Raw genomic sequence first — 72089 nt, forward strand, 5'->3', positions numbered from 1 at the left:
AACAGTATGGTCACGTCTAAGATCCAAACCAACAATGGGCTTAGACAGAGTGACTTCTGGCACAAGTGGAGAGCCTTCCGCCAAAACTATCAACACTCAAAATAGGTCATCCTATATATATACTGTATATATATATATATCTGCTGAGTCAGTCGCCCCTCAGCCTATAGAGGTCACAAAATGCTCTGGTTGGTTACATTGAGCAGCACGGGCTGGAGTAGATCCTAAGAAAAACAAAGGTAACTGGCTTGGTAGAACCTAAGCAAAAGTATCCGAATTGGTTTGAGAAGGGTGTTAGAGCAGGTGTTTTACATTTTTTAATAATGAATATTAATGTATTCTGATATTCTGAGTAATGGATTTGCATAGAAAATGTAATAATGTAGAACAAAATAATGCACACATTTGAAAAATGTGTCCACGTGAGTGGCCGCCGATATTCACGAAGTGTACTTATTAATGGCTTATTAATATGACATGTTGAGCTCTTGTTTGATTAAAATAGTAATATGTCTTATTAAGGGTTATAGTATTATGTGATAGCTTTATTAATTGATGGCCTTATCTTAGCGGAGGTCTTGGCCTAGTTGCTCGCCTCATGTCAAGCTATATTTCTTAGGCATTTATTAAAAAGTCTGCTTAGAGAATTCAATTGTGATTTTCCACTGTGCTGTCCAAATGTGCTCGTAGCTAAAAGTCTTTCTCATGAGTACTCCATGCTAGAAGATGCTGTTGTTACTAATGCAACATTGTAAATGTAATGGGTGTAAGACTGACTTTCTCAGGAGAGAACAATGACCACGCTGACTGGAGTCAAAGCTGCAACAATATTGTTACCTGATGAGCCGGATAATGAGAACGGGACAAGAGGAGCCTATCATCGACATGTGAACCGTGTAGTAGTAGAAACTGTAGATTTGAAGTTTTTGTTTTATTGGACAAAGTGTGAACATGCGATCCCTTGACCAATAGGGACTTGAAAAGTAGTTTTAGGAAATCTAACTTAGCCAGACTGCACAGAGAGGAGATACAGCCATTATTTCTTGAGTGTCTTGACAAGAGACGTGCTCAACTTTACTGCTTAAAGACTTTGCCTTTTCTGATCTTTGATGCTAAATACTGATGCTTTGCTGACTGAACAGGAGCCTAATGATGAAGGCTGTCCCAGCTTTCTGATCCATTTGTGGAGAGGTATATTATCACTAATGTTGTTTGTTATGTCTATTTCATTTTCTTTCTAGGTACCAACTGCGCTATTTTGATAGAGCCATAGTTAGATGTTTTTCCAAATTTCTATTGACTAAATTGTTTTGCATGAAGCCCAACATACTGATGCTAATCTGGTGTTAGTTGGGATCCTAACTAATGACAGTTCGTTTTATGGAGTAACAATCAATGTCTTTTCTTTGCTGAATCTAAATGTATGAGAAACTGTTTTCGCAATTGTTCTTGTTATTCATTTGCACTGTAACTTTAGAATGTTTAGTGGCCCAAGCTTTGATTAGATTATGCTTATTTCGCCGCTTTGGATAGCCAGTGTTGTTCTTATATGTTTAGCATTTGAGATTGAGATTATTTTACGTGACATTAGCATTGTTAATATAGGGGAAAAGTTGTAACTTTTATCTAAAGGTGTGGTTATTCATGACTGAAAGGTCATGGTGTGTGATAATTACTGACTCCTATTAATTACTAATGCTATTGATTATCATTGATTGTTAAGGTTATTGATTGGTTATTGATTATTGATATGCATGTACTGGGTATATGGTGGGAATATCTTAAATGCAAGTCAAAAGGCTCATCGACCTATTCGCGTCCCCTTGTAGGTTAACTTATTAAGGTCTGACGCACCAACAGAGATGGTAACAGACTGATGGTTTGTCTCCTTATGAGCCCATCATAGATGTTCGCTACAGGTTTGCCTCCTTAAGAGTCCATTGTAAAAGTCTGGTACAGAGATGCTGACAGCTTGAGGGTTCATCTCCTGAAGAGCTCATCATAGATGCCCAGAGGGAGGTAGCAGAATATTTGGTCTCAGAGACTCTGAACAAGAAATAACAAGTGTTAATAGAGATGGTATCAGCTTGATGATCTGGTCTTCTGAAAGCTCATTCTTACTGAGATCTTGGAGCCTGCCAATTTTTGTTTGAGGATGTTCTCAGCATTCTAGTGATAGTGTGAATGAAGTAGGTTTTACGCTTGCACAGTTTATGAAAATCGCAGGTGATATGTGATGTTTGTCAGGGTTTAGGGAGTTTGCGTACTTCACATGCAGTTGTAGAAGGGGTATGCATACTCTGCAGTATGAGAGTAGGGAAGTCGTCAAACTTCACATGTGTGGCACTTTGTGCTAAAAAATTGTCCGCATGGATGTTGATATACGGACCCTGTGTGGTCTAAGACTCCAGAGTATATTGAAAAGTGTATGTGACACTTGTTTTTTGCTGTAGTATGTCTGGTTTAATAGGTCGATCGGGCGTGGTCGACAATTCAAGTGATTGGAAGAAGATTTCGACTGAGATCTGGTGAGTCCTATGTGCATCAGGACAGGCCCACTGATCAGTTGACAGTAAAATTTGCAGGTCAAATTTTGCTTGTGAATCAGGTAGATCGAGAAAGAAGGAGTAGCTGCGAGAGCCGTCAGTGTAAAATCCATAACATTTCTGAAGCAATTGAGTTACCTTTTCCTGTAGTAAACCCGCAAATTTGGTTTTGATTTTGGTTAGTGCTCTCAATATTTTGCAATACTTTGTCAGCCTCAGTAAGTGTGAATGTGATGTCATTGGAGCCGGGCTGGGATAGGTTGGTTAGGATTAAAAGTCTCTTCCTGATTTGATTTTGAAAAACATAAAGGTCGAAAAGATGACATATTTCAAAGCTTTAAACAGTACCTTAAGGGGAGATACGTACATTACAACAAGCATAGGAGAAATTACACATCCAGAAGGTACACCAGCTTATAATGTAATAGAAGAGAAGGGTGTCGCGTCATGCCTTTGGCTATAGCTATGGAGCAAACTGACAGAGAAAGACTGGAGCTTAGCGTTCCCTACAAATGGAACATTCAATTTGAGGAGTTTAGAGCATTTGAGGAGGGTGCTGTATGATATGAAGCCCCCTCCGAGACCAGCACAGTTCGGGACATTAGTGATCTGGGAATTAGTAGCCAGACAACAACAGCGACAGAAATTTGAGAGGAGAATGAGAAAGGCAGAGAAGACACTAGCGGAGGGTAGATGGGATCATGCTCAGAAATTTTGGAGAACCAAGACTTTACAGGGGATTAAGTTGTTTCCGGCAATTACACAAGAAAGTAAGAAAGAAGGAAGGAAAGCTACTAGAAAGACTAACAGAAGCCCTTCAGAGAGAAGGGAAGCTAGAAAATTCTTGACAGTGGAGTCAGATGATGATGAGTTTCTTACACAGGTATTGAGAAATCGGCCTGCGCCAAAATAGCACATGAGAGTGGTCCGAATACCAGTGCTGATCCTTCAGCTCTGACACAGGTTAATGGGACAGTGATTCTGGTGCAGTTTAATACTAGCCTGACACAGAGTCTGATGCAGAGTAGTCTTAATGCACCTACTACTCCAGAAGTACAAAATCAGGTGCCACAGCAGGATGTCCAGAGAATTTACCCTGATTTGCCGATTGTGGAAACAGCCACAAACTTAATCGTGCCTACAGAACAGGTTTTTCCGAGACCAGTGTTGGTTCAGACTGAGCCATCTCCACTCCTACTGCCGCAAGTGCAGCCACAGGTAATGCCAAGATTCACTCCAATAACATGGACACAGTCAGATGTGTCTGCACTGATGAATCAGAAAATGGGAGTTACTTTCCCACAGAACTTAGGTGTCAGCCAGATGTTGTATATGTTCCAGTAACCATTGGTCCGATTGTATCCTTGTTTACACAAGAGAAACCCAGTGAAGGGGAACAGGGAGTCCTGAATCAGAATGTAATGAGGGGAGGACTTAATAAGAACATTCGAGTAGTTGCTCCTGTGGGACAGATCTTTGACGGGTCCAGATCCTTGTTAGATCTTAGTCCGTTTGGAGTTTCTCCGGATACTGTGATAGGATCGAATGTTAGTCAGAGCCTGAAATTATTGACACCGCAGACTCCAAAGACAGTTGTGCAACAGGTACCAGCTGTCCACGCCAGCAGTATTTCATTGCAGGGGTTGACAGCCCAGCAATTGACCGAATAGTTAGACAAGCTGCATGCCCTGCAGAGTGCACCTAGGGGAGAGGAGTACTTGAAATATGCTAGACTAAGCATGGAAGAGGGTGAGCTCATTGAGGGAACTATGGCAGAGAAATGCGGCATTGAAATAGAGAAAACAAAACATTTGAAAAGGAGTTACAGGTTAGATTTTTGAAGCTAACGATTTTGAACACATGAGATCTGCCGGAATGAAGGCACACATTAGGGAGTTACTTCAAAGTGCTCATACTTGGGGAGTATTAGACAGATGGGAAGGGAGATGGATGAAGAAAAGAGATTCAAGAAAACGGGATTCTGCAGAGTTAACAGCCAATGAGCAGCAGGACAAAGATCCAGTGAAGCTTTTACGAATGAGAGAGATTCTGGGAGGGAATTTTGTTCATGTACCTTAGAGCAGAGGTAATATTCTGTCATTTATAAATTATTATCCAAAATTGAGAGAGAAGCCAGTAGAATGGTACCAGCAGACAGACAAGTTTGTGAAACCTGCAAAGTGCTTGTGGGAGGACTTGAACACTTTGTTAGAGATAGTGGTTCCAGCTAATCTGTGGATGGAGTATAAGTGGAGTATAGATTATCTGACAAAAGAACTGTAGAGAGATCATGTTACAGGTGCGCTGCCTCCTGAGGTAATGAAGTATTATTACAAGGGGATTGAATTTTTCAAAATGAGAATTTCGCCCAAGAACATTGACTGGCAGAAAATTGACAGGAAGGTTCAGGAAGCAAAGGAGTCAATACATGCACATTATGAGAGATTGTTGCAGGCGTTCAAGCATTACAGTGGGACAGATACAATTGAGCCAAAAGACATGATTCATTTTGTGTGCAGATTTGTGGAAGGATTGGGACCTGAAATTGAGATGAGATTTAATTGAAGCAGAGAGAGCTGAAAGAAAAGGCGATGGTGATGCAGATTAAAGCTGTACAAACAGGAATGCAGGGAAATTTTGCCCAATAGCTTCCACAGCAACAGCAGGGAAACATGTTATTTCAAAATCAGGTGAAAGGTAGAGATCGTGGAGGTAATGCGAACTGTGGTCCAGACTTGGGTACTATGGTGGTTCAGACTGATGTGCAGGGAATGAGGAAATTGTTGCTATGTCACGCTTGTGGAGACGTCGGACATTGAAAATGTCCAGTGATTGTGCAGGAAGGTGTTGTTCAGCAAACTAATTACATCAATTCATTTAAAAACATGAGAGGACTGAGAATGAGAGGTCCAAATCCAAATTTTAAAAATAATGTGAATCAATTGCAGAATTTTCAATCCATGCAGCAGGTGCAAATGCCACATGTGCACATGACACAGTTGCAGCCAAAGCAGCAGCAGGTTCCCCTGGTACCTAGAGAGCAAATCCAAATACCTCAAGCATCAATGGTACAGCAGCAGGTGATGCATCCTCAAAAGGTCCCAGGTCAGAGGCTTAATCAAACTAATAACACAGTTCACCAATTCCCCTTACACCATGAGAATGGAATAAACGATGATTGGGTGAGTGAAAATTCAGATGAGGAAGAGTTTGTGCTTGCAGCTATGTTAGAAGTACATCAGAAGGGTTCCTATGTGAAAGGAATAGTCATGGGTCATAGAGTTTCATTCTTGGTTGACACAGGAGCTACTCACTCTACAGTAAGAAGTGCAAACATTCTGAATTTGCCCCTTTCAGGAACAACAGTCCAGAATGTAGGAGTGGCAAATTAGTATTTGACCAACCCAATTACAGACCAGTACATGTTCAAATTGGCAACTTTTAGGGATTGCACAAATTCATAGTCTATGATTCAAGTCCAGTATCCCTATTGGAGAGAGACTTGCTGTGCAAAACACAATGCTTGATTACTTGTTTAAATTACGGAATCAAGATAGAGACAAATAGTGATGATGAAGATGACCCAGCTCCCGAGATAGAGTGTGAAACCACAAATGAAGAATATCTGCTGATTGATTTTTTTCCCTGTATTCACAGTAAAAGGGCTTCATCCTGATTTACAGGGAACGGTTAGGGAGAAAGTGTGGGATCTGACAGGGAAAGAGATAGGTCTGATAAAGGGAGTTGAGCCAGTTAGAGTTTCTGTAAAGCTGAAAGAAATTTGTCCTCAAGTTACCCAGTACTATATGTCACAAGATGTCCTTGTGAAGGTCACCCAAATAATTGCAGAACTTGTGAAACAAGGGGTTCTGAAGGAAGCCAATGTAATTCACTGATAATGGGTCTGAAAAAGCCCTGTGGTAAAGTTCAAATTGTCCAGGATTTGAGAAAAATAAATGACAATGTGATCAAATGTTGCCCCGTGTTACCCAATCCAGCTGTGATAATGTTTCAGATTCCATGTGATGCCAAGTGGTTCACTGTCATTGACTTGTCGCAAGCCTTTTCATGAGGACGGACAATTTCTCTTCCTTTTTCCATTTTTAGAACGAGATTACTGTTTGTGTTGAATTCCTCAACTGTTTTCAGAGTAACCTTCTGTATTCAATCAGATGTTTAAAAATAGTTTAGAGTCGCTGGAATTGCCTTTCCAATCGACCTTGGCACAGTACATTGATGACTTGCTGATTGCGTCCAAAACAAGGGACGAGTGCAAGTATGATACGATTGCTCTTCTGAACCATTTGGGAAAGAATGGTCATAAAGTGTCTCCACTGAAATTACAATACTGTCATAAAGAAGTGAAATACTTGGGTCACCAGATTGAGAAAGGGTCGAGAAAGATATCAAGAGAAAGGGTTACAACCATATTGCAGATTAATCCCCTGACCACACAGAGATGTCAGGATGTTTTTAGGGATGGTAGGCTACTGGCGCCAAATGATTCCCAATTTTTCAATCATTTTGAGACCATTGCAGAAGCTGATTCATAAAGGAGATACCGATCCCATAGTGTTAGGCCAGGCTGGAATCAAAGCGTTCACTGACTTGAGAGAGAGTCTGTGCAAAGCTCCGACTTTGGGTATGCCTGACTACACTAAACATTTCATGTTCTATAGTCATGAGCGTGATGCATGTTCATTGTCTGTCTTGACGCAGCTCCATGGAGGTGTAAACCGTTCAGTAGCATATTTTTCAGCTGCTTTGGACCCAGTTGCAGCAGCCTTACCAGGTTGTTTGTGTGCAGTTGCAGCGGTTGGACAGAGCCTCACACAGTGTGAAGGTATTGTTATGGGGTAACCCTTAACTATTATGGTCCCTCACTCCATTGAGATCCTACTCACAAAGATGAAAACCCAATATTTAACAGGTGCTGGATTGACCAGAAATGAGACAAATATTCTAGGATCATCAAATGTGTCATTAAAACGATGTATAGTGCTGAACCCGGAAACCTTACTTCCAAATCAAAATGTTGAAATTGAGAAATTGGAAGACATTTAGCATGATTGTCTTGAAGTAACTGACTTGTGCACAAAATTGAGACCTAATATTAGAGACTCCCATTGGAAGAAAATGACCAAATTATCTTTGTCGATGGTTCCTGTCTAAGAGACAGTACAGGTACACTGAGAGCAGGATATGCTGTGTGCACAATTACTGGTATTCTGGAAGCTTCTTGGCGTAGAGGAGTGTATTCTGCACAAGTAGCGGAACTGGTAGCCCTTACTAGAGTGTGCCATGTTTCTGCACAGCTGTAAGTTACCATCTATAAGGATAGCCAGCATGGATTTGGAATAGTCCATGATTTTGGCCAGTTGTGTTCACAGAGAGGTTTTATGACCTCTTCTGGTTCACCAGTGAAAAATGGTGGGACAATTAAAGAACTGTTGCATACATTCCAAATGACTGAAAAGATTGCCGTGGTGAAATGCAATGCACATGTAAAGTCACAAGACAGTGTGTCAATGGGAAAGGGATATGTGGACCAAATCACAAGGTTTTGCTCATTGAACTGTATATCGTTCAAAGATAAATGGGACTTGTTACCTGAAGAAGATGAAACATGCCTGAGTTTTGCATTGAAAGTAATTGATACAGTGGAGGAATTGAAAATGTTGCAGAATAATGTTGACAGGGAGGAAAAACGTTTGTGGAGCAAAATTAAATGTGTACAGCGACAAGATGAACTATTGGTTTCAGAAGAGGGTCAATTAGTTTTGCTTAATAGTCTGCTATCTTAAATGGACAGGTATTATCACAGTCAAGCACATGTTGGGAGGGACGCCATGGTTTGTTTGTTAAAGCACGATTGGTTCAAGCCAAAGTTTAGACAGGTTGCTGAAGTAGTTTGCCATCATTGCGTCATTTGCCAGCAAATAAACTCACGAAAAGGGACAGTGGTTAATTTGAGCCACATTGAAGAGCAGGAGGTACAATCAGCAGAATTCAGATTAATTTTATTGAGATGCCTGTGCGTGGAGGTTTGAGATATGTGTTGGTAATTGTTTGCATCTTTAGTCACTGGATTAAAGCGTACCCTACACGGAAAACAGACAATCTCACAGTAGCGAAACTACTGCTTAGGGAACTGATGCCATATTTTGGATTTTCAACCTCTTTAGAATCAGATAGGGGAAGTCACCTCAACAATGAAGTAATTAAATTGCTGTGTGCAGCATTGAACATTGAGCAGAAGTTGCATTGTAGTTACCGCCCTGAAGCATCAAGACTAGTTGAACAAATTAATGGTACCCTTAAGTCAAGAGTTGCAAAGATGTGTGCATCCACAAATCTAAAATGGCCCGATGCACTGCCTTTAGTTCTGATGACATTGAAAAACACACCTGACAGGAAAACAGGATTGTCACCGCACGAGATCCTTAAGGGCTGAGCCATGAGGTTGTCAGCGGTGCCCAGAAATGCACTTGTCAACATTACAGATGATATGGAATTGGACTACTGCAAAGGTCTGGGTGATGTGGTTCGCTCTTTCTCTCAGCAGGTGGAAGCCACCACACTGCCACCGATCCATGGCCCGGGGCACAACCTGAGAGCCGGTGACTGGATTGTGGTCTGGAAACACGTGAGGACGACGTGTTTGGAGCTTTGTTGCAAGGGTCCATTCCCTGTGAGAGACGAAGGAGGAGACCTCCAAGAGGGGGACGGTGAGCCTATCTCAATGGAGGCAACTGGAGAGCCTGGTCAGAGGAGGGCTTTCCCAGAAACAGACGATTTTGAGAGACAAAAAGAGCAATTGCTAGACCCCGAGGGGGAAGGAGTAGAGCCGGATCAAAGGCGCTGTTACCTGACTCCTCCTGAACCAGTTGCAGGTCCGTCAAAAGAAAACACCACATTGCAAGGAGAAGCTCCAAGTTCAACACTGAAAAGAACAATGACAATGGGTCCATTGTAAGGCGGAAAGTGGCCGGAGTCACAAGCAAAAAGAAAGGAAGCAGTTGTTGAGGCAACAATAGAGGAAGAAGTAGATACAACACGGAGAGGAGATCTAAGTGAAGGAGAATTAAATGGTGATCCAAAGTTGAAAAGAAAGAGAATAGCAAGTTGAAGATACTCAGTTCCTGAATGGGCGTATGCAACTACAAATGAATGGCAGAATGATTTTTTGTCTTTTTGTTTTGATTGAGACATTCCAGGTCAATATTTTGGCACTTGAAGAAAGCTGATGAAAAAATCTGAGAAAATACAGGGAGAAAGAGACTGTTGAAAGTAACCGGAAAAGATTTGATAAACTGATTTGACTTTGAGACCTGATTTTGACAAGCTGCATACCAATTTTTGACAAAGAATCCTAGAAGTAAGATTGAAAGCTGTAAATAACTGCTGAAAGAAGATTTTTGTGTTTTGTTTTTGATTTTTGCTGAAATTTTTTCTAAATTTATCGTCTGCTTTCGGATTCCTAACAGCCAGCAGGGTAGGAAGAATAGGTGCTGTAATTACATGAGTATTGGTTTGGCATTTGTATGTGTGGTTTTGTTTGTGATATGGATTGTGGGTGTGACTGTTCTTGACAAAAGCAAGGTCAACCATACTTCTGCTATTGAGACAAGTACTGCATTAACAGCAATAGAGAAGTTTAGATTAGATGTAAAGTATCCGCATGTAGACAGTAATGCCCAATGGGAACTTGAGTATGTTGAGACAAGGGATGCAAAGAATTGTTATGTGTGTAAGCAGATTCCTTCATCAGTTGAAGAAGGAGTTAGTCATCATAGTTTGCCTCTTACCTATGGGATCAGTTGTAGTTACTATCAAGATTCTATCACCAAGTGTACACACAGCACTTCTATTCCAATCATGATGTTGTGTTCCTATAATTAGGTATCTGAGCAGAGTAGCTAAGGATAATGATATATTATGAGTTAGGAGTTTCTTTGAACCTACATTAACTTTTGGCACAGCTTATGCTCACAGGAACAACTTGACATGCTTGCTTACACCTTTGGAAAAGAGTTTCTTAGATCACGCAGATGACAGGAGAATGGCTTTGAAGGAGAAGTTAGAAAAAGACTTAGAGAAGAGGACTTAATCAATCAATCAATCAATCAAAGAAATTCATAGAGCGCACTACTCACCCATGAGGGTCTCAAGGCGCTGGGGAGTGATTGGGGGTTACGGGGGGCAAGGAGGGTCACTGTTCGAACAGCCATGTCTTGAGGCTTTTTCTGAAAAGCAGGAGGTCTTGGGTTTTGCGAAGACTGGTGGGGAGGGAGTTCCAGGTCTTGGGGGCGAGGTAGGAGAGGGACCAGCTTCCAGTGGTGGTGCGTTGGATGTGGGGGATTGTGGCTAGTGCGAGGTCGGCAGATCTGAGGTGGCGTGTGGGAGTGTGGAAGTTCACTCTTTCGTCGATGTATGTTGGGCCGGTGTTCTGGAGGGATTTGTGTGAGTGGATGAGGATCTTAAAGGTGATCCTCTTGTCTATGGGGAGCCAGTGAATGGATTTGAGGTGTGGTGTGATGTGTTTGTGGCGGGGTAGGTCCAGGATGAGGCGTGAAGCTGTGTTCTGGATTCTCTGGAGTTTGAGCTTGAGTTTGAGTGTGGTGCCGGCGTAGAGGGCTTTACCATAGTCTAGCCTGCTGCTGATGAGTGCATGGGTGACAGTCTTCCTGGTCTCTGTGGGAATCCATTTGAAGGTTTTTTACAGAGTGCGGAGTGTGTGGAAACAGGAGGAGGTGACTGTGTTGATTTGCTGGGTCATGGAGCAGGAGGGGTCTAGGATGATGCCGAGGTTGCGTGTGTGGTTTGCGGGGTTGGGTGCGGGGCCTATGGTGGTGGGCCACCAGGAGTCGTCCCATATGGTTTTGTTGGGGCCGAAAATGATGATTTCTGTTTTGTTGGAGTTGAGCTTGAGGTGATTTGTTGTCATCCAGGTGGCGGTGTCAAGGAGTGCAGCGTGGAGGTTGGTTCTGGTGGTGGTGGGGTTGTGGGTGAGGGAGATGATGAGTTGGGTGTCATCTGCGTAGGAGAGGATGGTGATTCTGTGTGGTTGGAGGATGTTGGCGAGAGGGGTCATGTAAATGTTGAAGAGAGTGGGGCTGAAGGAGGACCTTTGGGGGACTCCGCAGATGATTTTGATAGCAGTGGAGTGGAAGGGTGGGAGGCGGAATTTTTGGGTTCTATCGGTGAGGAATAAGGTGAGCCAGTCTAGGGCTTTGTGTCGAATTCCTGTGTTGTGGAGGCGTGTGCGGTGGTGTGGTGGCTGACAGTGTCAAAGGCCGCAGAGAGGTCTAGGAGGATGAGTGCGACTGTCTCGCCCTTGTCGACTCTGGTTCGTGCTGTGGTTCTTGCGGAACCCGGATTGTGAGGGGTCGAGTGTGTTGTTTTCCTCAAGGAAGTGGGATAGGTGGGCGTTAACTAGTTTCTCTGCGACCTTGGCGGGGAAAGGGAGGAGAGAGATGGGGCGGTAGTTGGAGAGGTCGTCAGGGTCGGGTTTGGGCTTTTTTAGGAGTGCAGTGATTTCTGCGTGCTTCTGAAGGTCTGGGAAGGTGGCGGTGTCGAATGAGGTGTTGATTATGTTGAGGAGCTTGGGGGCGATGGTTGGGCTGGCTTTGTTGAAGATGCGATGGGGCAAGGGTCGGAGGGGGATCCAGAGTGGATGGAATTCATGTTTTTTTCCTCTTCATCGGAGGTTGGGGCCCAGGTGGTAAGTAGGTTTGGGGGGGCCTGAGGGTGGTCTGAGTTGGGTGGGTGAGAGGCATGTGTGGTGGGTGTGTGTGGTATGAAGCTGTTGTGTATGTCCAGGATTTTGTGGTGGAAATGGTTGGAGAGGGAGTCGCAGAGGGCTGGTGTGTGTGGGGTCTATGTTGCTGGCTTTGGGTTTGGATAGCTCTCTAATGATGGTGAAGAGTTCTTTGCTGTTTTGGGAGTTGTTGTCAATGCGTTCATAGAATTGTGCTCTTTTGGTGGTCGTATGAGTTGGTGGTGGGTGCGAATGGAGTTTTTGAGGGAGGAGAAGTTGGTTATTGAGGGTTCTTGTCGCTAGGTTTTCTCCGCTTGGCGGCATTTGCGCTTGGAGTTCAGTGGTGAACCATGGAGCGTTCTTGATGTTGCGGGCGGTGACTTTTTTTCTGAGGGGAGCTAGTGTGTCTGCGCAGGTGGTGATCCATTTTGAGAGGTTGTGGGCTGCGGCGTTGGGGTTGTCGGTGTGGGGGGGTTATGTGTCAGTTGGGAGTTCAGGCGTTCTGCGGGGATCTTGTCCCACATGCGGTAGGGTGTGGTGTGTTGGTGCGTGGGGGGTTTGGTAAAGGAGAAGTGGACGGAGTGGTGGTCCGTCCAGTGGAGTTCGGTGGTGTGGGTGTAGGTTCTGTGTTGGCTTGAGGTGAAGATTGCATCAAGTGTGTGTCCTGCTGAGTGGGTGGGTGCTGTGACCAGTTGTTTGAGTCCTAGGTTGGGGAGGTTGTCTAGGAGGGAGAAGGAGTTGTGGTCTTGAAGGTTCTCCAAGTGAAAGTTGAAGTCACCGAGGAGGATGTAGATTGTGGAGGTGAGGGCGTGCATGCTGATGGTGTCGGCGATGGTGTCACAGATGGCGTGGCGTGGCGTGGTCCTGGGGGTCTGTAAATTAGTGTACCTCTGAGGGTGGTGTTGTTGTTAATGTGGATTAGGAAGTGCATGTGTTCTGCGCTGTTGATGGTAGTTTGTGGTGACTTTAATGATGTCTTTGTGCAGGATGGCGATGCCAACTCCTGGCTTGTTAAGGCGGTCTTTGCGTTGGAGTGTGCATCCCATGGGGGTGGCTGTGGCTATGTCGGGCTCTGAGGAGTGGTTCGTCCAGGTTTCTGTGAGGAAGATGATGTCAGGTGAGTGTGATGTGATGAGATACCAGAGTTCTATGGCATGTTTGTGTAGGGAGCGGGTGTTAAGGAGCAGGCAGTTGAGATGGTTGTGGTGGGTGTTGTCGTTGTGTCGTAGGTTGGTGTTGCTGTGGGTTGAGGTGGTGTTGTTGTGGGGTGTGTTCAGGTTGTGAGGTGTTATGTGGTGGAGCCGGTTGGCGGGGGGCCGCTGCGGTTGGTGTGGGCCGTGTGGGATGTAGAGCAGGAGAAATTACGGGTGTAGCAGGTGAAGGGGCCCTGTGTGTGTGGGGCTGAATTGGGTGCAGGTGGGGCGAGGTCCTGGGTTGAGGGAGTGGAGGGTGAGAGGGGATTAGAGGTGTCTAGGGGGGTCTTGGCTGGGTGGACCAGGGAGATTGGCGCTGGGTGTGGTCGAGGCGCGGACGGGCGCAGACGGGCTTGCCTCTGGTGCGCCTTGGCCGCACAGCGGCTGTCATTAAGAGGGTGGAGCAGCTGGGAGGAGGGAGGGGGCCAATGGGTGTGCACAGGGGGTGGGGCTGCAGGGGAGGCAGCGGCAGGGGAGAATGAGACCGGCCAAAGCCAGAGGGCAGAGAAACGGGCGAGAGAGAGAGAGAGAGAGAGAGGCGAGAGGTTAACATGGGACCCACAGAAAAGAATCAGAATTATTAAACTGTTTACAATCAAATTTTTACAGAGGCATCTTCTGCCTGCCAAGATCTGCTCCACATGCTCAAGTATGGATGGAATCTGGCTTGATAAACCAAGTACCTCAAAGAATGAATGCATTTATAACATTATGCTGGACTCTATGTGCTTCAGAAAAAGGTTCCTTGAACAAATTTTCCTGGCAGAAAATTCAGCTTCAGATTAGCAAAAATTTGAACAATTCCCAGGGAGCGCACTTACAGTCACAGATGTATGTCTAAAGGAAGCATGGGCACTCATCATAGAAAAAGCATCCTTCATCTGACTAAGTACCTCCTCGGTCAAAGTATTGTCACAGCTGAAAGATCAGAACTGTATAGCCGGCCAACATCATGCTTGAAAGGTTATATCCTCATGCCAAGAACTGAAGCCCCAAGCCTACTTAACAACCCACCTTCTCCCAATAGGCTGAAATATCAGTTTATGCTGTTTTGTCTTGGTGAGTTTGAGGCAAAAGATCTAATCCCTTCTCGGAAGAGTCAGCTGACAATATTAAGCTATGGCCTATGTGGGTATAAACATGAGTCATTAACACACATCTTATGCACTTGTACACTTGCAGACACATTGTAATTTGTTCGCTCAGTGGGGCCTCTTTCACCCTGGTGTGCCAGGGGAATTTGGGGCATATTTATTGGGATAGTCATGCAACGCAGCAAGACACCTTGCTGCACTGCATGATAGGGAAAGGACAGAAATGAACCATTTTCAAAAGAATACAGTGCATTCTATCTTGTGCTGTTGCTCTTTTGGATGCCTAGTGGCAACACAGGCACCCTTGCACAATGGTTCAAGCCTACCTCTATTACTTGCAAAATTGTTCTTGTGCAGGAAGGGGCACCTTCTTGAACAAAACAATCACCTGTGAATGCAGCACACATAGAGGAATAAATGAGGAGAAATAAAAGTATTTCTCCTTTTTACACCTCTCCTGGGAAGGTGTATCTTTTGGTGCAATCCCAGGTATATCAATTCTGGTAAATCTGGGAATGTGTCAAAAACCATGGGATTTGCGTGGGGACATCCATACAATGCCCATGGAATGCCTCCCTAGTGGGGAGTAAGGCAATACAGTGACTTGTGCTACTTTGCTTTACTCCAGATTTATGGAGCCACTCATGGACATGCAAAGTGGCCTTGCGTGCGTTCATAAATCTCACTTAAGGTTTGTGTCATGCATGTGCCACTTTGTATGGTGCAAACGCGACGCAAACTGGCTCATAAATATGGTCCTAAATAACTGAGCCAGACACAGAAATTGCTCAGTAAACCCCTCCAATCTGGGCCTCAGGAAACATCTCTTCAAAATGCAAATGCTAAAGACTGTTAGAGATCATTCGAGCATGAGTATCCCATGGCTAGCTTACATTAAGAATTCTTTCATCAAGCTAGGAGTCCTTGAACTTTTTTTAAATCCTGAGAGCTCTACTCACTGAGCACTGTGTATGGTGAAAGACCTGTATTTAAAAAAAAATTTATTAAGCATTGGGCTAACCTCCAGATGAGAGACCCAAGTCTCACCTCAAGGGAGCATGCTAATAAGCCCTGGGCAGAGTTCTATTTCAGACGTATCTCACATGAACAGGATAGGTTTTATTCTTTTCCACTTTTTAGTAGGGTTTCTGACCCAAGGTTCATGGTACCTTTCCCTCCCTACATGTCCGTATGACAAACGATCTAAACAGAGCATGTTCCACTTCATACTTTTCTGTGGGCTTTATACAACACATAGGAAACACTTTCTAAAGCCTTTATTAAACAATGTCAAGACTAGGTCTTATACTGTTGTTTCTTTGTTTTTACAACAACTTGGAACTGTTGAGCTGTGTCAAGCATTGCTAAACTTTATCAAATGTTGTCTGCAAACTCAGAAGAGATACTGGATGAGAAGAAATGTGAAGTATTGCTGCTGTCCTCCATTTTGATGCTTACATGTATTTGATGAGTTTGTTATATCGATGAATGCTACTAGTGTTTTAAATGTTTTTAATATATATCAGCTTTTTATATATATTTATTTGCACATTTATGGTTGCAGTGCCAACCGAAGAAAGTATTTTTTGATCTGATCTGATTCAAGATTCGCTTTGCATATGCAGTTTAATGGGTGGAAAGTGCAATACGAGGGATACTTCAGCATGAGGTAGCCAAAAGATGCATGTTCTAAATCTTCCCAGGAATCAAAATTTACTAATAGGGAAATTACATGTATCTTAAAAGGGACAGATGGGAGGACACTTTCCAAAGCCAAAGTACAAAAGATGGCCATGACGGTGTTTGCTATTTTTCATTGACCGTCTTGTTGTGTTTATTTTCTTTTCAAGTCCTCATGGCAGTACCTTCTTTATAAGGGACAGGTATCTGACCATTGAGATTCAGTTGTATGTATTCATGCAGTCCATAAATTTTTGCAACTTCATGGCTGCTAGTAAACCCAAATAGTTTAATGAATCTATTATTGTTCGGGCCATGTACAATACACCGACAGACATGCTAAATAATGTTCTGCATGTTTCTCCACTTGAACTGTTTGTTTGCTGCCTGTGAGTGGAGGTAGAGAATGTTTCAGAATTGACAAACCAACTTTATTTATGTAAGTACTCAACAGCTTTCAATTTCCACAGGCAGCATCTTTGATGCTTGTCCTGTATAAAAGCAAATCTCATGTATTTTATTTTTAAATGATACATTAGGAAAGTCAGCTGTGTTGGGTTTGGGAACTTGCATAGGATGGAGTAAGCTGTTCCTTCCAAAAGGTCTAACAGTTTTTTGAAACTCTGCTGAACAGTTATATTTCCTAACATCAATATTTGAAATCAATCAAAATCAAAGACTTCTATGGATAGTGCAGTCAAATACCAGTATCTACACGGGGAACAGTAGAAAAACTTTTACAACATGTTGCTATATTACTGTTCCAATAACAAATTCAAAACTGGTAGAAACCTGTTTTCTGATCTGAACTGGACATCTGGGGAACAATCCAGATGACTTCAACTTCTTTGTAGCTACTCGTACTGTTGAAGTGTCAGCCTAGGCATTAGAAAGCCAGCAAAACCCTCACAGAAATTCAGTTTACAGACCCCACTCCATTCTAGCTACCCTGGTCACTTTAATCACATGTGTGCTGAGATTATTTGGTATGTATTATTGGTGTATCACAACCCTTTATTAACCATTTTGTGAACAAACTAATTTCATGGTCCTGGATGTTCTAGTTCAACATTACACCTGATTACTAAATTGCAGTCGAATTTTTATAATTACAGCACCATTTGTATTGTGAATTTTGAACATGTTTCTTAACAAAAAAAACATTTGCAGTTAAATTGATTATGGTACACGTACTCCATGAATGGCTACTCTGTTTATGTTAGCCTTCAATATAATTCTTCTACTGACACATCAGGTGTACTTTATTATTTCCTGTATTATGTCCGGCCTTTTATTTTAAACTTTCAGATTTTTACTGATTGCTCATGCAAAGATATTAAACCCCTTGGGTACCGTGGACATAACGTTTACGTCCTCTGCTGCACTGCTCGGGTGCTGAGGATGTAACCTTTACATCCTGCACCTGGCCCAAGAGCAGGAGTGCTAGCGCTACCCCTGTGGGCCTCCCACCCTCCCTCCCCTGGGCAGGGATGAAAGGGGATGTGACGTCTGAGGACAGCAGCGCGCGATCACGCGCTGACCTCATCAGAGGCCGCCTCCATCGATATGGAGGCAGTGGCGGTCAGGGAGGCATGAAAAGGAAAGTGAAGGCTTTTCCCTTCCTTTTCATTTCTCACTGAGCATTCCTGCAGCACGATCGCATTGCATAGCGTTCGTGCTGGAGGAATGGCCACTAGACACCAGGGAATTTGTTTACCTTAGGTAAACAAAGAAGGGGAGCAGCCCCTTGGGCAAGGGTCAATCCCCAAGGTAAGCAATTTATTATAAGGCCATTTCGGCCTATGTTAACTAGCCCATCTGCCCCCAAGAAGGGCTGAAACCTCTAGGCACCAGGGATCTTTTTTTAATTTTTTTATAGGTGGGGAGTGACCCCTTAGTTAAGAGTCACTCCCTGGGAGGGGCATATATATTTTAGGCCCTTTCTGCCCATTTTGGGGGCAGAGCTGCGTATTTTTATTAGGCCAATCTGCCCCCCAAGGGGGGCAGAAACCACTAGACCCCAGGGATTTTTTTTCACAACAATTTCAAGCAAGGAGAGCGACGCCTTAGGCAAGGGTCACTCCCCTGGTGACACATTTATTTTAGCCCATTTCTGCCCCTTTGGGGGCAGATTGGTCAATTCTAATTAGGCCGATCTGCCCCCAAGGGGGGGGGGGCAGAAACTATTACGCATCAGGGATTTTTTTTTTTCACAGATAGTGAGTGACCACTTAAGCAAGGGTCGCTCCCCTGGGGGGCAATTTTATTTTAGGCCATTTCTGCCCACCTTGGGACAGATCAGCCTATTTTTCTCAGGCCAATCTGCCCCCAAGTGGGGAAGAAACCACTTGACACCAGAGATTTTTTTTGGAGCCAATTTCATGCAAGGGGTCCGACCCCTAAGCAAGGGTTGCTCCCGTGGGAGAGAATACTTATTTTAGACCATTTCTGCCCCCCTTGGGGGTAAATCGGCCTATTTCTATTAGTCCCATCTGCCCCCAAGGGGGGCAGAAACCACTTAGGCAACAGGGATTGGTGTGTGTGTGTTTTGTTTGGGGGGCAGCCTCTTGGGCAAGGGTTGCTCCCCATGGAGGCACATTACTGTTGCACATTTCTGCCCCCCTTAAGAGCTGACCGGACTATTTTGGTAAGGGCCGTCTCAGAAAGCCCACTGGACACCAGGCAAGATCTTTTTTTTCAAAAAAGAGGGTGGTGGTATGGCCATACCCCAATCCCAAATGAATGGGGACAAAGTTGTTCTGCCCACCGGTAGGCAGATGGGGCAATCACCCCCGATCCACTCCCTGGGGGAGCAGAAAGCCTACTAGATGACAGGGAATTTTTTAAAAAATGGAGTGGTGGCTACCAACCAGTATGTGCATGGTTATGCCCCGACACATGGTTTTACTTTTGGGCCATGAGAGCTTGGCTAACTCAAAAAATTGTCTTGAAATGGTGAGGGCTGCACTTTTTGGACTTTGGGAGACTGCCATGTAGAAAAATCTATGAGACCTATACACATCTTATAACTAAACATCCGGGTGAGTCCAGAGTGGTGTGCTTCACATGCATTCCATACCATTTTCTTACTCACAATGCCTTGCAAACCTCCAACTTTGCTTGAAATCACACATTTTACCCACATTTTTGTGATGGAACCTTCTGGAATCTACAGGAATCCACAAAATTCCTACCTCCCAGCACTGTTGCAACCATACCGATAAAACTTCTGCCCCACTTGATAGCCAAAAAATGTTTTTTTTTTCAAATTGCCCTTTTCAACCTACTTTGTTCCCCCTCAATTTCAACATGTTCTTGGCTCTTCCCTGTCACATGCACTTGGCTCACATACACAAGTAAGGTATCATTTTTATCTGGAGACTAAGGGGCATGATGGATGGTAGCAAATTGTATTGGTGCAGTGATCCCACACAGAAATGTGGGTAAAATGTGAATTTTAGCTAAATATGAGGTTTGCTGAGGATTCTGGGCAAGAAAACACTGGGGGATCTACGCAAGTCACACCTTCCTGGTCTCCCTCGGGGTTCTAGTTTTCAGCAATGTTTGGGTTTGGTAGGTTTCCCTAGATGGCTGCTGAACCCAGGACCAAAAACTCAGGTGTCCGCCCTGCAAAAACAGGTAGTTTTGTAATTGATAATTTTGATGTGTCCATGTAGTGTTTTGGGGCATTTCCTGTTGCGGGACCTAGGCCTTCCTACACAAGTGAGGTCCCATTTTTATTGGGAGATGTGTGGGAATGCTGGGTAGAAGAAAATTTGTGGCTCCTCTCAGATTCCAAAACCTTCTTTCACCAAAATGAGAGGAAAAAGTGTTTTTTTTCCCAATTTTGAGGTTTGCAAAGGATTCTGGGTAACAAAACCTGGTGAGAGCCCCACAAGTCACCCCATTATGAATTTTCCTAGGTGTTTAGTTTTTAGAAATGTATAGGTTTGCTAGGTTTCCCTAGGTGCCGGCTGAGCTAGAGGACAAAATCCACAGCTAGGCACTTTGCAAAAAACAGGTCAGTTTTCTTTGGAAAAATGTGATGTGTCCATGTTGTGTTTTTTGGCATTTCCTGTTGCGGGCACTAGGCCTATCCACACAAGTGAGGTACAATTTTTATCACGAGGCTTGGGGGAATGCTGGGAGGAAGGAAGTTTGTGGCTCCTCTCAGATTCCAAAACTTTCTTTCACCAAAATGAGAGGAAAATGACAGAATAATCGAATAAACTCATGATCATTTTTAAATCTCACACTCTGTCTTTAGATTCAAAATTCACTTAAACAATTTCTAATCTGTTCAACTTTGAGAAAGTCTTGTGAGTGTTCCAGTCTCTGCAAATTACAAAGCAAACTACACCATTTATCCCATTAATTCAGTGCTTAATTTGTAAATAAAAACGTGCCGGTGTCCAAAACCCTCCTCTTGGCTACTGCAAATAAAGGTGCGAACATGGAATACTGAGGCAGCATAATTCTGAAGCCACCTCAGGCCTCCTCAATCCATTTACAGCCACTGCATGCCCCTTCAGCTCACTCTTAAGCTTTCTGCTTTCTCCTATTCCTCCATTTTTCCCATATGTCTTTTGCTCACAGTAAATGGTTGAGGCAAAAAAATAAGTGCCGTCCCTCAAAAATAAGTGCCGGTGCTCCGCACCAGGAACAACAAGCACAAATTAAGCACTGCATAAATTAGTTTTGTAGTTCTTTCATTCACTAACTAGAACTATTCATCCACTAGTAACCATTACATTTAATATTAAACACATACACTTTGAATATGTAGGGCTTAATTTATGTTTGGTGTTAGATCAATGAGCTGCCAGTATGTTGTAGGAAACACCGGTGTAACACGAGCATTAGACGATCCACCACATGTTGTCTTTGTTGCTGCTTTTTCACCTATGGTGGCTCCTGACTGTATGATTTGAGGCTCGATGAGTGAAAAAGTAACTATTAGTTACCAATTCCACTATCTTATATCATTAACCTCGTGAGCTACAGCCCCATGCCCTGCTTCTTCTGTTATTGGCAACATCCTATTCAGCCCTCACAACATGTCTTGTTTATTTCACTGTCACCTGAGAGGTAATATGTGTACTGCATATGCTAGCTCCAAATTAGGGGTGCATTTATAGTATATTCTAATGTAAAGACAGCCTAATTGCATAACTTTCATTTCCATATAGACTTTGGTTTGGTACCTACATCTTTCCGATAATTTCATTTCTGTGTCTCAGAACTGGCTACCTGATATCAGCTGTATATCTGATTGGAGTGCCCTACTACAGATTTGTGATGCACTTACCACCTCACCTTTTATTTCTTTAGAGAAACCTTTATTCATGCTCTCTTGATATAGTTTATACAGGTTTTAATTTCATTAATTTCTGACTTAAATATATTTTGATTCATTTCTCTTTTTGTTTTAGTCTTTTTGTACTCATATTTATTTGCACCTATGTTTAAAGACTCTTTCATTAGCAATGTTCTTATTTAGGTCATTCCAAACCCCTTGGGTGCTTCATTAGAAGGTAAATTATTTATAGAAAAAACTGTGAACTAGACCATAAGTGTACATTAACATTTTCATAGAAAAATCACAAACTCTCTGGTTCATTTATGAATGTTCATACTTATTACTTCCTTGTCTTGCATGTAAGCACCGTCTTCACAGCAGTGCCACATGTGTTTAAAGGCTGTGTAATGTTCCACCTTTTATTGCCTCTATTTGCATCCTAAATTCTATCTCTCCAATGAGCTACACAAGTTCTGTAAACAAGTCTGTAAGGAAACATTCAAAATACTACAGGTAAAAAGTGTTTCTCTTCTCTTTCTGAGGATCGCTTTCTATGATTTCCCCACTGTATTGTTATTTCCATTTATTATCCATGTGCAGATATCACATTGCATCTGCTGTGTGCCCCGGTGATCATCATTAGCTTTTTTTATTCTATTGCTGCCTATCTAACATTGCTAGTCTTCTGGCTTTTCCACCTCTGTTTGCTTTTGAGTAACATCTAGAGTCACCTTTTTTCTATTGTGTTTTGTCTCTGTGATATTGCTTACACATGAATAGGCTTCATATATTGCCTCTGTACAACTTTAGTACAGTTTCTACCCTAGTACCATGTTGTGTGCACATATTTCCCATTACGGTGTTCATCCTTTAACTTTTACTGAAAATTAAATTTAAGTACTTTTAACGGACTGTGCATATGTCATTGTTAGAAATGGGGTCTTTGGTTGACAGTCAGGTTACCCCCTGTTCAAGCAAGGACCCTCACTCTAGTTAGGATAAAAGAGAATCACCCTCAGCTAACCCCTGCTTACCCCCTTGGTAGCTTGGCAGAGCAGTAGGCTTAACCTCAGAGTGCTGGGCGTAAAGTATTTGTACCAACACACACAGTAACTTAATGAAAACACTACAAAATGACACAACACCAGTTTAGAAAAATAGGAAATATTTATCTAGACAAAACAAGACCAAAACGACAAAAATCCAACATACACAAGTCAAGTTATGATTTTTTAAAGGTTTAAAATAAAAAGAGTCTTTAGGTAGTTGTAACACCACACTAGCGCTGCTAGCGTGTAAATGTACCTGGTTTGCGTCAAAAATAACCCCGCACGGGCGGTGTGCGTCGAAAATAACCCTGCACGGTTATATGCGTCGAAAACAGCTCGGCACGGCGATGCGCGTCGAAAAAGCCAGCCACGCGACGGTCCGAAAGTCCCGCGGCGCAGGTTGCGATCTCTCAGCCTTCGTCAGCGATGCTGCGCGTCGTTTCTCCTGCTCCGGGCGTCGATTCTCCGGTCGCGTTTCCTGCGGCGTCGTTTCTCAGCTGCGGAGCCGGCGTCGCGTCGTTTTCTCAGCCGCGATCGGATTCGCGTCGATCTTTTCTCCGCACGGCGCTCGGTGCGTGTATTTTTGTCCTTAGGCTGCCAGCCTCTCCTTTCAGGGTCCCAGGAACTGGAAGGGCACCACAGAGCAGAGTAGGGGTCTCTCCAGAGACTCCAGGTGCTGGCAGGAAGAAGTCTTTGCTATCCCTGAGACTTCAACAACAGGAGGCAAGCTCTACATCAAGCCCTTGGAGATTTCTTCTTCAAGATGGAAGGCACACAAAGTCCAGTCTTTGCCCTCTTACTCTGGCAGAAGCAGCACTGCAGGAAAGCTCCACAAAGCACAGTCACAGGCAGGGCAGCACTTGTTCCTCAGCGATCAGCTCTTCTCCAGGCAGAGGTTCCCCTTGATTCCAGAAGTGTTTCTAAAGTTTGTAAGTTTGGGTGCCCTTCTTATACCCATTTTAGTCTTTGAAGTCACCTTTCTTCAAAGGGGACTCACACCTTCTTGTGAAATCCTGCCTTGCCCAGGCAAGGCCTCAGACACACACCAGGGGGCTGGAGACAGCATTGTCAGAGGCAGGCACAGTCCTTTCAGATGAGAGTGACCACTCCACCCCTCCCTCCTAGCAGAGATGGCTAATCAGGAAATGCAGATCACACCCCAGCTCCCTTTGTGTCACTGTCTGGTGTGAGGTGAAAAACAACCCAACTGTCAACTGACCCAGACAGGGAATCCACAGACAAGGCAGAGTCACAGAATGGTTTAAGCAAGAAAATGCTCACTTTCTAAAAGTGGCATTTCCAAACTCACAATCTCAAAATCAACTTTACTAAAAGATGCAGTTTTAAATTGTGAGTTCAGGGATCCCAAACTCCACCTGTCCATCTCTTCTCTAGGGGAATCTACACTTTAATCATATTTAAAGGTAGCCCCCATATTATCCTATGAGAGAGACAGACCTTGCAACAGTGAAAACGAAATTGGCAGTATTTCACTGTCAGGACATATAAACCACATTACTATATGTCCTACCTTATCCATACACTGCACCCTGCCCTTGGGGCTACCTAGGGCCTACCTTAGGGGTGCCTTACATGTAAGGAAAGGGAAGGTTTAGGCCTGGCAAGTGGGTACACTTGCCAAGTCGAATTTACAGTGTAAAAATACACATACAGACACTGCAGGGGCAGGTCTGAGACATGATTACAGAGCTACTTATGTGGGTGGCACAACCAGTGCTGCAGGCCCACTAGTAGCATTTGATTTACAGGCCCTGGCACCTCTAGTGCACCTTACTAGGGACTTACTAGTAAATCAAATATGCCAATCATGGATAAACCACTTACATACAATTTAGACAGGAGAGCATATGCACTTTAGCACTGGTTAGCAGTGGTAAAGTGCTCAGAGTCGAAAAGCCAACAGCAACATGTCAGAAAAAATTAGGAGGCAGGAGGCAAAAAAGACTGGGGATGACCCTGCATAAGCAAAAGTCCAACACGACCCCCTACCAGCCTAAAGCCAGGGGAGAACAATCAATACCTTGATGTACTTCCCTGATTGGGGCGATAGAACAGGGACCCAGGCCCACAACAGCAGGGGCATGTTCCAGTTCTACGCCTTCCTGACTCCAGTTGGATCCCTCTGTCCATACTCTCAGGGCCCACTAAGCTAACCCATGGGGAACCCTTCTCCACATCTACAGACACCATCTGTGCAACACCTAACTTTACTTTGCTCACAGATGTATTGCAATGGGCAGATAGTACCACCAGGGCCAACACAGTGGTGTTGCCCACTCCACCCCCGGGGTGTGACTCTCGTCCTCCCCCCCCCCAGGGGCAACTCTGTCCACCAGGACAGCAAGCCACAGTGGCCCCAGACAACTGTCAGGGATGAGAGCCCGACCTCAGGCCTCTCTAACCACTGTGACTGTGGAGAGTGGGGGGTGGTAGCCCCAGGTGCCTGGCACCCTTTGACCACTCTCTCTTCCACCAGGTCAGGGATGTTAACCTGACCCTGGTCCTCCCCTCTGGGGCTCTGTACCCTCCCCGCAGAAGCGGCACCCCCAGAGTCAAAAACTGTCAGGGTGCTTGTAGAAGCAGTCCTGCACAATTCTTCCATCAGTGCAGGGATGTTAACCTGCAACTGATCCTCCAACCTGGGGTCTGTACCTTCAGGTTGGACCAGGGCCAGGGGTGAGGCTTCCCTCCCCCTGCCCTCTCTTCTGGGGTCCTGAACCACCCAACTAGGAGCGGCCCCCCCAGAAGACAACATGGTAGGGGCACTGTTAGCAGTAGCCCCTTCCTCCAGGTCAGGGGGGACACCCTTAACCTGGCCTCCCAATCCAGGGCCTGTACCCACAGACTGGATCACTGCCTGGCAAACCAGGACTTCTTGGGGGGCATACCTACCCCCTACCAGGTCAGAGTTTACCCTCTGAACCTGGTCATCCAACCCAGGGTCACCACCCTGCGGTTGAACCACTGCCTGGCACACCAGGACTTCCTTGGGAGCACACTTACCCCCCATCAGGTCAGAGTTTACCCCCTGAACCTGATCATTCAAACCAGAGTCACCACCCTGCGGTTGAACCATTGCCTGGCACACCAGGACTTCCAGGGGGGCACACTTACCCCCCTCAAGGGACACACTGTCCCGAAGGGCCACACAAGAGTCTGGCTGGCGCAGGTCTCCTGACCTCTGCCCATCTGACAGAGTCTGGATTCCCCCCAACCCAGAAATGGTCTCACCAAGGTCATTCATGGGGGGCTCTGCTCTCAGAGCTGACCCCTGACCCTCCAGGTTCTCCACTGGGGTCCGCAACCCCCTCTCAACCCTCTGTCTGGACTTCTGCACCCCCTCACTAGGAGTGGTACTGCCAGACACCAGAACTGGTGGGACGCTGGCTACAGCGGCCCCCCCAAGTTCTCCTGACACTGTGGGGTCTCCCTCAACAGATGGCCCTATGGTACAGGCTAGGCTCCCCTCCTGGTGTTCCCGCAGGGAACCCTCCAGGACCTGGGACCGGATCTCGGGCACCTTGGGCCTCAACCCATCCCCATTCCCTCTCCTCTGAGACTGGACATGGGGTCCCTCACCCATCCCCCTACACTGGGACCTGCCTGGGACACTACAATCCTTCCCTACCTCACCTGGTTGGGAACTACCTAGACCACTCCTCTCAGGAGCACCCCCAAATGCCTCTTCAGACTCTCTGGTACTCACCCAGAAGTCTGCCTCCATTGTAAGCTCCCTGGGGTCAGAGAACTCACACTCCACTTGGTGTTGGCATAGCTCTGGAAAATAAGGACTAGACATATGCTCTCCAGCAATTACATCACTCAGCCCCTCACATGAATTAACCAAAGTACCCTTCACCCAACCATCCAGTGACTCTGCTTTGAAAAAGCACCCCACATCACCCTCCTGAGACTGGTGAGACAGTACCTGACTGTCCCTGACACTCAACCCACACTCTTCTGGGATGTTTTCACACTCCATAACCAGGACTTCTACCTGGGGGGAACCCCTCTCCCTGTCACTCTCACCTAGAGTCAGTAGAGTGTCCCTCCCACCAGTAGGAATATGACTCCCCATGCCAGTTCCCCAATCCACCTCAGGGACCCTGTGCATCACTGGAGCTACCTCATACCCCTGAACCTCCTGGCGTGTGTTAACTCCCTCCTTCAAGTAGGACACCACCTCTCTGGGCATGTGCACTTCTGCAGCATCACTGGATATACAATTGTTGCTGCCACCATTCCAGCTGGACTCAGCCCTCATGACTTCCAGCTCTTTCAATTTAAGCTCGTAAGCATAAATCATTTTTTTAATCTCTAAGTCCCTCCTCCTTTCTTCCAACTCCTTGAATCGGCGAGCCCTGTCTGCCCGTCTGTCCTGTAACTCTTCAGGAGTCAGACCCTTGGGTGACACCCTGCTATCCCTCCTGGGGACCCTCCCCCCAGGCGTAACAGGTACCTCCACTACACCACTGTGTATCCTCTGCACTTCCCCACCCACATTCTCCTCCTCTGTGTGCCCTCCAGCCTTCTTGATTGTCACCCCGGCCCTCTGTGCCTGTTGCAGCTCCCCCTCCCTGGTGGAGCTCTCAGTGGGACAGTCAAGATCTTTAAGGAACTGTTTCAATTGAGCAACTGAGTACTCCTTCAGTTTCTCCATTTCAAACACAGCTCCAGCTGTTGCATCTCCAGATTGAGACATGATGGTCACAAGTGCAAAGTTCCAAAGGCAGAAAAAAAATAATTTCCCAATGAAGTAAAAAGAATCAGTCAAGGGATCAGCAAAATCATGGAAGTAGAATAAAAAGAGTCCTTAAGAGAAAAATCAAAAGATCACCAAACAAGTAGTATGTGGTCGCGTAGTGGTCTGAGATCAAAACAGTAGTGTCACTTAATTACTGTATGTCAAGTACAAATACAAGTCCAAATCCCGACCGCTGGTCACCAATGTTAGAAATGGGGTCTTTGGTTGACAGTCAGGTTACCCCCTGTTCAAGCAAGGACCCTCACTCTAGTTAGGATAAAAGAGAATCACCCTCAGCTAACCCCTGCTTACCCCCTTGGTAGCTTGGCAGAGCAGTAGGCTTAACCTCAGAGTGCTGGGCGTAAAGTATTTGTACCAACACACACAGTAACTTAATGAAAACACTACAAAATGACACAACACCAGTTTAGAAAAATAGGAAATATTTATCTAGACAAAACAAGACCAAAACGACAAAAATCCAACATACACAAGTCAAGTTATGATTTTTTAAAGGTTTAAAATAAAAAGAGTCTTTAGGTAGTTGTAACACCACACTAGCGCTGCTAGCGTGTAAATGTACCTGGTTTGCGTCAAAAATAACCCCGCACGGGCGGTGTGCGTCGAAAATAACCCTGCACGGTTATATGCGTCGAAAACAGCTCGGCACGGCGATGCGCGTCGAAAAAGCCAGCCACGCGACGGTCCGAAAGTCCCGCGGCGCAGGTTGCGATCTCTCAGCCTTCGTCAGCGATGCTGCGCGTCGTTTCTCCTGCTCCGGGCGTCGATTCTCCGGTCGCGTTTCCTGCGGCGTCGTTTCTCAGCTGCGGAGCCGGCGTCGCGTCGTTTTCTCAGCCGCGATCGGATTCGCGTCGATCTTTTCTCCGCACGGCGCTCGGTGCGTGTATTTTTGTCCTTAGGCTGCCAGCCTCTCCTTTCAGGGTCCCAGGAACTGGAAGGGCACCACAGAGCAGAGTAGGGGTCTCTCCAGAGACTCCAGGTGCTGGCAGGAAGAAGTCTTTGCTATCCCTGAGACTTCAACAACAGGAGGCAAGCTCTACATCAAGCCCTTGGAGATTTCTTCTTCAAGATGGAAGGCACACAAAGTCCAGTCTTTGCCCTCTTACTCTGGCAGAAGCAGCACTGCAGGAAAGCTCCACAAAGCACAGTCACAGGCAGGGCAGCACTTGTTCCTCAGCGATCAGCTCTTCTCCAGGCAGAGGTTCCCCTTGATTCCAGAAGTGTTTCTAAAGTTTGTAAGTTTGGGTGCCCTTCTTATACCCATTTTAGTCTTTGAAGTCACCTTTCTTCAAAGGGGACTCACACCTTCTTGTGAAATCCTGCCTTGCCCAGGCAAGGCCTCAGACACACACCAGGGGGCTGGAGACAGCATTGTCAGAGGCAGGCACAGTCCTTTCAGATGAGAGTGACCACTCCACCCCTCCCTCCTAGCAGAGATGGCTAATCAGGAAATGCAGATCACACCCCAGCTCCCTTTGTGTCACTGTCTGGTGTGAGGTGAAAAACAACCCAACTGTCAACTGACCCAGACAGGGAATCCACAGACAAGGCAGAGTCACAGAATGGTTTAAGCAAGAAAATGCTCACTTTCTAAAAGTGGCATTTCCAAACTCACAATCTCAAATTCAACTTTACTAAAAGATGCAGTTTTAAATTGTGAGTTCAGGGATCCCAAACTCCACCTGTCCATCTCTTCTCTAGGGGAATCTACACTTTAATCATATTTAAAGGTAGCCCCCATATTATCCTATGAGAGAGACAGACCTTGCAACAGTGAAAACGAAATTGGCAGTATTTCACTGTCAGGACATATAAACCACATTACTATATGTCCTACCTTATCCATACACTGCACCCTGCCCTTGGGGCTACCTAGGGCCTACCTTAGGGGTGCCTTACATGTAAGGAAAGGGAAGGTTTAGGCCTGGCAAGTGGGTACACTTGCCAAGTCGAATTTACAGTGTAAAAATACACATACAGACACTGCAGGGGCAGGTCTGAGACATGATTACAGAGCTACTTATGTGGGTGGCACAACCAGTGCTGCAGGCCCACTAGTAGCATTTGATTTACAGGCCCTGGCACCTCTAGTGCACCTTACTAGGGACTTACTAGTAAATCAAATATGCCAATCATGGATAAACCACTTACATACAATTTAGACAGGAGAGCATATGCACTTTAGCACTGGTTAGCAGTGGTAAAGTGCTCAGAGTCGAAAAGCCAACAGCAACATGTCAGAAAAAATTAGGAGGCAGGAGGCAAAAAAGACTGGGGATGACCCTGCATAACAAAAGTCCAACAGTCATTGTCTTCATTATCAATAGATTATGTCTCTTTCTCATATTCCTTCTACTAATAAAATATGTGAGCCAACTGCAATGATTTGCAAAGCACTGCCATCCATGTCCAACCATGGGATTTTTTGATTGGTATGGTCCTAGATCATACCTTATTTTTGTTAAAACGTTTGAGTAATATGTCACAGAAAATATGTTCTCTCTCTTTTGTCATTAAATCCATGTGGTTGAAGCATATTATAATGTATTTGCTCCAAAAACATTTGTCTGCCTCCTCCCCTGTATGGCACCTGCATTTTTGCCACTATTCAAAAACTTAGTTGACTGATAGTATGATTTTTTTTAACAAATGGGATGTTACTGGTGCCTTGCACGGCTCAAAAAAATGTTCCTCTTGTGCTCAATATATCTCACATGGATTTCTGCATTTTCCATGCTACCTATAGCCACATTTCAAATTCTATAGTAAATTAAATATTCTGAGTAACATTTGGTCAACTATGTAAATGTAATCTTTTCATATTTTATTAAAAGATATGCGTAAGGTACTTGATAATGAAAACACAATGGCCACATTTGAGGCATGAATAAGAAGCATTGTTTGCGTTTGTAGTCATCATTGTTGTTTATATCTCTATTTTTCGTTCATTTTTATATGCGCACAACTGTTCCTATTTGAATATCTGTTTCAGATCCTCATCAATTTCAATAGTTTTCTCTGTTTTAGTTACTTCTTTCATTTTGATATTTTTTGACAAATATGTAGTAACCAAAACATGTAGTTATGTGTTCTATTTATGTTTCTTTTCTTAGAATCTTAGCTCCATGTGTCTCAATAATGCATTGCTTTGTGAGATAAGAGTAACCTCTTGTGCATGATTTCCTATGTGTCTGTTCTTGCTGATTTACTTATTCAACAGAGACAGACACTGCTTTCTTAGCTTGTAATTGTTGTAAGTATAGTAGATGTTACTACAAACGCTGCAGAAGGAAGATTTTAATATGTAAAAGATTATTGTGATCTGTTAGTTTAAAATATAGTAAAATAATCTATCCATTGTTCTTTACTGCGATGCTCACATCTAGACAAAGTATAACTCTTGTTGATTGCAGCTGTGAATTGGATTATTTTATGTCTCTTGTGTAGATTCATGTTGGGTTGCCGAGAATTTATATAAGCAATCTTTGTTTAAAGAAAAGTAGGAAACTCATAAATTTGAACATCTTATTTTCAGGCTTCACAGGTTAATTCGTATGATTCTTTGACATGCCTCATTAATTTATTTGTATTAATTTAAGTAGCTGATGAGCAATTGTTGTACCTAATGCCTGTACAAAAAAGTTCTTAATTCCGAAAAATAGGTCCTAAAACTCAAAAATAGTTAAAAACAGAATGTAGCACAAGACTTCTGAATAATGTGACTAACTTCTTTAATTTCAAGACTTCAGAAAATGTGATTAACTTCTTTGATTTTTTGTGTCAAAAACAAATGCTTCCGATTCAGATCCATCCAGAAGAAGACAATTCAGCAAATCCACACAATATGTGATTGAAAAATTGAAAGCACACATGTTTTGTGCAAAAATGTACCTCTGTGAAACAATACACGAACTTTGTCATCAGCTTGTCAGTTTTCACAGGCCAGCTCGGGTCAAACTGAGAAGTGGTGATATACTCACGTTGTTTCCAACTTATAAAAGAACCCTTTTATATCAATAATTCTATGATGGGAAAATAAAATATAGTTTACATAGAATATTGATGTTGACACGGAGTCTCTATCCCCCCACCCCACAGGGAGGGATCAGATAGAAGCAATCGATTTAAATCTTATGGTTTAACATTTGGTGCTGATGCAACCAGTTCAGTGCAGCAATACATTCGCTTCCCTCATTTTGTACATCACTGGCTTTGACATTGATCAGTGGCATATAATTTAGTTAATCGATAATGATGCTTAGTTCCTCACTTGACGGGCATTGTTCCTGTTCTGGCTGATTGTATCTGCAGATTTTTCAGTGCATCTTGACCATAGCTTAAAACGGCCTCTCTTGTTGATTCCCAGGGTATCTCAATGGGCTCAGTTTGCCATAAATATCTGCTGTGGAGTTACAATATTCTCAGTTCCTTCAACTAAATTTTCGGGCCCATGTTTCATCTAGAGTCCTAATGATGAGCCCAGAATTAATTGTGTATCAAAACATTGTTTACTAATTGTACCTCAGATCTACCATTGAACTTATATTTTTTTGTGACGGGCGGCGTTCTTATCACTTTGATACACATGATGATCACATTTTAACACAAGACTATTACTTATGAAACAACTCCGGGAATGTTGTTTTTCACTGGCACTCCCTGCGCCATTTATTTCACTCTAGTTATGTGTTTAAAATTGTCATTTGACTGCAATCTCTGTACATCTTTATAAAGAGGGGTCTTTGTTCCTTGTCTAACTCTTCCAAAAATGATAAGATGTCAACGGTATTTCCCAAATCAAAATGAAGTAGTACATTTTCCTATGATGTAAATTCGGGAAGGATTCACCCTATCTCTAGACATTCCAGAAAAGGACTTTATAGATCATCCAAGTGTCCAGTCCATGACAAGTATCCATAGTAAGCTATCCAGTAAATTAGCTCTCAAATGGAACATTGACAGCCATATCTATTCTCTATGCATTCTCAAAGGCCAGGTCCACAAGCCTGTGGGCCAGGACAGATCTATGAGGTGGAATGCCATCTCACTTTGCATTGCACTTCATCCTCTACACTTCTGTAGCTGTGTCACCTAATGTAACAGCAACACAATATTATTGCGCATCATTTGTTATTACATCATGTGATTTATTATTATAATCCAAAAAACAGCAATTCCTTATTCCTTATTCCAGTCTCACTATCACAACAGTGTTTTAAACATATACAATTTTACTTGTCCGCACATAAGCACTTATTAACTAAACACAATTTCAGCTTACAGCTCTGCTACATCGACAGACACTTAGGGCCAGATGTATCGAACATTTGTGCGATCCCAATAATGCATTTTGGTATGTCGCAAGTCCAATTTGCGATTCAGTAACTTCTTACCAAATCGCGAATTGGATTTGGGACTACATACCGATTTAGTATTAGGAAGGGGCGTGTCAAAGGCGTCCTTTCCGAATACCAAAATGTAGAGGTATGTATGATTGTTTTGTGACCAAGAATGAGGTTGCAAAACAATTGTAGTTGCCACCAATTTCAAACTGGTAGTAACCCATCGCAAAGAGGAAGGGGTCCATAAGGGACCCCTTCCCCTTTGTGAATGCATGCGGAAATGATTTTTAAGAGTAGGCAATGGTCCCACGCACCACTACCTACTCTAAAAAAATGAACAGAAAACTTTTCATTTTTCATTTTTAAACGCATCCCGTTTTCCTTTAAGGAAAATGGGCTGCATTTAAAAAAAAAAAGATTGCTTTATTGAAAAGCAATCACAGACATGGTGGTCTGCTGAGCCCAGCAAGCCACCATCCCTGTGATTGTAGCCATTCGCAATGGCTCGCAAATTGTGGCCTACCTCATGAATATTAATGAGGGAGGTCCATTTGCAAGCCCTTGCAAATCGCAGTATGATACTCCTGGAGTTTCATACATTCCAATAGCTATTACTTTATTGCGATTCGCTAAAAATCTCAATTAGGTAATCGCTATTGTGAAGAATGATACATCTGGCCCTTAGGCCTTGATTTACACTTTTTCATGCAAAACTGCACTAACGCAGTTTTGCACCAAAACGTGAAGCACCGGCTTGCACCATTTCTGTGCACCAGCCGGGCACCATATTTATGGACTGGTGCAAGCCAGTGCAAAGGGTAGGCTAGCGTAAAAAAAAAAATGCCATTAGTCAGGTCGGGCTGGCAGTATGGCAGAAGGGGGTTTTGCACTAAAAAATGATGTTAGGCAGGTTAGAGTAAAAAAAAATGACTCTAACCTGCCTAGAGTCATTTTCTGATGCTCCTCCTTTCCCGTGCGTGATTTTAGCATGGGAGGATAAATATGGCACTAAGGCCATAGAATCATTTTTTGCACAGGAACGCCTACTTTGCATCTCATTGATGCAAAGTAGGTTTCCACATCCGAAAAAATGACTTACACTACATAAATTTGGCGCTAGATGGGTCTAGCGGCAAAGTATAAATATGGAGTTAGTTTTGCACCGAATGTGCGTCTAAAGAAATAATGCAAATTCAGCGCAAAACAAGTATAAATATGCCCCTTAGGGCATACTTTTTTAGTGCTCCATTTGCATCATTTACAAAATTCAATTAAATTTTGTAAGTTTGTGCTGCTTTTCTGTCAAAAAATGATACAAATGCGGTGCTAAAAAGTATAAATCAGGCCCTAAATTTAATATTTAAAGCTTTACTACAAAACATCATAACCTATTACTTCATCATAACCCTCCTTTCTATTATCACAAGATCACCCTGCAACTACGTGAGGGACTATTTTACATCAAAAACGTGCACTCACTCATAACACATACAAATAAGAAGGTGCTACATGCATTATTATAAAAATTAAGCAATAAAGCAACATGGATTTATTTATTTTTATCTCAGCAGCCCTTTTCAAATATTTTTGCCAGGAGTTGAGTTTGAGTTGCCCTTGAAAATACCAACCTATCACAATAGGCAGATAACAATAATCTGACCTCAAGATGGTTACACAATCTTATGAGAATCTCGCCTTCTCTTGAACGGGTCGTTTTATATGCAGTGCAAGTATTGCTATTTTTTAATTTGCACCCTGGCGATGTTATGGTCATAGCATACATTTGGTGCTGCGCACGCCTAGTAGCTCTTCTTCGAGATTCTAATGAAAGGCATTCACTCGACTTCTTCACAACCCGCAGGACCGAGAGAGAGTGAACGTCCGATATAGCCACCTGTCGTTATATTTGTTTTCTGACCTGGCCTACCGTGGAGCTCCTGCTGCAGCCAGACCCAGCCCGACAGGAGGGGTGGTCCTTCTTATTTCCGCAGTTATTCATAAAAATAGAAAGAAGGGCTGTCAATAAACTTTTACATTCACTACTCTGTCTGTTTGCAGTCCTACGTATGAATGTTTTAATGTATGAATTTTTAAACTATGTTACACCTGATCTAGTCATAAAGGTTACATCACAAATAAGTCCAAGGGGACCAATCGTTCCTATAATTTTTATACCCATCTCTCTGTGGGCTTATTGGATTGGTCTTTTTGCTAAGTATACACTTGAGGATGTAAGGAGTTGAAAATGGCACGCTATAATGCTGAAACAGGCAAAAGGGTGTGATTAGGAATATGGCAAGGACCAAAAGATACAATTCAATAGATCCAAACTTGTAGTATTTGTCAATGCTCATAACTATTGCGTCAGGGTGAGTGTAGAAGGAGTTAGATGTTTGTCTTGTGGATATCATGCATTTAGCGTGAAATGGCTAACATATTTGGAAGAAATGCAAAAGTAATATTATTAGGCTTGAAACACAATAACAAAATAACATTTTTTTAAATGGAAAATGGATATGGACAGTTCAACTATTAATGTAGTTGAAATCTATCTTGCTTTCATTCCTTAATTGAGTGGTGGTTATAAAAACTGATTGTTTGCAAAACCGTGACCTATTCAGTTGCTAATTTCCTAACCCTTTGAGAAATTTGTCATTTAAAGTAAACTGAAAACTGCAACCTTTACAGTAGAAGTGACAAATAATTGCTTTTCACCCCATCTCTGGCATTTTCTAGAAAAACATCTCTTTTACTGTGGCCCATGATGTTGCTGTCTATGCTGTTGGTGCTAATTTGCTGATAATTAAGCCATCCACCGAAATGTTACTTGTCTCCCCAGGCAGTACGGCAAGGCAACCAGGGTCTTATTTTCCAGGCTGTCTCATTTACATTCCATCACAGGAAATAGCACATAATAAAGCAGACGAGGTATTAAATAATCCTCCTGAGCTTTTCTATATAGCCTGCAAATAGGCTCTTTCCCAATGCACAAAATAAATAATATATATTTGCATTTGTCACAGGTGGCTTGTAAGGCTCTTCAATCTAAAACCAAGGAATTTACATACCGATTTTCAGTAATGTAACAAGGAGAGATCTCTTCCCATATTGAACCCATTATTAAATAATGTGGTTCCTAATTATAAATCTTCCCGAAATCTTATTTTGTGCAGTCAGATCAGATAACGATTCGTACTTTCAACGAATCTAAAGGTTTATTTTTTTATTTTTTTTTATTTTATCGATTGCTATTCACCTGTTCCATACCGACAACATTAGTAACACATACTAACTGACAGCATACTGCATTTGGCACACGTAGGAATACAATCATAGTGAAATTGCTCACACGCAAAGGGCGACTTCATTTCCGGTTTATCTTCACTGACATTGTGGTTGGAAATGCAGGTCTGTCAGAGATTCGCACAATCTTGCTGAACAGGCAGAATTTAATAACTGATATCCCATTTCACCGTTTGACAAATATAAAAAAATACAAGAGGGAATTAGTTCATAATGGCACAGCTGTTAAATATTTACACTTTACGCTTGATCATATATAAATTTGCGAACATTCAATGAAAAAGACGTTGCTTAATTCTATCTGACGTATTAACTTTAGGAATTCAAAAAATAAGAGGAATTCATGGGGCACTGTGCAAATACAAATATAATTTAAGCATAAGCCAAAAACAGCACAGAAGCTAAAAGGAACAATATAAGGAACAATGAAACGAAAAGTCATTGTATAAATATTGACTTAGTGTATTGTTTGCCTTACAGATCAGTTTTCTCTACATGCATGCCAGCTTTTATCCTTATGACTCCAATTTCTAACATTGTAAAAGTCTATAATCAATTTCCTTTGTTGTCCCTGAGACAGTAGCAACAGTCTTCTTGTTGCTGCCGACTGGCTGTACATCCTCTGACGAGCAGTGGCAGTTGGTGACCATTTAAAGCGGGGCATTATCCTTGGCTTGAATTCCAATGTGCAAAATGACTCACTTACTTGGAGGGTTGGGGGGGTTCAATCACACTTGCATGCACTTTGGGCCTGATTATGACCTTGGCGGATGGGATACTCCATCACAAATAGGACGGGTATCCAGTCCGCCTTATTACAAGTTCCATTATATCCTATGGAACTTGTAAAACGGCAGACGGGAGATCCATCACTTTTGTGATGGAGTATCCCATCCAACAAGGTTGTAATCAGGCCCTTGGTCTTAATCTCTCACTCATGCTCACTCAGTCTGTAGGAAAGTCCTCCCTTTTGCCCTGGTCACCCCCAAACATTTTGGACAGATACTGGTGGGTATTGACTCTTGGCTGTGGCCTGGATACTGCTTACCAGTCCTAGGGCCAGCGCTCTGTGTAAAGTGGATATGCAAATTTGGCTAATTATAAATGGAAATATTAACCAGTCTCTAGTACATAGTAGGGCATGTAGGTTTAGCGACCCCAGCTTAGGTGGGGCACCCATAGGTGCACTGCTGAGGAGCCCAGTGCCATTTTAAAGGCAGGCCTGCCTTGCTGGCTGCTTTTAAAATAAAGTTACATGCAAATTCGACTTTGGAATTAAAAGTAATTTCAAAGTCTTAAACTACCTTATTTTTACATATAAGTCACCCCTAATATGTGCCCCTGGGGCTGGGTGCCATGTAACTATAAGCCCTGGTGAGGTAAATCAGCCAAACACGATTTTCCCTCATTGCAGTGAATGGCCTCCTTAGGCTAGAATGGGGAGACTTTATTTTAATTTATAAAGTCCCCTTAAGTAACAGATACCTCAGGTTTGGTGTCAAATAAATTGTTATAATAAATCCCACAATTTGTTGGATTTAATATAACCTGTTCAGGTAAAGAGTTTTAAAATGTACCTGAAAAGTTGCCACCTTCAGCCCTGCAGTGTTTTGCTGCTTTGCTCTGATTGGGCTGCCTTGATGAGGTGTGAAGTGGCTTGGCTCAACACAAAGAGATGTGCCTGGGGGAGGAGATCTTTCCTCATCAGATGGGGAAGCAGGAAGGGGGGGGGCTGCCAAACTGGTCTTCAAAGGCAGGGAAGGACATTTGGAGCAACCCAGCACCTCCTCACATCCTGCAAACCCAGACAATTAGGTGCTCTCTTGATTAGATTAGGAGATTAGGAGAGAGCAGGAGAGGGGTGTGTTTAGGATTTTTAGCCACACAGCCAGATGTAACCTCCAAATATAATTTTAAGCCATGATAGATTTTTGAGGAATGTTGCTCTCTGGGCTTGATTTTTGCCACACTTCCCAGAAAGTGGCAATCGCCAGGGGATGGGCCCTGCACCTGAGTGGAGAATCAGGACCCCCCTGTATTTCATCCAGTAGCAAGGATAAAACAGGCAGACCTGCACCAATGCCTCAGATCCCTAACAGGAAGAACCACAGGAGAAGAAGGACTACCCATGCTGGACCCCTGACCTGCACCTGGACACTGCACTCTGGAGGACTGCACCAGCTGCACATTGGACTTAACCACAAGAAGGACTTTGTCTGGCTTCAACTGGTTCAAGGAAAGACTTCCTGTTTGCTACAGATGGAAACTTTCTAACCAGAGCCCCCTGTACCAACTCCTGAAGAAACTGACCAGCTGACCACTGTCCAGTGCCCAAATTGGAGTTTGCGCCAGATGCATTCTGGGAGTTGTAGTCCGCACCCTCAAGGAGCATCTCATAGCTTCTGGAACCTTAGGGTGAGCTGTGGACCTCGAAAGAACCTTAAACGAACATCTGGAAAAAGATCCAGAAGTTTGGAGAGGTTTCGTTTCTAAGTGCTAAAAAGCATTAATTCTTTAAAAATTCACATCTCCGGTTCCCTTTATCTGATTTTATTCGTTTTGGTGTCATTTTGAAGCTAAGAATATTTCTTAGTTGTATAAATAGTTTTTTTAAACTGCTTCCTGTACTTTATCTAATTACTGTTTTGTGATATTTGAATGCGTTACGCTTTGTTTCCTAAGTTAAGCCTTGTCTCTTGTTGCCAAGCTACCAAGGGTTAAGCTAGGTTTAATTTATTGAGACCTAACTGGACCTAAGTGGAGGTTAGTGGCCTAATGCTAAGTGTAGGTACTTACCTGCTGTTAGACCTGACATGCTTTAGGGTGGTCACCCCTAACTTTTTGCCTGCCTCCTTCCACTTTTTGGACTCTGTTTTTGCTGGCTCTTAGACTCTGCGCACTTTATCACTGTTAACCAGTGCTAAAGTGCATATGCTCTCTCCCTTTAAACATGGTAACCTTGTATCATACCTGATTGGACTATTTAATTTACTTATAAGTCCCTAGTAATGTGCACTATATGTGCTTAGGGCCTGTAGATTAAATGCTACTAGTGGGCCTGCAGCACTGGTTGTGCCACCCACTTCAGTAGCCCCTTTACCTTGTCTCAGGCCTGCCATTGCAAGGCCTGTGTGTGCAGTTTCACTGTCACCTCGACTTGGCATTTAAAAGTACTTGCCAAGCCTAAACCTCCCTTTTCTCCACATATAAGTCACCTCTAATGTGTGCTCTAGGTAACCCCTAGAGCAGGGTGCGGTGTGGGTGAAAGGCAGGACATGTACCTGTGTAGTTTACATGTCCTGGTAGTGTAAAACTCCTAAATTCGTTTTTGCACTACTGTGAGGCCTGCTCCCTTCATAGGCTAACATTGGGGCTGCCCTCATACAGTATTGAAGTGGTAGCTGCTGATCTGAAAGGAGTAGGAAGGTCATATTTAGTATGGCCAGAATGGTAATACCAAATCCTGCTGACTGGTGAAGTTGGATTTAATATTACTATTCTAGAAATGCCACTTTAAGAAAGTGAGCATTTCTTTGCGCTTAAATCTTTCTGTGCCTTACAATCCATGTCTGGCTGGGCTTAGTTGACAGCTCCTTGTGCATTCACTCAGACACACCCCAAACACAGGGTACTCAGCTTCACTTGCATACATCTGCATTTTGAATGGGTCTTCCTGGGCTGGGAGGGTGGAGGGTCTGCTCTCATACAAAGGACTGCCAACCCCCTACTGGGACCCTGGCAGACAGGATTGAACTGAAAGGGGACCTGGTGCACTACTTAGCCACTCTTTGAAGTCTCCCACACTTCAAAGGCACATTTGGGTATAAAACAGGGCCTCTGCCCTACCTCATCAGACGCTTGCTGGAGAAGAATCCTGAACCAGAACCTGCATCCTGCCAAGAAGAACTGCCTGGCTGCTCAAAGGACTCACCTGTCTGCTTTTTACAAAGGACTGCTGCCTTGCTGTTGGCCTGCTGCCTTGCTGAACTCTTGTCTGGCTGCAAAAGTGCTCTCCAAGGGCTTGGATAGAGCTTGCCTCCTGTTCCCTGAAGTCTCAGGACCAAAAAGACTTCTCTTTTTCATTTGGACTCTTCGTGTGCTGAACATTTTGACGCACATCTTGCTCTCCGGCGAGAAGATCGGCGCACACCAACGCTGATCGACGCAACGCCTTCGGGGCGACCGGAACTTCGACGCACGGTCTCGCAAGGACAAAGCCGCCCGACTTCCAGAGGGGAAATCGACACGACGCCTGCCGTGAGAACGAAACTTCGACGCACAGCCTCTCGGAACGACGCGCAGCCGAAAAACAAGCCGAAGAATCCACGCACAGACCCCGGGACATCTGGTAATCTCGCGAACCACAGAAAGAGACTGTCTGCACGCCGGAAAACGACGCACGACTTCCCCGCGTGAAAAATAACGACGCAAGTCCGTGTGTGCAGGGGAGAAATCGACACACACACCATTTTTCCATGTATCTCTTCTTCTGCGGCCCTTTGCGGAGATTTTCCACTTTAAACCAGGTACTTTGTGCTTGAAAGAGACTTTGATTGCTTTTTTAAAGACTTAAGACACTTTATATCACTTTTCAGTGATATTCCTACAAATTCTTATTGCATCTTTTATTGTGTTGATCTACAAATATCCATATAAATATTCTATATTTTTCTAAACACTGTGTGGTGTATTTTTGTGGTGCTATATGGTGTTATTGTATGATTTATTGCACAAATACTTTACACATTGCCTTCTAAGTTAAGCCTGACTGCTCATGCCAAGCTACCAGAGGGTGGGCACAGGATAATTTTGGATTGTGTGTGACTTACCCTGACTAGAGTGAGGGTTCTTGCTTGGACAGAGGGTAACCTGACTGCCAACCGAAAACCCCATTTCTAACACCTGCCCTTACCAATAACCCATTTTCAAACATGGTCTTAATCATTTGGTCTCATTTGCATTTGCATTCACATTTGCTTACTCACTTTCACTGATCCATGCAGTCTCACACATTCTTATTCTGACCTTCATAGTTATGCTCACTCAATGCCACTCATGCTCAGTCCTTCTGATTGACTCCATCTCACTCTGATTCACTTAGTCTCACTCATTCTCACTCAGTCTCACCGGTATCACTCTGACTCACTCATTCCCCCTCAGTCTCACTCATTCTCACCTATTTTTCCTGGGTCTCCCCATGACTCACCAGTTCTCCATGATTCAATTAGTTGCACTCATTCCAATTCACTCAATTTCTCTCATACTCAGTCTCAATCATTCTGACACACTGACTCTCTTAGTTTCACTCTATCTCACTCTGACTCATTCTAACTCACTCATTCCCTCTCAGTAATTCTCACCTAGGTTCCCTGAGGCCCCCATAACTTGCTTGTCCTCCCTGATTCACTCAGTTCCACTCATTCTGATTCAGTCTCATGTGGCTCACTCATACTTAATCAGTATCAAACGTTCATACTCAGTCCCACTCAATCTCGTTCATTCTGACCCACTCAATCTCACTCTGACTCAGTCTCACTCATTCTCACTGATTCACTCAGTCAGACTCATTTTGGTTTACTTAATATTATTCTGACTCACTTATACTCACTTTTACACTCACTCATTCTGACTCAGACGTACTCAGACTCAATCATTCTCACTCAGACTGAAGCAATCAGTATCACTCACACACTGACTGTGTAACAGGGTCTCAACAACCCTACGGCAGGGTGTGGCTGCGGGGTCCTTATTATCGTACCCCGGGGGTACAGAGGAAGACACCGAAGGCCGTTCGCTACTCGAAAACCCAGATATCCGGGTTAACGAGATGAGAGACGAGAGGGAGGCGGCTCCCACCAAACAGAGGGAGGACGGTGAAAGAAGTCCAAATGATGCTGGCAGCGAGACCCTCAGGACAGAGACAGCCAGGACGAATAAGACAGAGGAATCGACCTACGCAGCACCGCAGTCCGCTACTGCAGCACCAGAGCAGCCATGTCTCTGGAGGGACGTGGCTCACGCAGGTACGTGCCTGCTTCCAAACCCCCTTGGGATATTGGTGGTAGGGGAAGGAGGGAAGGACAAAGTGAATAAAGAATGAGCAGCCCAGAAACCAGGAGGAGGGTATTCCTGTGCACCTGGGCTCCACTGTATCTTCCGCTCCACAGAGGGAAGATTTATCTGTAGAATTTTTTTGTTATTTATTATCACAACAAGCTGTCTACACTATTATCTTCTACTTCTTTGACCACACGGGATAACCTCACTCGCTATTTGTCCTTTCACATTCTCCCCCTTTCATAAACCTCTGTAAAACAAAAGAGTCCACTTACCTTTATCTCCTGGTTCTGTTTTGTCCGCATGATCCCACCTGCGCTGAAGTACTTCAAGGAGCTCAAACCCTGAAAGAGAAGAAAAACAAGAGAACATCAGCACATCCATCTAGAGAAGTGTGACTAGACAAGAGGGAAGAACTATGAAAAGAGAGAAAGTAAAAATGGAATAGACTAAAGCCATTTATTTGTAAACCCCACAATTTAAGAAAAAACAATAAAACTCACCCAATATAAAACTTGACTGAGTTTACTCTTGTATCTTCCACAAATTTTCCCAAAGAACCCATCACAGACTTACTCTGTCTCACTGTTTCTCTGACTCACTAAGACTCACTGAGTCTCTCACACACAGTAATATTCAGTTGCGCTCCTTGTCACTCCCCCTCACTCATTCAGTCTCACTCATACCCATTCTTCTTATCACTCACTGTCCTCAGTTTGACTCACTTCTTCACTAATACTCTCATTTTTACTCTCACATACTCACATAGATACACAAATATGCTCACACATACACACACTCTCACAGACACACACTTCCACAAGTACATACACAGTATTTAAAAGCATTTTACTTACCTTGCTGAATATGCAGAGCCTGTTTTGGCACTTGCTGCTTCTTTCAGCTTCAGTCATTTGAAACTAAAACTTCAAATCTGTGCAGTCACACATTCAAGGTTTTAGCCTCTGCTCATTCACCCCATCCTTTCCCAACTCTGTGATGAGTTGGGGAAGGGTGGGTGACAAGCTGATTTACATGAAGCCACTGACACTGCAGAGCTCAATCCTGAAATACCGGTGGCTAACTTCAGCTCTGATGCTTTACCATGTCACAGATTTAGAGGCACTGAGGTTTGCCAGGTGCCCGAGGCCAGGACTGGGGTTTGACCAACCCTGGATATTTTCTGATGGCTGTTGCAGGCGCCATTGTGTGCCTGCACCAGACATCAGACATTCTCACTAGCAGATCTGTCTTAGGCAAGGCTGGACTGGCTGGACTGGGCATCGGGTGTTCTGCCGGAAGGCTGGAAGGGTGGGGGGTTGCTTTTGCCACTGGGAATCAGCATCTTGTTTAGAGCAGTGCAGCAGTTTTGAAAGCACAGCAGAGTTTCTTACATATCCAAAAGCTTTCAGGCAACAGTAGAAGTGCCAAGATAACTCTGGTAATTAATGTACCTGCTGAAGCGAGATGAGTTTTGTCTAGTGCCAGTTTTGAATCATTCAAGGGAGCACAGAGGACTAATATGCCTGCCGTAATGAACACCCGCTATGTAGATTACAGAACAGTATTTTTTGTGCATAGCACAGTGGGACATTGCTTTTGTCAAAGAGATCCTTTCGTTACTTGCAGTTCATAAGGTACAAATCATATTCTAGCACAGTGAGCTATGAACCTCCATCAAAGATGGCAATCTGCATTGGTGCAGGTTAGAAAGTTTTGTGTTTTCCAGTTTTTGATTGTCATTATTTTGCTAAGAAGGATTTGTTTGGTTACAAATACATGTGTATTATTGAAGTCAACCCTAACAACAATGTTACTTTCAGAATCCTGAGTTTATGCTTCCCCAGACCAAACATTTTTGAAAAAATGTCTACCAGTATGTATAACTTGAATCTACACCTGGTAGTCCCCTGTGTCTTGTATAACATTTTCATTAAAATACATGAGAGAGAGGGGCCATGGAGAGATGAGACACACTGTTAGAGGGTGATGGTGGGGGAATCATTAAGTACCACAAAAAAGATTGCTGAACCTTGGCTCTCTCTAAAGTCATCATTTACTATGCTTTAAAAAACCATGCAATTGAATATATAATGAAAAGTGTGTTGTAGAATGCACTGTTTGCAATTATTTAAAACATTTCTTGGGGGAGAGAACTCCCCCTCAAGCCCCATTGTAGTGGTCAGGCTTGCTTGCGATGCACCCTATAGGGGCTGGTCTGACAAAACTTGCCAGGGCTGCTTTTGGTTCCCAGTCCGGACCCGATCTTAGGCTGGTGCTGAACGGCATTTTCTTTTTATACCAAAAGTGAATAAAAAAGTATAATTCACTCTTAGTATAACAAGTGAGGTGTAGCCCTGGATCCCAAATGAGAAAACCACCATTGCTGACAAGAGCATTATAAAAATTGATCTTCATTCAGTGCCTCTCCCAAAGCTTAATGACATGTTTTCTTTATTTTACAGAAGATAAGCACGTCTTAGATGTTTTACATTCTAGGAGGAAACGATGCACCACAAATGAAACCAAAATGACTCTGGAAGGATTCTTTACCCTACCCACTTGTCTAGGAGTCTATAAAAATGTTATCCCTGCTTGAAGAATACATCCAGAACACCTATCTACTCATTATCTAGAAATAATCATTCTATCTAAAAGAAAGGCAAATCTGTTTAGTGAATAATTCAACTCCATCTTGACATACATATATCAGCCAATCACCAGATAATAACTCAATATTTACTCCATTTATGACTTAAAGTAGTTCACGTACCTCTCTTACTCAATGAGCAAACCATTAAAAAATGCAATATTTTACAAAGTACTACCAAATCAAACGGTATAAAAATGCCTGTCTCTAAATAAATTGATCAAAGTAGTTTGATGTCCAACTGCTTACAAGATTATAAAAATGATAGCATACATCTGTTAGAAAAATGCAGAAAAGCTTTTGATATTGATTTAAATTATTTCATTACATCAGCCATCTGGGAGAAATAAATATTTTGTATACAATAGGACTCCTTTGTTTTTTGGGTTATACCTTCACAAACCCTCCTCTCTTTCTATCTTTTTTTTAATTTGTATGTGCATATATAGCCTCTAGTTCACAGTAAATAATACACACTCATTCCGGGCGTAAGTATATGCAGAATTGTAATCCATCACCAATTTCACAGCTTGCCAACATGTTTCAGTATCAAGACTTTCAAGGTACCCCTTCCTGCACAAAAACAATTGTGCCTACAACACAGAAACCTATGCACCATAGTGCAATGGTGCCTGCATTGGCGGTAGGCAGCCAAAAGGGTGCCAGTGCAGAGCAAAAGGCAGCAATGCTCCATATTGCCTTAAATCAGCACATTCCTGCCTATTCTATGTCACACAGTGCAACACAGCAAGGTGAAATGCTGCACTGCACTGCATGACTTGGCCATAAATATGGCCCCACATGCTTTAAACATGTTACCTAATCAACACAAAAAATGACAGTGTTCTTTACACTATGTGCACTGAGGGCAACATCTTGGACTGGGAATGTAACTCATATACTTGCAATTGATGTTTCATTGTTAATAATTTCATGTTGTATTGTTCATACAGTGATTTTCCTCCTGTTCTCTTAGAATATCAAGTATATGAATTCTATCACTCCCTGTGCCCTAGGTTTAGCAGATCAAGGCATAACAATTCAGGATTGTATTCAATAATTATTTTTTTCCAATTTCCTTTAATCCATATATTGATTATAAATTAAATCCACACAGGTTTATAATCCTGATAATCATTTTGATAATCATACCATACAGAAAACATTACAACAGACCCTGCTTTCCCTAAGAATTCTCCTTCAGTAAAGGGAGACCCAGTCCCTTCCTGCTTGTGCAAAATGAGAAACTATAACAATTAGTTAAAATAATTCTTGCCCATCCCACCACCTATCAAAAAAAACATACTACATAGTAGTCATTATGACAGTAATGGTTATGACTGCTCTGGCCTCCATTATTGTATAAGTACACTTAAAGGCAGGTTGCAAAAGCTGTCACCCAGCACAGCAGCAAGAAATTCTGTGCTGCAGTGTGTGACAGGTAGGGATCTGGACAGCACCATATCTACAGAAAGATTTTAGCTGCCATGCGCCATAATGTAGGGGTGTGTGCAAGAGTCTAGTATAGGTTTTGTTCTTGAAGGGTACCCTTCCAGTACACAATACTGTGCCTAGACACATTTTAAAATGTTTTCAACATCGTACATGTGCTGTACAGTGCAGCATGCATTCAAAGTCAGAAAAGAAAGGAGAAATGAAAAGGCATTAACTGTTGCCACAAAACCCTGTCAACTATTGTTTGTAGATAGGGTTTTGCAACAAAAGGCATGAGTGGTTGAATGGGAATGCCCATGTACCACCCATGTAAAGTTCCCTTGGCACTAAGTAATACTAAGCAATGGTTTGTGCTACTTTGCGTTAGTAGGGTACTTTCCAACTAAAAAAAAACAAGTTTTGCACTGGAAAGTAAACCAAGAAAAAGATTTTCTGCTAGTTAGCATCAATTTTATGATGCAAAACCAGCGAAGGTGTTTGTAAATTTCCCCTTTAGGCTTTACAATTTCAAACATGTAAGACCCTGCCATCTGATTCTCCTGGGTCACGTTGGTATCATCTAGGTCACCCTTTACTGATCTGTCTCTCTGTGATTTGTTCTGCCTATATGTTATCTTGGGAGTATTACATATTCTGAACCCAATCAAAAGGTCACACTGCAGAGTAGCCCAGTGCTTTCTTAGTGTCTTGGCAAACTTTTAGGATTGATATTTCAAGGTGGTGTTGACCCAGTTTCACCTTATTCCTCTTCTGCATCCATGTCATCACCTTTCTCTCTGTCCAGGGCTTCATCCCTAGTTTTCAATCTTACTCTTTCTTTTGGTTTTGGGTAATCTCTCTCCTAGACTCTGCTCATCATCACCTGTTGTTCCTCTTCAATCATTTAATCATTGGTGCAATTGTTTCTGACTCTCAAAAGTTCTCATAGATGATTTTTCATTTAAGAGGGTCTGAGTGATTACTCGACACATGTTACAAGCTGTTGCCTGCTGTCATTTTCGTATGTAAATTATTACCTATGCCTCTGGGTCCTACTACTCAATCAAGTGAGGCTAATGACTTATAATACTGAATCCTGAGAAGTGAGTAGACATTGAGGTTGGATTAAATCTGACAACACCATAGGCAAGATTGTGGGCCCTTATGCTCAAATTACATACAAGAAATATGTAGGGATATTGTTGGACTTTCCTTTCTGCAGGGTCATCTCCAAGCTTCTTACCTTCACCTTCATGTTTTCTGAACCATTTTTGTTGGCATTTAGGTTAGGACTATGTGCACTTTCCCACTCTGAACTAGCGCTAAAGGGTTTGTGCTTTCTGCTTAGAACATGGTAACGTTGGCTTATTAATAATTGGCATATTTCATTTACTTACAATTCCCTAGTAAAGTGCACTACCTGTTTGCAGGCCCTGTAAATTAGATACTGCTGAGAGCCTGTAGCACTGATTGTGCCACCCACTTAAATATCCCTTCAACATGTCTCAGGTCTGGCCCTGCAGAGACTGTGTATGCAGTTTTAAACTGCCATTGCAACCTGGCCAATAAACTCTCTTGACGGGCCCAGAGCCTCCTTTTTAAAATATATGTCTCCCCTAAAGTAGGCCCTAGACAGCCAAAGTACAGTGTATTTCAAAAGTAGGACACTTACTTCTACGTTTTAAATGTCCTAGTAGTGAAAAAGTCTTAAATTCATTTTACATTACTGCAAGGCCGATCTCTCCCATAGGATAACATTGGATTTCCCTTATTACATTTTATAAGTGTAATTTCCACTTTTAGAATGTTGGCATTTTCTTTCTTTAGCCATCTGGTAACTTCTGCCTATCTCTGAATACTTCAGGACTGGGTGACAGCTGGGATTGTGATTTCTTCTAGGCAGCCACACACAAAGGGAGCTTAGGTGTGACTGATGAGCCATCAACATCCTAATGGGTCATCCTGGGAAGGATGAGAGGGAAGAGCTGAACACGGACTCACTCTTATACCTAATTAGACTACATCCTGACCCCACAAAAAGGACTACCTAAACCCCTGCAGTGAGTCTAGAGTCAGGACCAGAAACGATGACATCTGTGCACATTAAAGCCTTTCATTGAAATCTCCCCCACTTGAAAGGCACCACTGGGTATAAGAAGTAGACTTCCGATCCTACTAACTCAGTATAATTCTAGACCTGTGGATGCTCTGCCAGGAAGAAGGACTGCTGTGCTGCTGAAAGGACTGTCATTCCTGGAATCCTGCTCTACTGTGCTGACCTGCTGCTCTTCTTAACTGGTAGTGGGAAGGACTGGGCCGGCATCTTTGCAACCCAGAACTAAAGTGATTCCAAGGTCTTGCTGGCTTGCCTCCAGTTTTCTGAAGTCTCAGGGACACATAAACTTCCAACTCACATGCTACAGGACCTGTACTCTGCTGTCTGAGAGGCGTGCCCTGCGAAGTGCTGCCAATCCAGCCCTGGGCCCTTGGAAGTGGGTATAAAGTGCTGCTCCATTAGAAATTCACACATCAACACCATTGCTGGAATCAGAACTGGTCAATCAACACTGTTGGGGGAATCCGAACTAGTGCATCAAATCCATTGTGTGGCTCCAACCTGGTGAATCACACCCGGAACCAGTGCATTGCATTTGGAATCAACACATTCTGTTCAAGAGAAGCCATAGCTGTGCATCACATTTGAAACCAGTGCATCGTACTCAGAATTAATTCATCACCACAGTTCCACAGATCAACACATCGCCTCTATTGTGTGGCCCAACAATGACCCATCACTGCAGCTGTGCCACCCAATCCTTTTGATGACTGATCCCTTTACCTGACCCATGCTCCACTGCAGTCGACCTAAAACTTTTACTTTGTCCCAGTCCAGTGCAACCAGATACCTCACATAGGCACTTCTGCTTCGTAGCGCCATTTTTCAGTTTATTATTTAACAATTCATAGATCAAGTTCTATTTATTGAATTTTTGTTGTTTTGGTCTTGGATTACTTATTAAATTAAGTTCAATTTATATGCTGACCCCCTAAATTTAGAGATGAGGTGTCTAAGGGATTACTACTGTGAAGATTCATATTTTGCATATTGTTATTAACTAATTTTTACGATCTCACGGAACTCTTGCAGCATCATGAATAGTAAAAAGGAGTAGATGAGTTCACAATACATTCTATTAGTAGGAATGGAGATTGTGGTGCTTGTTTTATTGAGAAAGTGTGTAAGGACAAGTGCTGTGATGAAGAAATTGTTAATACTTATTTTAGAAAAATGTTACAATCTTGCAAAAACCTCGTGAGACCTGCATGGGAAATTACTTGGCCTGTCACAAAGTGTCTACGATCCTGCAAGTGATCGTATGGAGGGAAGTTAAAAAAAGGGCCAAGCCAGTTACCATTCTTATTACATGGTTGAAGAAATGTTGTGATATGATTTGCTGCAGAACCATAGAGAGATCAGTTTGTCCTTGGTGGTTCTGCAGTAGAAGGAAGTCTGTTTGAGTTGTGCTCAGCAGAAGTGAATTTATGTGGTGCTGAAAGACACTAGTGTCTTCATCTGCAATGAAGAAAGAACTTCAAGTTTATATACTCAATACTGTATTTTATAAACCTTGTTGTGAAGTGTCAGTAAGTGTACTAATGTTGGCAAACTTATTCTACACTATGGGCCTCATTACTAGTATGACGGGCCTGGGCCCGCCAGTCTCACAATGATGGTTGGACTGCCGCAAAGGCAGTGGTCTGGCATCCATATTATGACCGTGGTGGAGCTGCCACTGCCAGACCACCAGCACCGTCAGTTTGCCACCAGTAGATGGCGTGGCTGTGCAAGTGGTCTTAATGCGCTAGGGCAGCATTGCCCTCTGGATTACAAGTCCCCTCTCCAATGGCTGGTGGAGACAGGGTTCTAGGGGCCCCTTGGACAGCCCTGTCACACCTTTTACTGCCCGAATAATGGGCAGTGAAAAGCACGACGGGTGCTGCTACACCCAATGCACTGCAACGTTTCAGCCGGCTCGATTATGAGGCGGTGTCAATGTTGTGGCATGTTTCCCACTGGGCCAGCACGCAGAAATGCTGTTTCCACCCGCTGGCCCAGCGGGAAACTCGTAATAGGGCTAGCGGGTGGAAAACCGGAGTGATGGTTTTCTGACCCAAAGAGTTTGGCGGGCACCTCCGCCGCCCCCCAGACTTGTAATAGGATCCTATGTTTGGAGAGTGAAAAAGCTGTTTAGGGGTGTTTATGTGTTGATATAGCTTTAAAGAAGTACACATTAAAATGTATAAAGATGTGAACAAAGTTTGCAGATTGTGTTAAAAAATGAACTGCATATACTTTTCAGTAAAGGAACTACTGTTTCTTAAATTATAAATTGTAAAACAAAGAATGTAATCGTGCAAGCTCCATTGTTCCTATGAATCTCACTGTATATATGTTTGAATGCTGATAATACTGTATCTGCAGTAAAATACTAGGGTGAGTGAAAGCAAATGTGTGTTAAGATGATGGTGTTATTTTAGAACTGTTTTGGAAGCAGCATTTTTGGCATGTTATCATTTATTTGCAAAAAAATGAAAAGGGACTGGTTGAGGATGTGATATTTTTCAGTATTTTTCAGGACAAATTAGAACAAAGTTACTGGTACACTAGATATAAATATGTGATTGGGACTGAAAAATGTAGTAGGGGTTAGACAATATACCTATACATCACTGCTGCATTATTGATCGGTATGTAATTTTTATCTTTTTTAGGAGGAAATTGATAACTTGTGTCTTAGGAAAGAATAACCTGATTACATAAGCAGAAAAAAGCTTTGTTAACACAAGAAGGATTATTGTGCTGTTGAGGAACATCTAGTTCTTGAAGCACAGGTGCATATTTATAAGAAGTGATGCATTGCTGCATTGTGGCAGTGATGCATCAAAACAACTTGTACTTTGGTCCAACAGATTCTTGTATTTACAAAATAGTGCACCATTGCGTACAGTCCTATGCTGCATAAAAAAAGTTGACACATCTAGGACCATCATGTAGTAAGGGAATCTATTGCTTCTGCATCAAAAGCGACGCAGGGGTGAATGGCGGCACATAAAGTAGCGCAAATCACCCTTGCATCACTTTTGAGTGTGGAATGCATCAGAAATCCTACAAAAGGTTATGCATTACAAACAAAAAAGTTTCCCCATTCAAACAAAGGAAAAGATGGAGCAGGCAGCATCAGGCAGTTTAACAACCCCAACAACCCCCGCATCAGCCAGGATTTCCATGTAGATCTCCAGGGGAAGAGGAAGATGAATTTCAGTGGGGAGAAAAACCAAATGCGAGTACCAGAGGTGATAAAGCATGAGCATCACCTTCTTATCACCTCAAAATTGACATTAAAGAAAAAAGTGGCCTTATGGAAGTCCACAGTGGATAAAAACAACAGTGTAGGGCAAATCAAGAGGACAGTGACAAAGTGCAGGAAGCTCTGGCAAGTGCAGGACCAAGGAGAAACTAGCCACTAACTTGAAGACAGCCATTCACACTGAATGAGGAGGGCCTTAGGTCCAGGAGGAGCTGATGGTCATGGAGGAGCAGGTGGCATCAGTCATCACAGATGAGTTGATGGCAGGAGTGGAAGGACATGACAGTGCAGCCTATGAGGACCACCAAGACACACAGGGTAAGTGGCAACAAAGGACAATTGCATCAAATATGTCAGGTTCTGTAGCACAGCATGCTACCTTTCTGGGCTTCACTGCATAAGGGAAAGGGATGGAAATGGCCACATCATGGAAATGCAACTTAAGAAAAACACACGTGTTGCACATCCCAGTCCACAGCCATCATGCGTGGTCAGTCTATGTGTGATGTGCTGCACCAGTCCAGCTTCACAATTCGGTCCTTGGAATTTTTGTGCAATGTATAACATCAGTGTCCAGGACTACAAGTTCCACAATACTAAGCAAAAGATCTGGTGGCATATTTAAATGCAGCTAATGCAATTGGTGCGGTACTATGCAGACCCACATTTACAGTGCCATGCAAAGCTACTTTGTGTGGCTTTTCATGGCCTTGTAGATATAGTGGAAGGAAATGCAGTGCATGTCACTGTGTTGCCTTACACTGAGTCAGGGAGGCGTACCATGGACGTTACGGTGGGAGTTCCCATGCAACACCCATGGGTTTTGACGCATTCCCAGATTTACAAGAATCTGAAAACCTGGTAATGCATCAAAACTGTGCGCCTCCCCAGGGCAGGCACAACGAGGAGTAATATCTCCATTTCCCCTCATTGTTTCCTCTTTCTATGTGTGCTGCATGCAAATCAAATCACTGCCTTACACTACTCTGCACCAGGGAGACGTTCCAAGGGTGTTGTGGGTTGTGTTCTGTGAACCTAGAATGTTGATAGGCATTCACATCACATGCTAATCTAGTCATTTTATGACACATTATGTCACTCTAACCTGGAATGCATCAGGCCTATTTCAAGTAGTCATACCTTCACATCTATTGTTTTATTTCCTATTTCGTTGTGCACAGTGAGCAAGGGATCCACGCCTGGGCATACCCTGGCCACTTAGGGGACTTTAGCAACCCAAAAGGATGAGGAATAATCAGACATGGGTCCCTTGCTCACCGTGCCACTGGATTCAAGATTGCCTGGCTGAGGAGGAGTGATACCTCAAAACTGGTCCCAGGATGCTTGCTTCTGGTCCAGGAAGGACCTGGCCTGGCAGTTCTGGCTAGACTGTTCCCATGGGGAACAGGGTAAAGACTGATTTGCATGTAGCAGGGTTCAAACTGAGGTGGCATGGTGAGCAAAAGAACTATGGATTAAACCCAGATCAGTGACACAGGGGAGTGTTTGAAAAGTTTCAGGACTCCGTTCATCATCCTTTTGTGTTGCCTAAGTCACCCTGTGTGGCCAGGGTATGCCCAGACATCGGCCATTTGCTCACTGTGCCTTGGGATTCAAAGTAGCCGTGAGGAGGGGTGATATCCCGAAACTGGTCCTAGGATGCTTGTTTCTGGTTCATGGAGAACCTAGCCTGGAAGTTTGGGCTGGACTGTTCCTATGGGGAACAGGGTCAAGACTGATTTGCACATGGCTGGATCCAAACTGGGGTGGCATGGTGAGCAAAAGAACAATGGATTAAACCCAGATCTGTGACTGGGGTGAGTGTTTCAAAAGTTTCAGCACTCCATCCGTCAGCGTTTTGTGTTACTATTTATACCTGTTAGTGCATATGTGGTTATTTCTTTATGGAGAGGGCTCAGTGGAGAGGCCAGTACTTGTTATACTTGCTATGGAATAGTGAGGTCTTTCATGTGAGGGGAGTACCTTCCCCATCCTACTATAAATACTAATGAGTCTGCAAAAAGATTTGAGGGGAGAAGCAGTGTCTCTTAACACCCTATTCTACACACAGGTTACCTTCATACAAGGCGTCTTGGTGGAGAGGCTAATGTCTTCAAATACTCTACTATACACAGTACTGTGGAGAGGTGTTTCTGTGATTGCAGTGCCTCTTTACACCCTTCTATGCACTGTTGTCATACTGTGAAAAGGTCTCATTGGAGAGTGAACTTTCTCTCCACACCCTAGTAATGGGGATTATAGGGCATAAGTACTGCAAAAAAGAAAAGTTTAAATTCTTCCTCTAAACAAAGTTTATATTGCAAGATTCTAGCTGGATTGTCAAAAAAAGTAGTAGGGTACACAAAATCTTGATGCAAGGTGTTACTGGAGAGACTGCCTCTCCCCACACCCTATAATACACAATATTAGGGCCACTTTTCCCCCTCACCCTATTAGTGGAGCCAATAAACCATAAGTATTTTAATGAAGGAGAGTGGAAATATTTTCCCCAGAAAAACTTTACTGATCTTGTAAGACTCGCAAGTAGTGGGGTATAGAAAATCTTTCTCACGTGAAAGATTAAAGTATAGAGTATAGTCTCTCACAAGAGCTAGACAAATATAGGAGTGAGAGCAGGTGTTTCTGTGCTCCCGCTCTCGCAGGACTCTTCCGGGTGGCAGTCTTAAAAAAAAAGGCAATCCTCCCAGTTGGCTGGAGAGACAAGGTCAGGAACAACAAAGCTTTCTGTAAATTGGTGTGCACCCTTGGACTTCCATGGCTGGAATGCCCTTTACTCACTTATGGCCTATGTTGTGTTCTAAGAACAGAACTGACGTGATAGTATGTCTGTAGTTGAGTGTTGACTCTGTAACTCTTGGACCGACAATAATCGGTAAACTATCATGAACAAAAATGAGAGCCTTGAGTAGGGCACAGAGTGAAATGCATGCAAAGCACTGATTAATGTAAAACACAAACAACTATGCTTTCTAAGAAAGGAAGCAGATAAAACATAGAATATCATGCTGAAAAGTGAGCTGTGCTAAAATATATTAAGAGGAAAGTCCTCCTTTTTGCCCTGGTCACCCCCAAACACTTTGGAGAAATACTGGTGGTTACTGACTCTTGAATGTGCCCTGGGTACTGCTAACCTGTCGCAGGTCAAGTGTTCTGTGGGAAATGGATTATGCAAATTAGGCTAATTATAATTGGATGTATCAACCTACCTATAGAATCCTAGTATATGGTAGGACATGTAGGTTTAGGGTCCCCAGCATAGGCAGTACACCCATAGGGGCACTGTGGTGGTGCCCAGTGTCATTTTAAGGGCAGACCTACCTTGCTGGCTGCTCTTAAGTTAAAGTTAACCCCAAATTTGACTTTGGAATTAAAAGTACTTCCAAAGTCCTAAGCTACCTTATTTTTACATAGAAGTCACCTCTAAGGTGTGCCCTAGGTGCACAAGGGTAGTGTGCATTGCAACTATAAGCAGGGACTTTATAAAAGAGGGAACAAATAGCTAAATGTGTTTTCCACCTTGTAGTGAATGGGTTCTATAGGCTACCATGGGGAGACTTTATTTTAAAATAATAAAGTCTTACTTTCCATAGAAAGGAGCTAAATATAGTATTTTAGTATCAAATTAAACATTATAATACATTCAACAACTTACCACTGTTAAATTTAATGAAACTTGTTCCTAGAAAGAGTTTTAGAAATCTTTCTAAAAGTTACCAGTTTCAGCTCTGTTGTGCCCTACTCTGATTGGTCATCCACTGACAGCCTGAACCAGGCTCCCTTGATGAGGTGTGAAGTGACCTGGGTAGACACAAATGAAGCATCTGGTGGAAGGAGCTCTGCCTCAGCAGATGGTGAAACAAGATAAGGAGAGAGCAGCCAAACAGGTCTTCAAAAGAGGGAAGAACATTTGGGACAGCAACTGTACCTCCCCATTTCCTATAAACCCAGACAGCCAGATGTCCCCTGAATAAATCATAAGAGGGCAGGAAAAGGGTGTGCCAAGAGAAACCTAGCCACATCAGAGAGTGGGCTCAGCCAGACCTAACATCTGAGGTTGAATTGTTGCCATCTTGGAATTTTGGAAAATGTTGCTGCCTGAGATTGATTTTTGCCACACTTCCAAGGAAGTGGTTACTCAAGAGGGCGGTGGCCAGCACGTGATTGGAGAGAGCCCCCCATCTTTCCACCCCAGAAACAAGGATAAAACTGGAAGAGCTGCACCTCAAGGACCAAGACAAGAAGAAGAAGGACTGCCCTGGACACTGCACTCTAAAAGGGACTTTGCCTGCCTTCTACTGATTCAAGAAGGGACTTCTTGGTTGCTACAGGTAGAAAATAGCTGACCAGAGTCCCCTGCATCAAGCCCTGAAGAAACTGACCAGCTGACCAGTGGACATCTTTGGATTTGACCCAGGTGCATTCTGGGACTTGGAGTCCTAACCTTCAAGGAGCAACTCAGAGCTTCTGGAACCTAGGGGTGTGTTATGGTTACCTAAAGGATCTTTAAAGTCCATCTGAAAGAAGATCCAGATGTTTGGAGAAGTTTGAAGCAACATAAAATATCTCCATAAGTGGACTGACCCGGCCTGACTTGCAGGTTCATCCCGCTGAAAAGTTCTGGAGCCTCAGAATTTCAGGATTTCACCTGGGGCTTGTGGAATGGTAATCTTACAAAGTCAACTCAAAATCGGCTTGCTGTGGAGACTGGTCCGATGTCGGAGGGAAAAAGCTCTGAACAAATTCTACGTCAGTACGTAAAAAGTTGACTGAGGCTTTGCACGCAGTGGATCCAAGGAGGGCTCCAGGGAGACTTCAATTTCACGTTAATTGCAGACAAAGATTTCTGTCACAAAAAATCACCTAAGTCCAAATGTAGAATCCTTGACCAAGATCTCCTGTGATGCGTATCCGAAGAGGGCTACAGGGAGGTCGGATTTGACTTGTGACTTTGTTCGGTCCAGAAAATCTTTTTGTGATGCTCAGGTGGTGTTATGGTGGCCTTTTCCCCATGCCATATTTACAAAATGGTGTAATGCATGCATTTTGCCACTTTGTAACACTTTGCGCTACATTATGCCTGTGGCAGGCATAATGTATTAAAAGGCGGCCTTCCCCAAATAGGGGGTCTGAAAAAATGGCTCAAAGAAAGCTAAGAGATTTCTTTGTGTCATTTTTTTCTGCACTTTTAACACTTGCTCAAAGCAGGTGTTAAAAGGGGGCACACTATTGTTTACAATAGGCCCCTATGTATTGTTCAGGGTTAGCGCAAAACTTTTGGTGCTAACCCTGAACAGTACATCAATAGAGTCAAATTTTTGGACGCTTTTGCCCCCTACCCTGTGCAATGGTGCACCGTATCTTAAATACAGCACACACATGGTGGAGGTAGGGGGCACTAAGGGGTGCAAGGAAAGTGGCAATGCACTGAGTGCAGCAACATTCTCATTAAATCTGACCCCAAGTCAGAAGGTAAAACTTTGACCGAGGCTTCCCACTCAATGTAGCCAAGCAGGGCTCCATTGGGGGCCAGCCTCAAATTTTGACTTTGCCCCAGTCGAGTGCGAACAGATGTCCACATTGGCGCTTTCAGTTTTTCTGTGCTAAAAAACATTTATTCTTAAAAAATTCTTATCTCTGGTTCCCTTTGTTGGATTTTTGTTGTTTTAGTGTAATTTTCAAGATAAAAATATAGGCCCTCATTATAGGATTGGCGGCAACCGCCACGTTGACGGACACCAACATACCGTCGCCATGGCTACCGACCGTCCATGGCATTATGACCGTAGCTGGAATTCCACCAGAAGGCAGGCCGGAATTCCAGCTACGGTCATGGCAGCAGACGGCAGTAAGGTGGCGCTGCCACTTGCATGTTCCCTGATACGGCCTGGTGGTGTTTTGCCGGCGGCCACTGCTGCTGGCAGCAGCGCCGCGTCCCGTCTCCTGCCGGAGGACCCCCTGAAAGCTGGTAAGTCGGGTTCTCCGACAGGAGAGGAGGGTAGGGGTGTTTTGTGGTTGGGTGGGGGTGTGTGTGTCTGTGTTTGAATGCGTGCATGCATGTGTAATGCGTGTGTGCATGAGTCGGTGTGTGTGTACGTGCATGTTGTGTTGTGTGTATCGTGTGAGTCTGGATGTATGTTCTTGAGAGTTGCTGTGACTGTGTATGAACATTTACATGCGCGGGTGAATGTGTGTGGGCTTGTGTGTATGGGTGTGTATGTATGTGCGTGTATGTGTGTATATGTGGGGGGTGGGAGGGGGAGGAGGAGGGTGGAGGAGGACTCTGGGGAGGGGGAGGGTGCGGGGGAGACTCCTATCAGTGCCAGGGAAGGATTTCCCTGGCACTGATAGTGCCTACCGCCATGGTTTCTGTGGCAGTACAGAAACCATGGAAACCATGGCGGTGGGTGGGGTCAAAATGCCATGGGCGGCCCAGAGATGGCTGCCAGGCTGGACACTGTAGTCTCATTCCCTGTGGTCGTTACCGCTGTGGCGGTCAGTGTGTTGACTTGGCGGTTTGGCTTTGGCCAAACCGTCAATGTCATAATAGTGGAGGTATGTACCACCAGCCTGTTGGTGGTAATACCTCCACTATTGCACCGACCACCGGGGTCATAACGTCCCCCATAATCTATTTTTATAAATTGTTTGTAGATTTTTATTGTGTGTTCTTTTTTATTTATTCACTGTTTTTGTGATTTTTAAATGCTTTACACTCCTGTCTCCTAAGTTAAGCCTAACTGCTCGTTGCCAAACTACCAAGGTTTGAGATGGGATTAATTTATTGAGACCCTGATTGGACCTAGTGGGAGTTTGTGGCCTATTGCTAAGTTCATGTACTTGTCTGCCCTTACCAACAATCCAATCTCCAACAATAATGAAATGAAGAAAAAGGAATAAATGAGTATGCATGTTAAATGCACAGGCTCTGGGCCTAGAGCTAAAATAAGGGTGCACAATCTAGGCGCTAATGGGGACCCACTACAAAGGCAGTTAGAGGAAGGTCTCTGTTTGGATGCTCTAAACCATTGGTAACAATTGATCTCACTTCATACCTCTATGGCCAATCCAAGTTATGCCCAAGTTAGGAAACTCAAGATTGTTGTTAATACCATGATTAATGTCATTTTCTCTAGCCCATTGGATGAACCTGTGTCCCAAAATCCAGAGGCAACCTCAGTAAGCTTTAGGAGCTATGTGGAGTCATATGAGAAGAGGAAAGATGGGATAGTGGCAAAATTGTAAATATAAATGGCAGGTTTTTGGCAGTTACAACATTAAGTTAGATTGTGACCATCTGCAGTGTGTGTGGTGCAGTTACTTGATAAACAGTATGTTCTATTCTATTGGCTAACATTAAATGTTGGTATAATCTTGCGAGAGGCTTACAAGAGCAAACCAGGAAGCACTGCCCCATTGGACTAAACATGATAGATTGCCTCCCTGGCTCTCACAAGAGATTTTAAGATGGGGAAAAAAGGAAAGCAGTGGAAACAACATAGATCATAAAGCTTGAGGATAGCTTTAGAACTGTTTTTGTTAACAATTTTCAATAACTATGAAAAATAGTGTTACAAAACATTTATTTGTATTTTTCAAGGCTACAACAACAAAAGCAAGCAACTTGGCCTGCTAAACAAACACCAACATCATCTCCTTCAAAACAAAAAGGAGAAAAACGTTCCATTTTTGTTTTTTAAACCTACTGCCTGGGGGCACTTGTGCTCTTGAGTAGGCTTGTACTGGGCAGCCCTGCTTGCCTCTGATGAAAAAATGATCTGCTTGCACAATATCTTTATTAAAACAAAGCAGGTTTTATCCTGCCTGTTCACTTAGAACCTGTGCAGGCACAGTGTCTCCTGGAACAAATGACCTTGACGCACCTGTAGAGTTGTCTAGCTCTGCAGCACTCTGCCCATGCAAGCCTTTGCAGATACAAAGAACTCAGGTGTTTCTACATCCCTGTGGTACTCATACTGTATTGGTTATTTTTGCACCCCAAACTAACTCTTTGCTGCAAAGCTTGCAGGTGATGTACTTTTCTGAAACCTTCTTGGCACCTGACCTAATTTTAAAAAATAGCCACACCAAAGACTCATTAGTTGATTGACATGCCTCAGTTGGTGCAGGAGCCACATGTGACTAAAATAAAGACATGTTTCTGTTCAAATCCAAACAGCAAAGGAGAGCAAACTAAATATGTGTACTCTCACAAAAGTCCAATAGTGAAATGAACCAAAAAGGATGGAATCTTCTTCTTCTTCTAGGAAAGGCAATGAGTTGAATACAAATTTGTACTGGGAAGTGTACTTGGATAGAGTGGAGTAGAGGCTAGTAAAGTGGCATAGTAGAATTTTGTAGAGTGGAGTTATGTTGCATGGAGGAAAGTATACTGGAGTGGCCTAGAGGAGTGGAGTAGCATACAGTGGAGTGGTATACAGTGGAATAACTTAGAGTGGAATGGCTTAGAGTGGAATAGCACATACTGGAGTAGCGTACAGTGGAGTAGCATAGACTGAAGTGGTATAGAATGATGGGGCGTGGAGTGGAGTGCTGTACAGTAAAGTGGTGTAGAGTGTAATAGCATATAGGCCCTTATTACAACCCTGGCGGTCGGTGTAAGACTGCCAACAGGCCGGCGGTAAAAAAAATTGAATCACGACCATGGCGGAAACCGCCAAAATAGACAGCCACTTTAACACTCCGACCGCCACGGCGGTACAAACAAACACAGCGGCGGTCATCGCCAACAGGCAGGCGGAACACAATGTACTGCCCACACTATTATGACAGGCCAATCAGCCACCTTTTCCGGGGTTGATTCAACGCAAATAAAAACACGGCGGAAACAGGACTTGGAAGGGAAAACACTCACCTCTACACCACCCAAGAGGAACCAGGACGCCATGGAGCCTGAACTCCAAATACTCCCTGCAATAGTATTCCTGCTCCTCTACCAGGAGCACGAAAGACGGCGGCGACGACCACAGTGAGTACTGCACCTACAACACAGGGGAGGGGGGAGGGAAAAGAGAGTGACATACACACGCAACTCGCAACACCCCCACCCCCACCCTGACCCACAACAACATACATACCAATACATGCTGCAACATTACATTTACACCCCTCCACCCCCCTGGAAGAACGCAAGGACAAAAGGAAATTAGTTGAAAGATTGTAATCAATAAAAATCCATTAGTTAAAACTTTATATACTGTATAAACAATTATGTACACCAACCAATCAAGTCCAGGTAGTGCACCATTCAAAGTCCGTGGACCACTGGGCCCAAAATGCATGGGCGAGGCACACACTCGATACCAGACTCGAAACGGAGAGAACACTGCTGGGGCATCAACTCGAAATGAAACAGGCACCTCAGGGGGAAGGGAAAGGGGGGCACCTCAGCCAGATGAGTGCACAACGCCAGCTCCACGAGGGGGCTCCATGCCCATTGATGTATCCTGGGGAGTGCAAAACCACAGTCTCTCAAGTCTCTCCAGTGGGTGGGTTGCCCACTGCTTTATCCTGGCGAGTGCAAAGCCACAGTCTCTCAAGTCTCTCCAGTGGGTGGGTTATCCACTGCTTTATCCTGGGGAGTGCAAAGCCAGTCTCTCAAGTCTCTCCAGTGGGTGGGTTGCCCACTGCTTTATCCTGGGGAGTTCAAAGCCACAGTCTCTCAAGTCGATAACAGTCTCCACTGGTTCTGGAGGGGGCCTGGTGCCCAGAGTGTTTCATCCTGCCAAGGACTGAGGTAGGTGATGTGAATCTCCACTGGTTCTGGAGGGGGCTTGGTGCCCAGTGTGCTTCATCCTGCCAAGGACTGACGTAGTGGATGTGAATCTCCACTGGTTCTGGAGGGGGCTTGGTGCCCAGAGTGCTTCATTCTGCCAAGGACTGAGGTAGTGGATGCCTTTCTCCACTGGTTTTGGAGGGGGCTTTGTGCCCAGAGTGCTTCATCCTGCCAAGGACTGAGGTAGTGGATGTGAATCTCAACTGATTATGGAGGGGGCTTTGTGCCCAGAGTGCTTCATCCTGCCAAGGACTGAGGTAGTGGATGTGAATCTCCATTGACGGTGATGCAACATGCAAGCTGCCCAGGCCCCTGGAACTGACCACCAGCCTCGTATGAATGACCACTGGGGATGGCAGCCATGTCTGCGGTGGTGCCACTGGCTCAGGATGTTGCGGGCTTCTGGCGGTGCAGGCGGCGTGGCCAGTAGCAGCGGTGCTTGCGGCGGGATCTGTGGCATCGGTGCTGGCAGCGGTCATTGTGACGGCGGTGCTGGTGGTGGGCTCACTGACTGCGGTGCTGGTGGGGGGCTCACTGACTGCAGTGCTGGTGGAGGGCTCACTGACTGCGGTGCTGGCGGCTGTGTCAGTAGCGGCGGTGCTGGTGGCGGGCTCACTGACTGCGATGCTAGCGGCGGTGTCAGTAGTGGCGGTGCTGGTGGTGGGCTCACTGACTGCGGTGTTGGTGAAGGCCACAGTGTCTGCGGTGCTGGTGAAGGGCTCAGTGTCTGGGGTGCTGGCGGCGGTGCAGGTTGACGTCAACGTGGACTTGCCTTTCATTTTCAGGCCCTTCCCCACCTTGGATGGTGGCTCAGCTGTCTTGCCACTTTCAACTTTTGCCTTGCCTGAGCCTTTGGTGGCAGGTGTTTTCGCCTTCTCACTCTGGGATGTGGGATACTTTTTCTGTTTTGGAGGTGGCGGAATGTCCTTGCCCTTGCTCCTTGGGGCACTGGCTGCCCTGTTGCTTGGCGCACTCCAAAATCCTGCAATTGCTGGCACCACTGTGCCTGCTGATGTGGTGGCTCAGGTGCTGGGTTGGGACCTGGAAAGACAGGCCCTAAGGGAAGAACAGGGGTGGGGGAGGTGTAGGGAAGAAGTCAAAATTTTATAGGAAAAGCTTTTTAGACACACTGGGACGGGTAGATGGAGGGGGTTTGGGAGTGGGGGAAGAGGTAGTGGTTGTAGGAGGTGTTCATTTGGTGACTTTGGATGAAGGTGTATGGGCTGTAGGCTGTTGTGATGTGGATGGCTGTTGGATGGGTGTGTGACTGCGTTTGTGTACTTTGGGTGGAGGGCTCACAGACACACTGGTAGAGGACACAGGTGATGTGTGAATGGTAGTGGGGGTGGTGAGTGCACATGAGCGGTGCATGGTGATGGGCGTGCTGGTGATGGAGGTTGTGGATGAGAATGTAGTGCATGCAGGTGTGAGTGGAGATGTGACAGGGAGGGAGGAGGGAGACGTGGAAGAGGGGGACACAGTGGAGGCAGTGGATGTTGATATGTGTGCATGGGTATGATGCTTGTGTGAGTGCCTGTGGGATGTGTGGTGCTTATGTTTTCCAGAGCCACTCTTGTGTGTTGAGGTGTGTGCATGTTGGTCTGATGGTGTGCTTGGGATAGGCTGAGGTACTGGTTATTGGGTCTGGGTGGAGGAAGTTGGAGGGGGGAGGCTGGACACAGGGACAATGGCTGCCATCAGTGCTGAGGCCAGAGCCTGAAATGCTCGCTGTTGAGCTGCCTGGCCAGAATGAATGTCCTCCAGGTATGCATTTGTTTGTTATAACTGCCTATCTACACCCGGGATGGCATTCAGAATGGTAGACTGCCCAACAGTGAGGGATCTCAGGAGGTCAATAGCTTCCTCACTGAGGGCAGCAGGGCTGACTGGGGCAAGGCCTGAGGTGCCTGAGGCGCAGGAGAGCCCACCCTCCTGGGTGAGCGGCCACGGAACACACACTGAGGGGCTGCTGGGAGGGCGGTGCTGGTAGGGGGGGTGGCGGCTGTACCTGTAGATGCGGTGGGCACAGAGGGGCCCGCCACCGCAAGGGAGCTCCCATCAGAGGAGGAGTCGGTGTCACTGGTCTCTGCTCCTGTCCCCCCCGTGGAGCTTCCCTCCCCCTCCGTCCCACTGGTGACTTCAGTCTCAGTTGTCTTGCCCTCCAGGGCCATGTGGGATGCAGGTCCCTCCTGCTCCGGTGGCATTGCTCCTCTGCCTGATGATGCTAATGCACACAAGAACAGGGAGACCACAGAAAGGGGGGGGAAGAAAGAAGAAAGACATGTTCAGTGCATGCAATACCGCTACCGTTGGCAGACACTACAGACACAGCAGCCCTCTGCACTACGCCATGCACTTAGAGTTCCCTAATCAATCACAGGGACATGGGGTACACGGCCTATGCCCGATTGCTGCACACATGGAAGTCACAGGAGCCTGACTAGGTGTAGATGGCTCTTACCACTGGTGGGGTTGGGGTGCCACTTAGCCTGCCTCACAAAGGGTCCTTGCCCACAAAGCTTGCCCTAGCCTAGGGGAACCCACTGCCCACCTCCCCCAAGCAAACACCTCCTAATGCATGCAGAGTCAGATGGATGTGACAGTACTCACCCCCTTGTGGCTGCTGTGATGCCCTCAAGAGCCCATCCAACTCTGGATAAGCCACCGCCAGGATCCGGAACATCAGGGGGGTCATGGTGTGACGGGCACCCCTCCCACATTGGGAGGCCATCCCAGCTGAGCCTCCGCCGTCTTCTTGCTCCAGCGGCGAATGTCCTCCCATCTTTTCTGGCAGTGGGTGCTCCGTCTGTGGTGGACTCCCAGGGTCCGGACGTTCTTGGCGATGGAACGCCAAATATCCTTCTTCTGGTGGGCGCTGACCTAGAGGAATAGTATAGGGGGAAATGAAAAACTTTAACCATCTGGAACGTCAAAGTCATTGTCCCACATTCCCACCCTTGCCCTGATGCACATACACTCACTGTCCGCTCATGCAGGCCTAATTCCCCCTGTATCTTTCATCCACACCACTACAAACAGGAATTGCCCATACAGCATGCTCACAGTGTACTCACCTGTTTTCTGGAGGACCGTAGAGTAGCGTGTACTGGGGGAGGACCCCATCAACTAGTTTCTCCAACTCCTCCGATGTGAAAGCAGGGGCCCTTTCCCCAGACACATGAGCCATTGTCGCTTCCAGACTGAGGTCACAGCAGCACTTGCAGTGTAGGTCCTCTCCTGTTGAAGGTCAGGTATCAAGTGAGTGAACAGACAGAAAATGGCGGTCACGTCCACGGCGGTGCGGACCGTCACCACCGGCGTACATCATCATTGGCTCCTGAGACCCATAGGGTCCAATGTTAACCAATGCAGGATTGTGCCACGGTCTTCGACCGCCTACTGCGATGGTGTACAACGCCAGCAAAGTTACCTCCTATCCCCTTGTTCCACATTAGAGGTCAGGGAGTTGCCATTTCAGGGAGCCACATGGCATTATTTTTAAATGCGTCACACATATATAGGCCCTGCATACACACAGAGACAGGCACATAGCAGATTGACAAATGTGTGCAATAAATTCCTTTTTTTCTACCTCAGTCTTGGCTGACTCTGTGTTCACTGTTCTCATCCATCGGGCACGTCCGCTGGGGCAGGTGAGGAGATGGCGGCATCCTCCGGTGTACAGACCGCCGGTGGACCTGTCGACAATGGAAGAGAGACATGTAATAGTCACCTATAGACTTGATCGTGCCACAATCCAGGAACTGTGTGCTCAGTTGGAGCCTGACCTGATGCCAGCTATCCGCCATCCCACAGGAATCCCCCCTCTAGTTCAGTTCCTGTCAGTACTCCATTTCCTGGCAAGTGGGTCTTTTCAAACTACAGTGGCCATTGCATCAGGGATGTCCCAGCCTATGTTCTCAAACATGTTGTCCAGAGTGTTGTCTGCCCTGCTTAAATACATGCGAAGCTACATCGTTTTCCCTCAGGTGGAGGATTTACCCACAGTGAAAGGTGACTTCTATGCCCTAGGACATATCCTCAACATCATAGGTGCCATTGATGGGACACATGTGGCCTTGGAACCCCCCGCAGGAGTGAACAGGTGTACAGAAACAGGAAGAGCTAATAGGTGAGGACAAGGACCCTATACCCTGTGAATAGTTGTCTGGGTCTGGGGTTGTCCCTAATGGTTAGTGTGTGTCTAACAGTTGTCGCTCGACATTTGCAGGTGACTCTGGGTACCCCAACCTGTCATGGCTACTGACCCCAGTGAGAAATCCCAGGACAAGGGTCTTTGTCCTGGATCTCAGGGACCGTATGCAGGGTGGTGGGGTGCTGGTGTCGTGGTCCTGTGGTTGTGCCTCCTGTCCACTAGCACCGGCGGAGGTGGTGGGCAGTTCATCGTCCAGGCTAGTGTCAGGGGCCCCTTGTTGTGCCACTTGTTGTGCCGCGGTGTCCCTCCTGGTGTTCACAAGGTCCTTCAGCACCCCTTCAGCACCCCTAGAATGGTGACCAGGGTGGTGTTGATGGACTTGAGTTCCTCCCTGATCCCCAAATACTGTTCCTCCTGCAGCCGCTGGGTCTCCTGAAACTTGGCCAATACCGTTGCCATTATCTCCTGGGAAAGATGGTACGCTCCCATGATGTTGGAGAGGGCCTCGTGGACAGTGGGTTCCCTGGGCCTGCCCTCCCCCTGTCACACAGCAGTCCTCCCAGTTCCCCGGTTTTCCTGTTCCTCTGTCCCATGAACCATGTGCCCACTGCCACTGCCCCCAGGTCCCTGCTGTTCTTGGGTTTGTGTGTTTGCCTGTGTTCCCTGTAGTGGTGGACACACTGCTGCTTGACGTGTCCTCGGGACAAAGGGATGGGCCCGCTGGGTGTGTGCTGTGCTGGTGTTTCCTGAGGAGGGAGGCTCTGTGGTGGCATGTGCCAGTGTGTGGGGAACCGACTGTCCTGGGGTCCCAGATGGGTCAGGCTGGTCATCTTGATCCAGTTGGACAGAGCTGCTGTCATCATTGTGGGCCTCTTCTGTGGGGGGAGTGGACATGTCTGGAACCTCCTGTCCGGTGACGTTGGGTAGGGGTTCTCAAGGGGTGTAAAGGGTATAATTATTGCATCTCTGTGTACCATTGTGTGCAATGGGTGGGTCACCCTGTACCCCAGTGCTTACATTCTTGTATAGGACCTTGTCTGATAATTGTTTTTGGTTCTGTGTGGGTATCTGTAATGGACATGCTTTGGTAATGGGTGTCCATGCTTTGTTGTTGCATGCAGGGCTTGGTGTTGGGATGGGTGGTTTGTGATAGTGGGACATATGTGAGGTGTTGGAGTGATGGGGGTGAGGGTAAGGGTGGGGGTATGTGATAGCATGCAGGTAGGGTTGGGGATGTGGTAGTAAAGAGTTGACTTACCAGAGTCCATTCCTCCTGCTACTCCTGCGAGGCCCTCAGGATGCATTATAGCCAAGACTGCTCCTCCCATGTTGTTAGTTGTGAGGGAGGAGGTAGGGGTCCGCTGCCAGTCCTCTGAAGTGCAATCTGGTGTCTTGAGACCACGGAATGCACCTTCCCCCCTAGGTCGTTCCACCTCATCCTGATGTCATCCAGTGTTCTTTGATGCTGTTCCACTGCGTTGACCCTGTCCACAATTCTGCACCGTAGCTCCATCTTCCTAGCTATGGAGGTGTGCTGCACCTGTGATCCGAATAGCTGTGGCTCTTCCCAGATGATTTCCTCCACCATGACCCTGAGCTCCTCCTCAGAGAACCTGGGGTGTCTTTGCTGTGCCATGGTGTGGGTGATGTGTGAGGTGGTGTGTGTTGTGATGGGTGAGGGGATGTGTTGGTGTGTGTTGTGTGAGGTGCGTGGATGTTGTGTGAGTGATGGTGTTGTGTGCCTGTGGATGCTAGTTTGTTGATGGTGGTGTCTCTCTCTGGCCTTCTTTAGCAATTCTTTTCGTAAGGGTTTGTGGGTGATGTGGGTCTGTATTTTATATTGGATTTGGTGTGTGGGAATGGTGTGTGTATGTGTATCAGGTGTGTGTATTTCGAATTGTCCAATGTGGTTGTGTTTTGTAAATGTGTGTGTATTTTGAACGCGGTGGTGTGTACCGCCAATGGAATACCGCGGTTGAAAGACCGCCGCGTGGGTTTGTGGGTTGTGATAGTGTGGGTGTATTCCTGTTGGTGTGACAGTGGAGGTTTTGTTATCACCAGTTTATCACTGACCTTTGGTGTGGCGGACTTGTGTGGGTGTCTAGATTTTGGCAGATTCCAAGCTGTGGGTCGTAATAGCTGTACGGAAATTCCGCCGCCGCAGCGGTGTGTTAGAGGTCTTCTGCACAGCGGTAATTGGGATTTACCGCCAATGTTGTAATGAGGGCCATAGTGTACTAACGTGTAGTGGGGTGGCATACAGTGGAATGGTGTAGACTGGAGTGGTGTGCAGTGAAGTGGGGAGTGTGTAATAGCATACAGTGGAGAGTCGTACACTGGAGTGATGTCCAATGGAATAGCACAGAATGGAGTGAAATACAGTGGAATGGGGTAGTGTGGAATAGCATAAAGTAAAGTGATGAAGATTTAAGTTGCATACCAGTGTAATAGCATAGAAAACTATTGCGCACAGTGGAATAGCATAGAGTGGAGCACAGTGGAATGACATACACGGCAACTGCTTAGAGTGGAATAGCATACATTGAAGTGGAATATAGTTCAGTGGCGTAAAGTGGATTGCCATCCAAAGAAATAGTGTAGAATGGAGTGGAGTAGAGTAGAAAGGTATACAGTGAAATGCTGTAGATTAGAGTGGCGTACATGTGTAATGGCACACAGTGAAATAGCATACTGTGGAGTCAGTGAAGCCACATACAGTGGAATAGCACAGAATAGTGTGGCACACTGTGGAATGACGTAGAATGGAAAAAGTGCAAAAGTGATGTCCCCGGGGGCTGTGCTGCCCCCTTCTGCTTATCATTTGCTTTGTGCCCTTGGGATAGGATCTCCAGTGCCAAATGCAACATGGGAAGGGGAGATCTTGTAGCCCTTTCCCTAATTATTTAACTCAGACCACAGAGTTGTGGGGGCTGTGTGTCTCCCGCTTTAAAAAAATAATTTGCACAGGAATCAGGCATGCTCGAAACAAAGCCTCCCTACCCTGTATCTGCCAATCTTGTGTTCCCCATACACTTTTCAAGTCAATAGTGCTCTTCCAATATTCGTAACCCTCAATCGAGAGCCGGGAAATGAAGGGATCTGAATAGATCAGTTTTGTATCTGTTAGCAAAAGTTTTCTAATTTGTGCCGGAGGTATTTAAAAATAATACGACTCTGCTTTTCTTGTATCATGCCCGGAAAAGTATGTAAATTTATTGCTATAATACTTTGGACTCTGCTCCTGTGGTGTCGAACAGTGTTCCCACTGTGTGTAGTTCAAGAGAGGCCTATATCTAGTGGCACGGTGTAGGTAGTGATGTCCCCAATTGTTATAGCAGAACATTTCCACATAATTCATTGTATAATCATATACATCATCACTTCCAAAAGCGGAATAGTCCTTCATTTCAGCTAGCATGGAATTAACTGTTTGGACATCCCAATCATCAGAGACAACATTAGGTGTAATAACATCAGACATTGAAATTTTTAACACGTATGGTATCTGAATAATCTCTGTAGGCCTGTATATATCGAATGGAACTTTGTCCCACACAATCCCATCAGTAATTGGTATAGCTGTAATATTGACAGGGGACAAATCTCGTCGGACCTTATGTGAAGGATGATGTGGTGTTAAAATTTCATCAACAGGCTCCACAGAGGAGCGATCAGGAATATAGTGACCATTAATCAACAAAAAGAAAACAGTCACAAAACCAATCCATAAAAATAATGCAATAAATGTCAAACAGAACCATAGATAGTTCCATGGGTAGTTCAAATAGTTCTTTTTAAGCCATTGATATAGCTTACTACTTTTTGAAAGTTTGTCAGTCACAGTTGAGGAGGAATCCGAAGAAAAATCATCAATGTCAATGAAATAGCCAGAGGAAGTCTCTGCAAACACAGGACCCGCTGTATTCTGATCCACCGCTCGTGGCGGTTCTTGATAAACAACGTCATTAGTCGTGGAAGTGTTCGTGTAAAATATAGCCAAATCTTGAAGCGGGGTAGTCACCGAAGATGTGACTGGAACCAACAAAAGTTCATTTTCCGCCCTCCCCATGGTCGAGGAAGTGTCTGGAACAGCAGTTGACATAGTTGCATAGTCAGTAGTAGTGATGTTCATCCTACTATGTAGATGGACGTCCTGTTGGGTAGTGAGAGGGGATCGGGAACCACCCAAGGGACCTCCTGGTCTACTGTGAAGAATCGGCCACATGGTGTAATTTGATGTCATCAATGGAGATGAATCTGTTCGATTTAGAACCAGACAGTGGAGGTAGAATGACAGTCCTGGTGCCTTTTATTCCCAAGACTGGTACAGGTGCTCTGTATGATGGACCGAACTCCTTTTTCACAGCGATCTTCTCACGAACCAGATCCCCAACGTTAGGAATCCAGCCAGTCGAAGTTTTCGCCAATTCCCTTATTCCTAAGGTGGCAGCACTTGCAGATGATTTATCATCACAAAATTGTTGAAGCTCCTGTAAAACAGTGAGACGTTCTTTTATGTCAAATGGTGTTTCTGCTGCCACCATACGAGGGGCATCAAGATCTGGGACATACATAGGTATCCCAAAGAGAACCTCATATGGAGACCTTCCCCCCAAGGACCGTCTTGGCAGATTATTCAGTGCTCTCTGTACTCCATATAGGTGGTGTAACCAACTGTGGCCTGAACCTAATACTCGAGCTGTTAAGGACTGCTTTAGATCACGATTCCGCCTCTCCACGACCGAATTTCCCTCGGGATGGTATGGTGAGGAGTAATGGAATTCAACACCCATCGTCCCCATGGTGTCCCTAAATGCCTTAGAGGCAAATGCAGGGCCCTGGTCCGAATGGAATGCTGCAACCGCATATGTACCGATAAAGATCAGCAAATCTTTTATAACAGTCCGGGCGTCAGACGACCGCTGTGGCCATACCCACAGGAACCTAGAACAGGAATCCACAGCCACTAGAATGTATTTGTATGCACCATCAGGCTGTAAGGGACCACAATGGTCTAGGTACACACACTGCAGTGGCTTGTCTGACACTAAGAAAGATGTCTGCGGAGGGCGTTTGATATTAGAGCCCTTAATCTGCTGGCAAATGTCACAGCAAAGGACATACTGCTTAGTTCGTCTGCATAGACCAGGCCACCAGTATCGTTGCTGTAGAATTGTTATTGTGGCCTGTATACCAGCATGCGCAGAAGCGACACCCTCATGTGCGGCTGTAATCAGCTCTAATCTCTGGTCTTCATTGGGGATCACTTGAACTCCAACCCCAGGAATTGTTGTATAAGCAACATTCTGTGCACTGATATGGTAAGTATAGTTTGTAGGGTAACCTTTGGGAAGGGTCTTGCCTGCAGCCGAAGCTTTAATGGCAATCAATATTTCATTATCCAACCTCGTCCGAGAACGAGTCACTGCAGCCACAGAAGCCGAAGCTACTGATGCTTTGGCCGCTTCACCAGCCAATGTATTACAGGCAACGTGTATTCCTACACGTTGGTGTCCCAATGTATGAACTACATGGACACACGGTAGCTTATCCTTAAGATCAGCCACCCTTCCCCACAATAGTTTGTGTTTAATGGTGTTCCCTTTAGAATCCCTAAACCTGTTCAGTTTCCAATGATTGAGGTATTCATTGTATGACTGGACGCAGTAATATGAATCACAGACTATCAAAGTCTGGCCTCCTGCCTCTGTATGTTCGAGCGCTAGAACAAGAGCTTTAAGCTCAGCCAACTGGGCTGTGCAGTCCCCTAAGGTCTGCGTGTAGGTATTGTGAGGGTGGAAAATTCCATCTTCCATCACTCCGCACACGGCTGCGCAAGCTGGCGAGTATTGATGTTTAGTACCTACAGCCGGTTGTGCCGATCCGTCAGTATAAATGATAGTATTATAACTGTCTAGGGGCAAAATATTTAGAGGAGCGGAGTACTCCTGTTCATACTGGAGAAATTATTGTGTCTGAAGTCTTGGATCGAATACATAATCGACATCAGTGGCGGTCAGAGACGTTGCCCATTGAATCCAGCGTGGATGTAATGCCTTAGCGTTCGGAACGCTCGCTTTAGTGACAGCCGCTAAGGCCGGCACCGGGGAGACAACAACAATGCGTTTCCCCTGGGCAAGTGGCCTCTCCTTTATGACGGCCATCTGAACTGCTGTCAGAATCTTTTCTGTAGGTGCGAAACGTTTTTCAGCATTTTAATATAAATGTGATTTATATGCTATCGGCACTGTGTCATCCTCATTAAAGTTGACATAAGTAAATCCAAGGGCACCAGCAATTATTCTGATGACCAAATTTGTTTTATTGTCACGTGTGTGTAAGTGTTTCACTTCTAGCATGTCCCGTTGCATGTCTCTAAGAATGTGTGTGTGTTAAATCGTCCATCGCCTGCTAGAAAAATTGGGCTGAATTAAGTCATAAAGTGGCTTGATGCGTTCTGCATAATCTGGAATGTATGTTCTGCCAAAATTAAAGAAACCCAGTAATGACTGTAATTTCTTAAGTGTGTTCGGAGGCTGTAGTTGAGCACACTTTTC

This window comes from Pleurodeles waltl, chromosome 5 (genome assembly GCF_031143425.1).
Source record: "Pleurodeles waltl isolate 20211129_DDA chromosome 5, aPleWal1.hap1.20221129, whole genome shotgun sequence".
In the NCBI taxonomy this organism is placed as follows: Eukaryota; Metazoa; Chordata; class Amphibia; order Caudata; family Salamandridae; genus Pleurodeles; species Pleurodeles waltl.